The sequence below is a fragment of the Lepidochelys kempii genome, chromosome 4 (genome assembly GCF_965140285.1).
Source record: "Lepidochelys kempii isolate rLepKem1 chromosome 4, rLepKem1.hap1, whole genome shotgun sequence".
NCBI classification, from domain to species: domain Eukaryota; kingdom Metazoa; phylum Chordata; order Testudines; family Cheloniidae; genus Lepidochelys; species Lepidochelys kempii.
Window position 1 is genome coordinate 109,856,449 of NC_136383.1, and position 72,089 is coordinate 109,928,537.

The 72,089-nt window shown below is 41.6% G+C and overlaps 1 protein-coding gene across 1 annotated transcript; it reads right to left on the minus strand.

Moving 5' to 3' along the window:
- Window positions 1-24,243: 24,243 nt before the first annotated feature.
- LOC140910017 (uncharacterized) lies at window positions 24,244-54,080 on the minus strand. Its single transcript, XM_073340119.2, has 4 exons — window positions 53,484-54,080; window positions 52,685-52,894; window positions 24,677-24,789; window positions 24,244-24,597 (listed from the first exon to the last, which is right to left on the minus strand). Exons 1-4 carry the CDS (start codon window positions 54,064-54,066, stop codon window positions 24,244-24,246), a joined length of 1,260 nt encoding a protein of 419 aa, XP_073196220.2. The 5' UTR covers window positions 54,067-54,080.
- Between the last annotated feature and the right edge of the window lie 18,009 nt (window positions 54,081-72,089).

Consider the following 72,089-nt stretch of genomic DNA (forward strand, 5'->3'; position numbering starts at 1 on the left):
AGTGGTCTGAATCCATCACAAAATGACATTATAAATCTGTATGCCTTGCAAGGTAATGACATGAAAAATAAGCCCGAACAAGGTGCAGATGCACTATTTGTAAGCCTCAGAGGAAAGGTTAATGCAAGTTAAATATTGACATGTCAGCAATAAGGATCACAGCAATTATATATTGGCATGAATGCCATCTGCAGTTTAATTACTATGTGACACTGACAGGTCAACATGGTAGACTGACAACTGAAGACATTTGCCTTTTAGGGATTATCCAAACACTTTGGAGCCAATTCGAATTTCAATTACACCAGTACAATCCCACAGTTAACTCCACTGACTTCAGTGGATTTATTTCACATTTTCAGGGGCACTCTCACCACTGGCCTTTTGTCTTTCTCTGGTTTTATATTGTAATATATGTCCACTGATACCAGTGAGATGAATAACTAGATTTCATTATATGTACATTTACATTTGCTTTATTTATTTATACAAATCTCTGCTCCAATTAAAAACTGCAATGGACATATTTAGATGCTATTGGTAGCAGTTTGAAAGACAAATGAAAAGAAATTTGACTCTCAGATCCTACCACACTCAATGTGTTTTTGTTAATCTCTGTAATAAGTGTAACCTTTTAAGCTTTCAATTTTGGCCATTTTTCTGTTTCTAAATTATTCATTAAGCAATGCTGTTTTCTACAATTATACTAATTATAGGTGAAACTCACCCCTATGCAGAGGGCCAGCACAAAGCCCATGCACCACTTAGGCTCCACTCTAGTTCTCAATTTAAGGATTGCGTAGGTTTTAACTGTGGGCCTTGTGCTGGCCTTCTGCACACAGGCAAATTTCACTCACCCCCACGAACATGATACAGTTCTGTGGTGACCTAGAATCCTATTTTCGACATCTCCGACGCAAGGAATATTTCCAACAGACCTCTGAACAACATACTAACCCACAGAGACCTTCCTACCAAGACTGCAAAAAGAAGGATTCTGGGTGGACTCCTCCTGAAGGTAGAAACAACAGACTGGACTTCTACATAGAGTGCTTCGGCAGACATGCACGGGCTGAAATTATGGAAAAGGAGCATCACTTGCCCCATAACCTCAGCCATGCAGAACACAATGCCATCCACAGCCTCAGAAACAACTCTCATATCATAATCAAAAAGGCTGACCAAGGAGGTGCTGTCGTCATCATGAATAGGTCAGAATATGAACAGAATATGCACAAGTCCATGGGGCCGGACGAGTTGCATCCGAGAGTGCTGAAGAAATTGGTGGCTGTGATTGCAGAGCCATTGGCCATTATCTTTGAAAACTCGTGGCGAACGGGGGAAGTCCCGGATGACTGGAAAAAGGCTAATGTAGTGCCAATCTTTAAGAAAGGGAAGAAGGAGGATCCTGGGAACTACAGGCCAGTCAGCCTCACCTCAGTCCCTGGAAAAATCATGGAGCAGGTCCTCAAAGAATCAATCCTGAAGCACTTGCATGAGAGGAAAGTGATCAGGAACAGCCAGCATGGATTCACCAAGGGAAGGTCATGCCTGACGAATCTAATCGCCTTTTATGATGAGATTACTGGTTCTGTGGATGAAGGGAAAGCAGTGGATGTATTGTTTCTTGACTTTAGCGAAGCTTTTGACACGGTCTCCCACAGTATTCTTGTCAGCAAGTTAAGGAAGTATGGGCTGGATGAATGCACTATAAGGTGGGTAGAAAGCTGGCTAGATTGTTGGGCTCAACGGGTAGTGACCAATGGCTCCATGTCTAGTTGGCAGCCGGTGTCAAGAGGAGTGCCCCAGGGGTCGGTCCTGGGGCCGGTTTTGTTCAATATCTTCATAAATGATGGTGTAGATTGCACTCTCAGCAAATTTGCGGATGATACTAAACTGGGAGGAGTGGTAGATACGCTGGAGGGGAGGGATAGGATACAGAAGGACCTAGACAAATTGGAGGATTGGGCCAAAAGAAATCTGATGAGGTTCAATAAGGATAAGTGCAGGGTCCTGCACTTAGGACGGAAGAATCCAATGCACAGCTACAGACTAGGGGCCGAATGGCTAGGCAGCAGTTCTGCGGAAAAGGACCTAGAGGTGACAGTGGATGAGAAGCTGGATATGAGTCAGCAGTGTGCCCTTGTTGCCAAGAAGGCCAATGGCATTTTGGGATGTATAAGTAGGGGCATAGCGAGCAGATCGAGGGACGTGATCGTTCCCCTCTATTCGACATTGGTGAGGCCTTATCTGGAGTACTGTGTCCAGTTTTGGGCCCCACACTACAAGAAGGATGTGGATAAATTAGAGAGAGTCCAGCGAAGGGCAACAAAAATGATTAGGGGTCTAGAACACATGACTTATGAGGAGAGACTGAGGGAGCTGGGATTGTTTAGTCTGCAGAAGAGAAGAATGAGGGGGGATTTGATAGCTGCTTTCAACTACCTGAAAGGGGGTTCCAAAGAGGATAGCTCTAGCCTGTTCTCAATGGTAGCAGATGACAGAACGAGGAGTAATGGTCTCAAGTTGCAGTGGGGGAGGTTTAGATTGGATATTAGGAAAAACTTTTTCACTAGGAGGGTAGTGAAACACTGGAATGCGTTACCTAGGGAGGTGGTAGAATCTCCTTCCTTAGAGGTTTTTAAGGTCAGGCTTGACAAAGCCCTGTCTGGGATGATTTAACTGGGAATTGGTCCTGCTTCGAGCAGGGGGTTGGACTAGATGACCTTCTGGGGTCCCTTCCGACCCTGATATTCTATGATTCTATGATTCTATAAGAGGTTGCTAGGCAGCTCTCCAACACCACCTTCTACAAGCCATTACTCTCTGATCCCACTGAAGGTTACCAAAAGAAACTACACCATCTGCTCAAGAAACTCTCTGAAAAAGCACAAGAACAAATCCACACAGACACACCCCTGGAACCCTGACCAGGGGTATTCTATCTGCTACACAAGATCCATAAACCTGGGAATCCTGGACGCCCCATCACCTCAGGCATTGGCACCCTGACAGCAGGATTGTCTGGCTATGTAGACTCCCTCCTCAGGCCCTATGCTACCAGCACTCCCAGCTTCGAGACACCACTGACTTCTTGAGGAAACTACAGTCCATCGGCGATCTTCCTGAAAACACCATCCTAGCCATTATGGATGTAGAAGTCCTCTACACCAACATTCCACGCAAAGATAGACTTCAAGCCATCAGAAACAGGATCCCTGATAATGTCACGGCAAACCTGGTGGCTGAACTTTGTGACTTTGTCCTCACCCATAATTATTTCACATTTGGGGACAATGTATACTTTCAAATCAGCGGCATTGCTATGGGTACCCGCATGGCCCCACAGTATGCCAACATTTTTATGGCTGACTTAGAACAACGCTTCCTCAGCTCTCATCCCTTAATGCCCCTACTCTATTTGCGCTATATTGATGACATCTTCATCATCTGGACCCATGGAAAAGAAGCCCTTCAGGAATTCCACCATGATTTCAACAATTTCCATCCCACCATCAACCTCAGCCTGGACCACTCCACACAACAGATCCACTTCCTGGACACTACAGTGCTAATAAGTGATGGTCACATAAACACCACCCTATACCGGAAACCTACTGACCACTATGCCTACCTACCTGCCTTTCATCCAGACCACACCACACAATTCATTGTCTACAACCAAGCTCTACGATACAACCGCATTTGCTCCAACCCCTCAGACAGAGACAAACACCTACAAGATCTCTATCAAGCATTCTTACAACTACAGTACCTACCTGCTGAAGTGAAGAAACAGATTGATGGAGCCAGAAGAGTACCCAGAAGTTACCTACTACAGGACAGGCCCAACAAAGAAAATCAGAGAACACCACTAGCCATCACCTTCAGCCCGCAACTAAAACCTCTCCAACGCATCATCAAGGATCTACAACCTATCCTGAACGATGACCCATCACTCTCACAGATCTTGGGAGGCAGGCCAGTCCTTGTTTACAGACAGCTCCCCAACCTGAAGCAGATACTCACCAGCAACCACACACCACACAACAGAACCACTAACCCTGGAACCTATCCTTGCAACAAAGCCCGTTGCCAACTGTGTCCACATATCTATTCAGGGGACACCATCATAGGGCCTAATCACATCAGCCACACTATCAGAGGCTCATTCAGCTGCACATCTACCAATGTGATATATACCATCATGTGCCAGCAATGCCCTTCTGCCATGTACATTGGCCAAACTGGACAGTCTCTACATAAAAGAATAAATGGACACAAATCAGATGTCAAGAATTATAGCATTCAAAAACCAGTCGGAGAACACTTCAGTCTCTTTGGTCACTCGATTACAGACCTAAAAATGGCAATTCTTCAATAAAAAAAAACTTCAAAACAGACTCCAACAAGAGACCGCTGAATTGGAATTAATTTGCAAACTGGATACAATTAACTTAGGCTTGAATAAAGACTGGGAGTGGATGGGTCATTACACAAAGTAAAACTATTTCCCCATGTTTATTCCCCCCCTCCCAACTGTTCCTCAGACGTTCTTATCAACTGCTGGAAATGGCCCACCTTGATTATCACTACAAAAGGCTTTCCCCCGTTCTCCCCTCACTCTCCTGCTGGTAATAGCTCACCTTACCTGATCACTCTTGTTACAGTGTGTATGGTAACACCCATTGTTTCATGTTCTCTGTGTATATAAATCTCCCCACGGTATTTTCCACTGAATGCATCCGATGAAGTGAGCTGTAGCTCATGAAAGCTTGTGCTCAGATAAATTTGTTAATCTCTAAGGTGTCACAAGTACTCGTTTTCTTTTTGTGGATACAGACCTAACATGGCTGCTACTCTGAAAGCTATAAATATTCAGGCAGTAGGAGTTTCAAATTAGCAATTGGCCTAATTCAGCTTCCATCGAAATCAATGGAAAAGTTCCAGTTTAATTCAATGGGAGCAAATTTAGGCCAATAGTGAGTGCTTTTGAAATACCCACTCTATATCTTCTCCTTTTCCTCTTTCAGTTTCTAACAAGAACTATGGACCTAATCCAAAGCCCTTTGGAATCAATGGAAAGACTCCAGTTGACTTTGATGGGATTCCATTGGGGAGCGGGGGAGGAGCAATAATGTTGTATGATGGGTAGCAGCTAATCCTTCTGGTTAATTCTAATGGACCTGGGGTTTTTTTGATTTAGTGAAATAAGATGAAGTTCACCTCACGATTTACTTTTAACTTTCTACTTAAAAATGACCTTCAAGACTATAGCTAAGAGATTAAACTATTTCAGTTGTCAGATACAGTTAAGATTCCTTACCACCAATTCTTCAGTTGGGTTTTATAGGCCAGTAGGATCATCAATTGTTAAGACACAGTTGACACACTCTGGGACTCAGAAAAGGTAATGTTTTATTTAATTTACACATAAATAGACATTTTCTTTTTTTAAAAAAAAATTGAAATCCATTTCAGTCTCAAGGTATACAGTTTGCCTGTAAAATATTTTAACCTGAAGCTTTGAGTTGTTGAGTAAGAATCACATACATCATACTCTATTTTTATCCCATTCCAACAAATTGAAACAGATCTTATACTTTCTCAAGACTTTTAAAATAAGAATCTTGCAACAATTCATACAATCCTATAAATGACTTACAAGACTGTTTTCACAATAATATTTTAAAATAAATGTAATATTTCATCCCAAAATATAAATAAGCCTGAACAAAATCCCTAGATACAAACACCTCTAAACTTTGGAGAAATTTGTAACTGGGTCTAAACTGTGCTGCTGATGACTATCCCTACCCAAAATGAATCATGATCAATTAATCAGCAGAAGAAAGTAAATGTACACGAAGTTACACAGTCTTTCCACTGGCATTCAGTTCCAAAACCAGAGCACAATCATGACAATACAATCTGATCTGAGCAACAGGCAACAAGATATTGTACTGCTTCTGAAGCATCTGAATAGGGAGACTGAATTACAACCTCCCTCCCAAGAGTGCTGCTCTGGGAAGGCAGAAAACTGCACAGGAATCTTACACAGTAGTGTTTTAACTAGTGCTGTATACAAAGGTAATATAATAACCCATCTCTTTCTTGATGCTCCTGTTCATGTATTCATGGATCTCATTAGCCCATTTTGTCACAGAATCACAACAGGAGTTCAGAGTCTTTTGGTTATCCACCAGACAACCAGAGTCCTTCTCAGTCTTTGCATTCCATGATACGATTACATATCTGGTAAGTATAGTCTACATCTTTTATTGTTTAAAGTATGACCTTGCATTTGGACGCAATAAAATATCCAAATAAATTTGGACGCAATAAAATACCCTGTAATTCAGATTGTTCTATATCAGTGGCCCGTTCTTGCATATATTGTTGTTACACATACACAGACAGTTGAACAGTGAAGACTGTAAAGTAAAAGGGTCTTGTGAGGTGCAAGAACAAGGTCTCCAGAAATTGGGCTAGTTTCCTATTCATTTTGATGGGAGCTCCTGCATGCGTTGTCGGTCTTGTATTGTGTGGTATTCTGAGTGTCACACAAGTTTCAGCTGTAGTAAAAAGTCCTATGTTTGCAAGAATGTTGATGGGATGAACTCTAAGAGTCCTCTAATCAGATAACAATGAATTAATCAGTCTTAGTATTAGGTGATATTTCTACTGAACCCAACACAACAAAAATATCATTTGATTTAAAATAAAGGGATTTGTAAACTTATTGGAATTAAATGGGATGGGTTGCATTTTAATTCTAATGTTTTCTCAATCCGAGTGCACAAATCCAATTTGTGTAGAGAAAAAAATGTAAACAAATTATGGCGCATATTTCAAGGACAAGAACTTTTGAAAGGCTTGACCAATCTCAATTATGTTGTTAATTCCTGAGTGTCTACATATGAAAAAATAACAACAGCATCCACAGAGTTTGGCAACTGTGACAGTGATTCTGCACCTGGCATTGCACATGCCCTGAATAACAAAGAAGCAGAAAAGTAGAACTCTTCTCTTTTTCTGAAGCATTGTACTCTGGTGTACCAGTGATGATATATGCCACCCCCAACCTTCTCAGGAAAAAAGGATGAAAGGATAATACATCAGTAATTAAAGTATCTTTCACAAGACAATAGTGCAAATAGGTTTTGCATCCAAAAAAGGTTTGGGCAAAGATCACTAACCTCAAATGGCTGTGCACAATTTAAATAGCCCTCTCTCAATCTTCTTTAGTTTAACCAGGGGTTAAACCCTGTTTGACCTGTGCAATATTGTTTAAAGAGTGGGTAGATATTTGCCACTTTACAGTTATAGGATTAATAACATTTTCCAAACCCACTTAATTGCATTGACACACAGACAAAGTGTGACTTTCTGCAGCCTTTACATTTTTAATGCCAAGAGCATTCAACATATTTCTTTAGGTCAGTATGAAATTCTACCTTTCCCAAACTTCCAAAATTGATAGATTGCACTTATACATCTATAGAAACAACTATATTCTATAAATGTAAATCCTCAGCTGAGCTAACAGGCTGGTGTGCATATTGTCTCTTTGGAGAGAGTGGACTTGCTAATTTCAGTGAGTGTCCAGTGACGAGGGCTGGATACTGCAGAGGATACTCTTCCAGAGTGTTCAGGAACTGGGCTGCACCAAACGTTACCTGCAAGGCAAAGTAAGGGGTGGCAGAGTTCTAAGGAGTTTATTTGACTGCCTAACAAACTGGGGTGGTAAGGAGTTGTCACTCAGTTTAGCACCAGCAAATTTCTCTTTTGCTAAGGCAGAGGGGTAACAAGGTGACCTACAGTTTTGGATGCCCCAAGATAGTGTCACAGTGGCATAGTTGGCAGGACACTCACAGATTGCTAATTAGCTAAGGTTTGCACTTCCAGCAATGGTAAAATAGATTTTTAAGTGATTCACAAGCGAGAAGGTAGGAAACAGCCAATGAAAGTTTACAGTTTTGTTATTTTCTGTTCGTTTATTTCGGATAAAGGAAATAGGAAAAAAAAGAAGCCTATAAAGTTGAGTAATCAACAAAAAAGGCAGGCTGAGCAAAGAAACAGATGTTGAGCTCACCAAGAAGCAGTTAGAAGAGCTGTGTGCACAGTGAGGTCTGTCATCAGCTGATCAGAAGAATTCAGAGCTAGTGGCCATGAGGCAGTGTGCAACACCTGCTCCAAACTGGGGATCAGAAATTGTCCTACATGTCATGCAGGAAACCAAGCAGATGATTCCCCAGATGATCCCGCAGAGGCAGTGGCAAAGGTAAGAGGTCCAGAGCTGTGGAAACTGGAGTGGAAAAGGCTGGCGGGGAGGAGAAAGGATCGGAGCTGGAAGCCATGTGTCAGACCAAGAGGCAGAGCTTGAGCAACAGAAGCTTGTTGACCAGGACAAAAGCAGGCAGCTCAAAACAGAGGAAGAGGATCAAGTCATTCCCACAGGACCCAGGTGGAAGGACATAAGGGTGTGCTTGATCAGGGGCCAGATGGTGAACAGATGTGGGTCTGATGAACCCCAGGGCTCAGCCTGTAGCCTGAGTCATTGACTCATTATGGACACTAACGGTTGTTCTGACCTTCTGACCGTGGAATGGGAAATTTTTGCTTGATGTGCAAGTTGTTTCAGCAATGATGTAACAAGGTTGAGTCCAAGGGCTCAGGTACAAGCCCACCATAACCAGACTGAGTGGTCGAAGGTGAAAACGCTCCCCAGGGAAACTGAGTCAGTGCTGTGTGTGTCTGTGGCACAGCTAGAAAGTGCTGTCACCCAGGATCTGCAAGGAGCTGGTACAGCTAGGTAAATAGCTGTGGGCCAGTACTTCACTGAGAGCAGGGAAGACTCAGAGGGATAAGAGATCTGGTTTCACATCTTCAGGGGTGACAGAATCCTGTGCTTGTCTGAGTAAGGGAAATTAGGTGATATGTGTCATAAGGTGATATGTGTCAGCAGTCCCCTGGAATGAGGGGAACTCTGGGTGGTAAACGGTTGGGTTTCACACCTTTGGGGATGATAGATCATAGGGAAATGGTTTGAGTGTCTGATAATTAAGAATTCAGATAGGATGGATTTGGGGAGAAGCCCAGAGGGGTGTGAAGCAACTTCTGGGGGAAGTTTGGATATTATTGGCTCCATATCAGCAGTGAACTATGCCCCTAGAGACCCAGAAGCTGTTGCTCTAATACAGAGGCTGATGGACTGGGAAAAGACCTATTCACTATTTTTATCTGAGTAGGTTTTCCAGTGCACATTTGAGGTGGGAGAGTTAGTGCTGTGTTACAGTAAAAAGGCACAAAATGCAAAACTCATGGAAGGGACCTTATGAGGTTGTGGAAAGAGGAAATGAGGCTATGTACAGCATACTGAGACCCCACAGCATGGTTGCCCCACAGACTGTGCATATAAATAGACTCAAAGCCTATCACAATAGCGAAGTCATTGTGAATATGATTTGTGCTGAGGGAGAGTCTGAAACAACACCTCATTGATCTGATGGCTGAATGCCAGGATGGCTCATCACTTGAGAACACTGAGATATGTAAAAAGTTAACACAGACTGACAGGGCAGAAACTTTAACTGTGCTGCAAAGTCATGAGCAGGTATTCTCTAGCATGTCAGGGATGATTCATTAGATGCTCCATAGGATCGACACTGAGGGATGCCAGCTGGCCCCAGCAGGCCACACCAAACCACTGGCAAAGTGCAGAAGCAAATTTGTAAAGAAATACAGAGTATGTTGGATATGGATATAATTAAAGAGTCTGACAGCTCCTGGACCTCACTTGTTAAGCTGGTTCCTAAAAAAGATAAGACTGTAAGGTTTCATGTTGACTACAGAAAACTTAATGCTGTCACAGTTCCTTATGCACATCCTATACCCAGACCTGATGACATGTTATATACTTCAGGCAAAGTGAAATACCTGACCAGGAAAGACCTAGTTAAAAGTTATTGCGAGATTCTTTGGACAGCCATGCACAGAAGAAATCTGCTTTTATTCCTGATATGCCTCCTGTCTTCCTTCTGGTATGACCAGACAATAGAATAAGAGCTTTATGCTTTTTTACAGTTGTGAGTGAGCAGAAGAAAAGTCTATATAGTACAACTGTATAAAATTAAATAGGGAGACTTTTTAGGACTATTGCTATCCACTGAATTAATAAAAACTTGAAACTGTTTTATTTTAGGAGATATCAGTTTTCCCTTGGATGTTCCTAGTAAACCTGACAATTCAAACAATTTATGGTTCTTCTGAACTGTACCAGCATGTACAGAGATGATACTTCACAAAGGCATGCATCACTACATATCTTTTAAATCTTCTGGAGCACATCTTCAAGGAATCAATTTTATAAACTACGACCTCGATCTTGCAGACACTTATGCATGTGTTTAGCTTTACACACTGTGAGAAGTCCCACTGAAGGCAACAGAACTACTCACAGGGTGTAAAGTTAAGCATGTGCGTGTTGCAGGATTGGGACATATGCAGTTATATGGGTTTGCATAGTGAAGGTAGAATTACTATTGGATTCCTTGCTGATGTTAAGCTCCTACAAACAAGTGTTGAAGAATAAAGCTTTCTACAATCTCTGGTTGGCTAGGAGACTCCATCCCATCCTGGCAGATCTGGCCTCAGAAATACATTGCTTTATCACCCTAGGCTGGGCAACATAAATGAAATATTCTAGGAGCATTAAGTCTTTAGCTCTTAAGAAATTTCAACTCAGTACAGAACACTGCAGCATATCTCCTAAGCAGCACTGGGCTACCATGAGCACATCAAATCTGTCCTCTGCTCTCTTCACTGGTGTCACACAGAATATCAAATCAAATTCTGGTTCTCTGTTTTTATCTCCAAGGAATTCAGTGGTCTGGGCTCAGGTAGCTAAAATATCACCTGAAACTCTGGGATGAGCATTGTGATTGACAATTTTACTCCTCAAGTACAAAGGAGTGGTCAGCCATGAGGGTAAAGCTTGTCTATAAAGCAGACAGAGCTTTCTCAAGTTTGCTCTAAGGCAGTGGAATAAATCCGACAGGATATAAGCACCATCTCAAATCTCACCACTTTCTGTTCCAAGTGCCAGGTGCACTTTTTTGCACCTTCAATAATAAACATATAGAACATAGGAGACATTGAATATAGAAATAAAAATAATTTATAAAATACTTCACATAATTTTTGCTTTGGAGAGAAAAAAGTGTTCTTCACGTTGATTAATGCACTTTTGGGAGGTGCTCAGATATTATGGTCATGAGTTTAGTCTAAGAACCCTGAATAGGTTAGGATATACTGGGATAAGTGCCTAAGTCACTTTTTGGAATAGGACCTACGCTCCTAAATCACTCATGAAAATGTTACTCCCTTGAATATATCTCTATCTTTCAAAAATACTTTCAAAATAGTTTCCTAAATATGGATTTTGGAGCCTGACTGTAGACGCACATATGGAAATCTTGGCTTTAATTTATCTACATTAATTTCTTAGGCTAAGATTTTAAAAAGTAGGAATCAAACATATTGATCTTGAGACGAACGTGAATATTTGGATACTCAGAACTTTAGAAAATTGGGCAGGTGCCTAAATATAGAGTTAGGCGCCTAACTTTAGGTTCCTATTTTTCAGGAGAGATCAGTAAACGTAAATAGATCTATATTCAATTCGATCCTACCAGCACCAGCAGGGCCTCCAACGTTTTATTTATTTATTTCAATTTTCTTTTTAGTGCACATCCTAGTTCTGGATGTTTGACCCTAATTAACAAAATGTCGGACCTAAAACATACTTAATGGATTACCTAGCTACTGCATAAATAAATAAATAAAGCTGGCCTGACCATTAAAAATAACCTATCAACTACCCTAACTCACCACAAAACCACCAGTCTTCGAGTGACTTCAGTGAGTCATGGACTGGGTCTCATAGCGTCATCCATTAACCTGCCATTTCCCCAAATGTCTGGGCAGGGGGAGGGAGCGGAATGGAATTTGCATACCTGAAGGTTAGCAAATGCTGTCTCTGGAGGATCAACAGGAAAGTTCCAATCCTGAGGACCCTTTAAGGAACATATCTTGCCAGTAGCCTCCTATGTTCAATACTATGGAGTATCTAGGTCAGTGTTTCTCAAATGCAGCCACCAGGGCCACATGCGGCCATCAGAGGCTTTTCTTGTGGACACAGCCTCCTGGGCAGTGATTAGGGGTGGGGGTTGGAGCAAAACAGCGGTTCTTCCCCTTGGGCTCCAAGGAAGGGTTGGGCCCTGACCCCCTTCAGAGCCACAAGCGCCAGAGGAGCAGATAGCTGGTGTGAGTTCCCCACCTTCCCGGGGGTGGTGTGGCTCAGGCTTCCAGCTTTAGGCCTGGGGTGGCAGGTGGTAGGCTCCAGCCATGGGCTCTGACCATGGAGCTTTGGGCTGTGGGTTTTGGCTGTGCAGTGGCAGGCTCCGTTTTCCTGACCTCTGGGCTCATCAGCCCCCTTATCACCCCTGGCCCCCACTACTGCCCTCAACTCCTCATCCATCCACACGATCACCCTTAGCGCCCACTGTCTCCCTACCCACCGCCCCATCCAGGGATTAATTTGTCCCCTGGCTTGCCAGGGCTGAGTAAGTCTGCTGTGAAAAGTGGTATGTATATGTTTGTAAATATTACTCTTCACTGCCTCAGAGCTAGAGAACAAGTCTGCTGCTGTGAAAAGTGATATTAACAAATATACAAATATCACTTTTCACAGGAGCAGATTTACTAGCTAGCAAGTCTTAAAAAAACCAAAGACAACAACAAAAAAGACAAGAACATACAAAACACCTTATTGTGTATCTATTCTGTTTAGGACCAGTAAAGAATAGAGACAACTGTATATTATTATTACTGAGTGTGCAAATTAAAACCCTACATAAATAAATTACTATGATTTGGATATGTATATGTGCATATTTATTTGTTTTTCCTAAATTAATTATTTTAGGGGAAATTGTCATAGTGGTCACCAGCAAGATTTTGTGGCCACACTCTGAGGCCACCAAAAAATTTATGGTGAGAACCCCTGGCTAAGTCAAAGGCCAGATCCTCAGATGGTGGATATCAACATAGTTCTGCGGAAGTCTATGGATTAATAACAAATAATACCAGCTCAGGATCTGGCCCCAAATGCCAGTGTTTCAACTCCATCAGCGAGCCACAGTAAGAGAAGGTGCCTTAGTAATCCAGACCATTTAGACCTTTATAGAAGAGCTGATTAGAAAAAAGGACAAATTTTTCCTCAAAATTTCTCCTTTTTTTTTCCCAATTGAAAAATTTCAGGTTATTTTGAACATCTCTATTTATTTTATAGGTGTGATGCGGTTCCCTCTGTCACCTGCTAGAGAAGGGGGAAAAAAACAATTAAAGACAAGTTCCACACTTATGGGGTGATTGACTGATTGCCTCCTGGTCAGAGCGGGAGAAGAGAGATGATGATCCATTAAATACTTGGACCTTATAGCTGGGCTGAGGTAGCTCAGTCAGGGAAAGACTGCAGAAAAGGCAGGATTTTCCTGCATGGAGAGAGGCAAGGGAAGCAAAGGAGTCTCCTGTGGAGGAAGTCCTCAGAGAGGACTGAAAGGGGGCAGAAGGATTTTTTTTTGTTTATGGGTGATTGGAATCTTCAGACTTTTGATACGCCAGAAGAGAACAAGATTATAGAAGGGGCCTGGCTGGACGGCTAGGTTGTAGAACACAAAGATAAAGGACAAGCTGGTGCAGTAAAATGGGAACAGCCAAAAGGGGTGGTAGAGGCACAGATCAGTGCAACACCATCTCCTGACTCAAGGAGACACTATGATCATGAGGAGGAACAGTCACAGTAGGCTAAAATTAATGTACAAAAGCCCAGTTAGTGACTTTCTTTTTTATACTGAGGAATCTCCACTTTGAGTTCCTCTTCTTAATCTTAATTACGGCAATATGGCACAGTGAAAGAGCCATTCTCTCAGGTAAATAGGTCCTAAATTATTTAGGACTTTAACACCACATCTTGAATTCTACCTGTTGGCAGCCAATGCAGTTCTGGCATATTGGTGTGATAACATGGTCCTGACATGAAATTCTATGTAGTTTCTGGACCACTGCATTTTTCAACATGAAAAAAAGGAAGTCTACAGAGTACTGCCCTAATTAAAAATTGTGAACTAAAAGGAATGCAGGCACCCCACAGTATGTGAAAACATATAAACATCCAGTAACAACCACATATACCATTTCATCTGGCAAATGCAATTTTCCTTGTTGTTAACATACATTTTCATATGGAAAACTGTATATATAAAATATGTCTGGAGGATATCCATTTCTTTTCCTTTTGAAAACATTACTGTATATTGAATATTGAATTCTAACCTTGCCATCTCATTTAAGTTTGAAACGTCAGTGAAATTCTTTTAAAAAATTAACTAATTCCATATTATTTTTTAAAAACCCAAGGGATTACATATATCTATGGGTATTTATAACATAGATTTGTAAAAAACCTTTTGGGTAGGTGTACTGTGCATGGAATCTTCTGTATCCTCCAATGAAGACATTTTTCTTTTAATGAGAATGCAGCGATCCTTGCATTTCTCTGATGGGCTTTGAATTATTTGAGAAAAACATAGTTTACCCACAACAGCTGCAACTTGCACCTGTGCAGTATTTCAAAAAATCATTGAGAATTTTGTATTCTTTTTTCATTGCTACATTCTGGAGGGAAATACATGCGCAGAAATTGATCATTAATGACTAAGAAGATGTGCAATATTTAGTAACAGCAATCTTTTGTGGGATGTAAGTAAACTTAAAGGAATCAAGTTTAAGGAATACAAAATAAAATACTTCCATAGAATCTTCTAAACTGGAATGGTTGTGGGTAGGAACTAAGTAAGTTCTGTGATGTCTGTTGCTCCTAATTTCTTTCAAGGCAAATTTCTTGATTATCAAGATTGATTCCCAGCCTGTATGGGGTTTTCAAAGTATTTCTAGCAGTTTAAACACAATTTTACAATTATTTTTATGTGCAGAAATAAATAAGCAAACGTTTTCCCATTATAAATAATAAATAAGCACGTTTGCCAGCATGAAACAGTAAAGTGAGTCAATTGTTAGTGCTTTCTGGTTTCCCAGCTTCTTCACCTTTTTGTGTCCTAATACATGGAGAGTTCCATCCCAGCTGAGATAATAGGTGAATTAACTTCCTGTGGAATCAATGCTATTAGCATTCTATGAACCTGGGGGACAATGCGGGAAGAACAATTGCTTTGTCTTAATGGAAACTCAGGGCCTGTTCCTGACAAATGCTGAGCTCCCTTGCCCCCATTCAAGTCTTTAGGAGTTTCAGGCGCTCAGTGCATCACAGCAGGTGTTTTGCACCTCAGAGTATCTGCCCTTCAACACACATTGTTGGTGACACTGTCAGGTGCCACGATTCAGGCCTTGGAAACCCGATTCTTTATTTGAATTCTGTCTCCCATTTGGCAACAGAAATATAGGCCAGCTAACAAATTTCTAACTGGATCCTTGTAAATACATACTGTGCATTTGCTACAGACAGTAAAATAAAGATAAATTAAATATAGGTACTTCTGTCAGCTTTTTATAAAACGGCTCTATGGCAAGTTGCCCAGAAAATAAATATAAGTGCATCCCAGTAAAAAAAGAAAATGTCCCCATTAAATGCAGATAGAGTAATAAGATTATTTTAGATTATTCAAATAGCTAGAAAGAAATCACTTAAAATGAAACACAAAAGAATTAATGCTATTGAAGACTGTCACTAGGTTTGACTAGTTAATGAGGGCTAAACTATGAGAGTAGAGTATTATATTCCAGACAGATTGCCCTCATGACTTCATAGATAAAACTTGCTCAGAAAGCTGTGGTAATTATTACATTAGGTTAATGGGACACTGACGTACAAAATAAGGCAACAAAATCCTGTTGACCTACAAGTGAAATTGCACATGGGGAAGGGACACAGGATTAGTTTTCTAAACCACAAATTCACATGTGTTCCAACACAGCAGGATTATTTAAAAAAAAAGAAAAAGAAAAGGTTTTAAAAAATATGAGGTAAGGTGATTGCAAATATCACTAATGCTTTATAAATGAACAGCATTTAATTAAATACTGCCGCACGAATGCTGATTCCAGTGGCTGGAAGAAGCCAGCATCCTTCCTGCGATTTGCTACCCTACAACATTTGCCAGCAGAGCCAGCAACCGAACATGGTTCCTAGAGAGACACTTGGCCTTTACTTGTACTTCCTGAAACCACTACCTTCTCCCAGCTTTCTGGAAGCTGGGGCAATGTTCCTGAGCACAGCCAGGAACACAGCACCAAACACCTTCACAACTTTCTAATATGCTGTTGGTGATATCACTAAGTCCTGCTCTATGCAAGAACACCTAGAACATTCTTCTTCCTTAGTTGATTCCCATTGCTTCCAACCCCCTCTGTATAACGGACTTGCTCTGTAATTTACCCTCCTCCGTTTTGGTTCGCTCCATAACTGAGTCACTCCACAACCAATGCTTTGGTCCCTCTGTTCTGTCACTGAGGTTTCTTACCTTCTCTCTGACTCTTCCATCTGCCCCAGAAACACCATTTCCTCCTCCTCTTCATACCTTACTTGATCCTGGTGATACCCTTTCTCCCCAGGTTCCTCCTTGTCAGGTTCCTTCCCCTCACAATATAAGTATGTTTTTGTCTCCCAATAAGTTACATCAATTATTATTATTATTATTTATATCATCATTGTATATAATAATAACCCCATCATACACCAGGACCCCATTGTGCTAAGTGTTGTACAAACACAAAGCAAGAAGATTTGGGCCAATTTCTGCAGTCCTTAATCATTGACTTCTAGGACTGATGTGCAGAACTTGAATCTATGATATTTAACAATGCACATGAAGCTTGTCTATATGCAGAAAATGTGTCTGCATTATACTTTCATCTAATGACTGTTTTGTGAATTTTTTTTTATTATGTATGTCTTTTCATCCCTTTCACATCTTGATGTATTTTCAATACTTAGTGACAGACAATAGTAGGTAGCATCATTTTTCTAATTAGTTTGCATTTACCAAACCCACTCACATCCCCCCAAATGTATCCTACTTCATTTTCCATTTTAATGATTTTGTACTGTCCTGATATCTTCTGGTCACACAAAGAGAAGAATTTACCCTTGGAAAAAAGGGATTCTTTGTAAGAATATGAATGTAGATTAGAGAGAGAGAGAGAGAGAGAGGATGAGCTAGCATAGGAGAAAAATCTTCGGTAAATATAGATCAAATAACTTTTTTGAGCTACAGATAATCATTAATGGAATAAATTGCACTGAACTACACTGAGCAAAGATTTATGAATGGAACTGTATGTGTGGCAAAACTAATTTCACCTGCCTTTGTAGGATAGCTTAGATTTTCAAGCTGTGTCTGGGCAAAATGCCATTCTGAGAAGCTTTTAAATCATGTCAACAGAATGCAAATCAAGCAAAAATGTGAAATACTGGCATATTAGGTCCAGCAAATATTATATTTTTGTGCAATATTCCTTTTAATCATGGCACTGTAAAATTTTTCACCTATGTAAAGTATTTCAGAACTGTTGTGCAAGTGCATATGAACAATTATTGTATACTGTAGGCTGATCAACTTCCCCTTGGCAGAATGGTTATTTAATCAGCCTGCACTGACATTTTTTGAAAGACACTCATGCCATAGTGTCCTGAGAGTATGCCCTCTCTAGGTTTTGCTCTTGTTTGATCATTGTTCAAATGTGCATCCCCCTTCCCCCTGACCCGCAAGCTCCCCATTACTCCTTAAGCTATGTTCTGTGGTTTTTTCACTGATGGTATTTAAGCTGACATAGCAGCCCAACTGACAAGCAAACAAAGGCTCAGAAGCCCCTCTTCTTACAGCCACCTTCATCTTTGACAGTTTGACCTTGTCCTGCTAATTTTAACTGTCATGTCAATTGGCTTTGAGAGCCAAAGCAGGGATGAAATCAGTAATACAGAAATATTGTTCACATTTTGTGTTTGTGACTCTGTCAACAAGGAGAAACTGTGGAAACTACCCAGTCAAGTTGGAGGATATGGAGGTCATTTTGCCAATAGATGTATTTACATGGAAAGAATACAATTAGGCTTCAGTCAGTGAAATAAGTTTATCAGACTGCAAAGAATGGATCAAGACCTTCTGTAGCAGAAAAATGATAACTTAACTACAGTACTGACAGCGATAGAAGCTTCTATGGACCTCTGATGGCTGAAACAATACACTTTAACTTATCTTTGATAAACAGTGGAGCAACTATTACAAGGAACTAATATCTCCTTTATATATTTTCCTTATAATTTCATGATCTTTTTTAAATGTGGTACTATAGGTACCTCTCTGTGGTCAGTTGTTTCTAGCCTTACTCAAATTTTCAGCAGTAGTCATGGTTCTCAAAGATATATTTTTCTTTACCAAAAAAGGTTGGATTTTATTTATTTTTTTAAACCTTCCAATTTTTTCCTTCATTATAACTTTCTCTTGCAGAAAACTGAGATGTTATGTCAGTTTCCTTTTTTAACATTCGTATTTCTCATCAGAGTTATATGAATAATTCCCCCCCACCCCAGAAAAGGGTTCTCAACCCTTCTCTCTCAGAGGCCCCCCTTGACATGCTATACAAACTCCAGGGCCCAGTGGGGGTGGGGCAGGGGACTCGGGGCTCCGGGCCAGCACGGAGGGTCCTTGGGCATAAGCGTAGTTTGACTTTTATTTAGGGGGCAGGAGGGAAAGGGGCCAGTGGGGCTCAGGCCAGCTCTGCACAACACAGTCCATGGAGGAAGTGCCACTTCCACTCCCTGACTCACTTCAGCAGGCCACCCAGGGGAGATGCAACCAAAAAATATAACTCAAAGGGGTGCTCAGTTCAAAAGGTTTGAAAACCACACTGGGTGCATGGAGGGGGTAACTAAGGGCTGTCTGTGGAGGTGGGGAGTAGCTCAGGGTGCAGCGAGTGGGGTAGCTAGGGGCCGTGTGGGGGCAGGGGGATAGCTCAGGGTGCAGGGAAAGGGATAACTAGGGGCTGTGCATGGGCAAGGCAGTAGCTCAGGGTGCAGGGAGGGGGTAGCTAGGGGCTGTGTGGTATGAGGGTTCCCCCTGCAGTGGCTGCATGCCTGGGTAACTCTTGCCGACTACATGAGCAGTCAAAGCGGGCTGGGAGCAGAGGAGCAGCTGCAACCCTGGGCACCAGCAGCAGATGGGGGGATGCTATAGCTGCCTGCTCCATGGCACCACCAGCCAGAGGAGCAGCTGCCCTGTACTGCATGGCTCTGGCTTCCCACCTACACCTTGACCAGAGTACAGGGCCTGAGGGGAACTGGGGGAGATGAGGAGGGGGAGGGAGGGGCTGGATTGCCCCCGGGACTGCCCCACTCTGGGTGAGGCACTGCAGTTTGGGGAAGCAACTTCCTGGTGCCTGCCCCCACTCTGCCCATGGGCTCCTGCCCCCGGGAAGAACTGGGGCTCCTGGCTTCTGCCCCACACTGCTGCTGGATTCAGATGGGGAGGGAGGTGCTGGGGCTCCACCACCACTCCTAGCTTCAGCACGTGGGGGGGAGAGGGGTGGCATCTGGGTTCCCACCTTCAGCCATGCACAGCTCCCAGCTTCAGATCGGGGGTGGGGGGCACTGGAGCTCCTGGCTTCTGCCCCACACCGCTGCTGGCTTCAGACCCAGGGTGGAGAGGGGACGCACCTGGTCTCCCATGCTGCTCCTGGCTTCAGCTTGGGGGGATGGAAGGGGGCATTGGGGCTCCTGGATTCAGCCCCCTGCTGCTACCAGCTTCAGCTACACACCACACCGCTGACAGTTTTGAGGGGGGTGCCAGGGCTCGGAGCATGGGTTTCAGCCAGGGGGCCCTGAGGCCCCTGAAAGGTCTCACAGACCCATAGGGGGCCACGGACCCTGGTTGAGAACCATTACCCTAGAAAATGTATATATTTGCCTCAGCGAGGATGAGAATCATAGCACTCAAATTACAGATGGAAGTATCTTCTTAGTCCATTCTCCTATCACTGCAGAACTATTCCCTACGTTATACTTCCTAGTGCTTTGTGATATCAACAGTAACCTTTAACAGATAGTAGTGCATGGCTTTGGATGCTCATTTGGGGGGATGTCATGGCCTGCTCATTGAGGTTAATAGCACCCTGGTGGCGAGGGTTGGAGCTGAGGTAAGCAGGGAAAAAAGGTATAAAAAGTCATTTGCTAGGTGAACTCAAGAGCCACTAACAGGAGGCAGCTAACAGGAGAGTTTTGAAGGGACTCAGAGGATTTCCTTCCAGGTCCAGCTCTATGAGCGATTTCAAGATGGAACAGTACTGGAACAGTGGTAGTGACCTGCAATGGATGTGCCATGTTTTCTTTCCTGCCTGTAAATGAAGTGCAAGTTGGTGGCTGTGCCAGATGAGAAGGGGGCAAGTAGATACATCATTGAAAAATCAGAGAAGCTGAGGAGTTCCTAGACAGCCGGGTTCAGGAAACATCAGGGAACTCCGGGTTCACGGAAGAAAGGACCTGGCCAAGAAGGAGTTGGAGAGAGAGGAAGTCATACAGGAGACCTAGCAGAAGATTCTGGCAGTAACCACTGGTGAGGTACATTGTGTTGGGTTTGGTGGAACACTGATCTACCTTCTGTGGGAAAGGAAGCAGTATAATTTGGATGACCTCCAGCTCAGTAAAAGGGGGACCAATCTCTTTGGAGACAGACTGGCTACAGTAGTCAGGAGCACAATAAACTAACAACAAAAGGGGAGAATAAAAAGAGGGAAGATAGGAGCACTCAATCAGCACAAAATCAAGATGTTGAGAAAATGAATCAAGGAACCAAAGCACATGAAGAAAAGAAATCCTTTAATTTCCTATACATCAGTGCTAGGAGCCTGGATAACAAGAGAAATTGGAATTTCTCATTTATGAGCATAAATTTAATCTAGTTAGCATTACTGGAAACTGGTGGGATGTGCCATGATTGGAACGTGAAAATCAATGGTTATAACCTCTTTAGAAAGGACTAGGTGGGCAAAAAGAAGCAGAAGTGGCACTCTATGTCAAAAATGGCATTACTTTTTTCCAAGTCACTGATAACTCAGAAGAAAATGATCTTGAATGCTTATGGAACAATGTTCTAACAGATAGACAAGCTTGGCAACGTTGAATTTTTACTTGTTTTCTCTACATTTGACAATTCATATGGATTTTTATATGTGAATTTGTTTTATTTGTATTTATTTTTATTTATTTGTACAGTTGCTGGGGATAAGTTGGTGTTAGGGTTAGGGCAGTGTTGATAGCAGGACTGCGGAGGTTCCCTGCGTGGCTGTGGGGCACAAGGTGCAGGGGAAGCTGTGGACAGCCCCCAACAGGGACAGCTCTCACACTCCTCACTGATGAAGTGAGTGAGTGGGTCAATGACAGCAGGGCTGATGACACTGGATCCCTGCAAGCAGAAGGTGTGGTTAAGGTTGAAGCCCTGGCAGGGCAAAGAAGAGACCTAGAGCCAGGGCCAAAGGAAGAGGAGCTTCCAGGCATGAGGGAACATAGCCATTTAGCAACCGGGTGGCTTGTCCTCCTTCTTTTACTTGCCGTCCTGGCCAGGGATCTCTGCTCTGCCCCTCCAGAACCGCAGCCTCCCCCAAGCTGTGTGCCTGCAGGGGCAGTGGTCTGCAGAGGATTCTCTGTGCGGTCGCAGGGCCAGTGACATCTGATCCCTGCAGGCAAAGGAAGGGAGGCTGCACTCCTGCTGTTATCGATCTATTTTTTTGTAATTGATTTCAGCATGTCAGCTGAAATTGATGTTTAGTGACATATATTGATTAAAATTGAATGCTGCCAAGCCTACAGATGAAGCACAAGATGGGACATTAGTTGGTGTCTGCTACAGACCACCAAATCACACTGGGGAACCAGCTCCTTGTGCACCCATCTATAATTGCATATGAAAAAACTCTGTTTGATCATGTGAAACTCGCAACAAACTATGCCCTTCAGTTTGAGTGACATATACTGATGGTCTCATGCTGCATAAACTAAAACATCCAGCATGGGGGAATTCTATATTAGACTTCATCCTGACAGATAAAGAGGAACTGATCACAGAACTAAAATAATGCAAAAATAATAATGTCCAGACCAGTGAAATATATATTGTGACAGGGTCAGGCCAGATGGCTACAGGAGAGTAATAGAAGGCAGATATATTAGCCCCAGGTTAAGTAGGTCCCTTTTCCCTGGGTAAGGTAATAGGGAAGGTTTCAGAACAATCAGGAACCTTCTGGAGACAATTAAGACAGACAGGCTGATTAGAACACCTGCAGCCAATCAAGAAGCTGCTAGAATCAATTAAGGCACGCTAATCAGGGCACCTGGGTTTAAAGAGGAGCTCACTTCAGTTTGTGGTGCACGTGTAAGGAGCTGGGAGCAAGAGATGCTAGGAGCTGAGAGTGAGAACGCATACTGTTGGAGGACTGAGGAGTACAAGCATTATCAGACACCAGGAGGAAGGTCCTATGGTGAGGATAAAGAAGGTGTTGGGAGGAGGCTATGAGGAACTAGCCCAGGGCGTTGTAGCTGTCACACAGCTGTTCCAGGAGGCACTCTAGATAGCTGCATTCCACAGGGCCCTGGGCTGGAACCTGGAGTAGAGGGCGGGCCCGGGTTCCCCCCCAAACCTCCCAACTCCTGGTCAGACACAGGAGGAGTTGACCTGGACTGTGAGTTTACGAAAACAGCCAAACTGAGGGCTGCCGTGAAGCTCCAAGGCGAGCAAATCCGCCAATAAGGCAAGAACCACCAAGGTAGAGGAGGAACTTTGTCACTATATATATGATTGGTGCTTAAACAGTGTCCAATTTCACAAAGCTGAAAACAATTATGAGCCAAATCAGCTGGGAGGAAGAATTTAATCAGAAAAATATGAATGATAATTAGGAATTATTTAAGAACATTTTACTAGATCCCCAAAATCAGAATCCCACAATCGAGGAAGAATGCAATATTGGTTAAAAAAACATCTGGTTTAGAGGGGAAGTGAAGACAGCTATACAAAATTAAAAAAATAATATGTAGCAAATGGAAGAAAGAGGAAGTTGATAGCAATGAATATATATATCAGAAGCTAGGAATTGTAGAAAAGCAATAAGGGAAGCAAAGGGGCACAAGGAGAAGTCTATGGCCAGTACAGTTAAGGACGATAAAAAAGTTTTAAAAAGTACATTAGGAACAAAAAGAATACTAACAATGGTATTGGTCCATTACTAGATGGAAATGATAGAATTACCTATAATAATGCAAAAAAAGACATTCTTTTTAAGTAACTAACTTTTCACCTCTGGAGCAGAGAGGTCGACTCATTCACTTGCATTGGAGAGAGCACAGGGGTCTCAGTCTCTGTAATGTTGTCATCATGTACCTAAGGAGTGGGAATATATTAAGTGCTACAAAGTGGTTTGATGTGAGAATCATTTCATGTGACTTTATGGAATCCTCTCTGAGCAATGACCATCATGCCTTTGACCACTGTGATTTTGTAAGCCTCAGGATAAAAGGATGTAGAGAGTTTGTTGTGAGGCTGAAAGTTTCTGACAAGAACTACAAAAAGAAAAGGAGTACTTGTGGCACCTTAGAGACTTACAAATTTATTTGAGCATAAGCTTTCATGAGCTACAGCTCACTTCATCAGATGCATGCAGTGGAAAATACAGTAGGGAGATTTTATATACACAGATAACATGAAACAATGCTGTAGCTCATGAAAGCTTATGCTCAAATAAATTTGTTAGTCTCTAAGGTGCCACAAGTACTCCTTTTCTTTTTGCGGATACAGACTAACACGGCTGCTACTCTGACACCTGACAAGAACTACATCTCCCACATTGAAAGATGTGGTCTTGGCCCATCTGCACTAGTTAGCATATTCTTTTCATAATGAGCTTCACTTCATTGTCATATTGGCATAGAGGTTCATCATCTGCTCTTATCTCAATTTGTGGCAATTTTGTTCTTAGCTGGCTGCCAACCACAACAGTTGTTGGCACCATGCCAGGTGAATAGTGGGGAGTGGTTTGAAAACTACAGAGGAAACTAAATATCTCCTGTTTTATGTCCAGACCATCAGCTGAAGCAAATTGTGCTGCCTTCTTCAGTATTCAGATAAAACTCTCAACTTCTCCATTATCATATGGCCAGTGCAGAGTAAGTTTACGAAGTTTGAAACCAAGATACTCTGCAAATTGAGAGCCTTGAAAGGGAGGACCATTGTCAGTATTCATAACAGCAGTTATGCCGCAGACTGACAAAATCAGATCTAGTTTGGGTATAACAGCATTGGCAGAAGTAGGGCTGATCATTTCAACTTCTGGATAATGAAAATAGTCAGGTATTACAACCAGTAAATGTTTTCCATTAGGGACATCCCCAAAATACACACTAACTTCCATGCATGAGGATGTTGGCAGAGGAGATTCATGTAGTGGAGGAGTGTGATTTTGCAGATCTGCTGCCTGGCAAAATGCAAATTTCAATTAGTCCATCAATTCCAGGGAACAAGACTTTTTCTCTGAGCAGGGAATTTGTTTTTACCAGTCCCTCATGACCTTTGTGAGCCAAATCAATCATGTGAACCCAGAACAAACATGGAATAACAAGTCTTGAATTTCGGAGCAGGGGGTCATCGTCCATGATGGGTAGTTCACCTATAACATGGGTAAACAATCATAGAACAACTTGTGTTTCAGGAGTCAGATGTTGTAGGCTACACAGAAGTTCTTTCCATTTACCACTGCAAATGGTTTTGATGGCCTTTTGGAGAAATGTGTCGGACTTTTCATCTGTTTGTATTTGTTGTAATGAGAGAGCTATAGAAATGATTTGTGAGAGGACTAAGTTTACATGTGCTTCTGCTTTCATGGTAGTGTTGTGACAGTTAGCTGTTTCTGGAATAGGGTGTCTGGAGAAGCAGTCAGAAGGGTTATCCTTTCCAGGCCAATACATAATTTGTAGTCAAAATCATGTAATTTGAGCATCCACTGCTCAATGAGAGCTAGTGGGCAAAAGAGGGATTGTTGAACATGGGTTCAAGAGGTTTGTGATCAGTCAGAATTGGGAAATGACATCCATAAATGTATAAATGAAAATGGGAACATCCCCATGCTACAGTAAGAGGTTCTGTCTGAAAGTATCATTGTTCAGTAGGTGAAAGAAACTTGCTGGGACAGGCAATGAAGTATCTTTGATCACACTGGTCAACCTGTGTGAGGATTGCTTCTGATCCAACAGGGCTGGCAGCTACTCAGAATGGATCATGGAATGAATTCTTCATAAACACTACAATTAACATGGCACATATTAAATGGATTCAAAGCTGGCTAACTGAGAGATTTCAAAATGTAATTGTAAATGGGGAGTCATCATTCAACAGATGTGTTTCTAGTGGGGTCTTGCAGAGTCCGGTTTTTAGCCCTATGCTACATAACATTTTTATTAAGGGCATTGAAGAAAATATAAAATCACCACTGATAAAGTTTGCAGATGACCCAAAACTTGGGGAAGTGATAAATAATGAAGAGGACAGGTCACTGATACAAAGCAATCTGAATTCCTTGGTAAACCGGGCATAAGCAAATCAGTATTTTAATATGGCTAAATGTAAACGTATGCATCTAGGAATAAAGAACATAGGACATACTTGCAGGATGGGGAACTCTGTCCTGGGAAGCAGTGACTTGAAAAAAGATTTCTGTATCGTGGTGAATAATTGGCTAAACACAAGCCCCCAGTGTGACTCTGGAGTCAAAATGGTTAATCCAATCCTTGGATGCATACACAGGAGAATCTCAAGTAGGAGCACAGATGTTATTTTGCCTCTGTATTTGGCACTGGTGTGACTGCTGGAATGTTGTGTCCAGGTCTGGTGTTTAGAGTTCAAGAAGGTTGTTGATAAATTGGAAAAGATTCAGAAAAGAGTCATGAGAAAGATCAAAGGGTTAGAATCATAGAACTGGAAGGGACCTCGAGAGGTCATCTAGTCCAGTCCCCTGCATTCATTGCAGGACTAAGTATTAGACCATTCCTGACAGGTGTTTGTCTAACCTGCTCTTAAAAATCTCCAGTGATGGAGATTCCGCAACCTCCCTAAGCAATTTATTCCAGTACTTAACCACCCTGACAGTTAGGAAGTTTTTTCTAATGTCCAACCTAAACTGCCCTAGCTGCAATTTAAGCCCCTTGCTTCTTGTCCTATCCTCAGAGGTTAAGAAAAACAATTTTTCTTCCTCCTCCTTGTAATAACCTTTTACATGCTTGAAAACTTATGTCCCGTCTCAGTCTTCTCTTTTCCAGACTAAACAAACCCAATTTTTTCAATCTTCCCTCATAGGTCAGGTTTTCTAGACCTTTAATAATTTTTGTTGCTCTCCTTTGGACTCTCTCCAATTTGTCCACATCCTTCCTGAAATGTGGTGCCCAGAACTTGACACAATACTCCAGTTGAGGCCTAATCAGCACAGAGTAGAGCAGAGGAATTACTTCTTGTGTCTTGCTTACAACACTCCTGCTAATACATCCCAGAAAGATGTTTACTTTTTTGCAACAGCATTACACTGTTGATTCATATTTCGTTTGTGGTCCACTATGACCCCCTCATCCCTTTCTGCAGTACTCCTTCCTAGGCAGTCATTTCCCATTTTGTATGTGTGCAACTGATTGTTCCTTCCTAAATGGAGTACTTTACATTTGTCCTTATTGAATTTCATCCTATTTACTTCACACCATTTCTCCAGTTTGTCCAGATCATTTTGAATTTTAATCCTATCCTCCAAAGCACTTGCAACCCCTCCCAGCTTGCTATCGTCCGCAAACTTTATAAGTGTACTCTCTATGCCGTTATCTAAATTGTTGGTGAAGATATTGAACAGAACCAGACCCAGAACTGATCCCTGCAGGACCCCACTCATCATGCCCTTCCAGTATGACTGTGAACCACTGATAACTACTCTCTGGGAACTGTTTTCCAACCTTACACCTACCTTATAGTAGCTCCATCTAGGTTGCATTTCCCTAGTGTGTTTATGAGAAGGTCATGCAAGACAGTATCAAAAGCTTTACTAAAGTCAAGATATACCACGTCTACCACTTTCCCACATCCATGAGGTTTGTTACGTTGTCAAAGAAAGCTATCAGGTTGGTTTGATGCAATTTGTTTTTGACAAATCCATGCTGACTGTTACCTATCACCTTATCTTCTAGATGTTTGCAACTTGATTGTTTAATTATTTGCTCGATTATCTTTCCAGGTACAGAAGTTAAGCTGACTGGTCTGTAATTCCCTGGGTTGTCCTTATTTCCCTATTTATAGATTGGCACTATATTTTCCCTTTTCCAGTCTTCTGGAATCTCTCCCATCTTCCATGACTTTTCAAAGATAATCACTGATGGCTCAGATGTCTCCTCAGTCAGCTCCTTGATTATTCTAGGATGCATTTCATCAGGCCTTGGTGACATGAAGACATCTAATTTGTCCAAGTAATTGTAACTTGTTCTTTCCCTATTTTAGCCTCTTCAGATCCAACCTCATTTTATCTGGCATTTGCTATATTAGATGTCCAATCACCACCAACCTTCTTGGTGAAAACCAAAACCAAGAAGTCATTAAGCACCTCTACCATTTCCACATTTGCTGTTAATATTTTTCCCCCTCATTGAGTAATGGGCCTACCGTCCTTGGTCTTCCTCTTGCTTTGAATGTATTTGTAGAATGTTTTCTTGTTACCCTTTATGTCTCTAGCTAGTTTGATCTCGTTTTGTGCCTTGGCCTTTCTAATTTTGTCCCTACATACTTGTGTTATTTGTTTATATTCATTCTTTGTAATTTGACCTAGTTTCCACTTTTTTTAGGGCTTTTTTATTTTGAGATCATTGAAGATCTCCTGGTTAAGCCAGGCTGGTCTCTTCCCACACTTCCTTTCTTTCCTATGCAGTGGGACAGCTTGCTCTTATGCCCTTAATAATGTCTCTTTGAAAAACTGTCAACTGTCTTCTACTGCTTTTTCCCCTTAAACTTGCTTTTCATTGGATCTTACTTACCAACTCCCTGAGTTTGCTAAAGTCTGCCTTCTTGAAATCCATTGTCTTAATTTTGCTGTTCTTTCTCCTACCATTCCTTAAAATCATGAACTCTATCATTTCATGATCACTTTCACCCAGGCTGCCTTCCACTTTCAAATTCTCAACCAGTTCCTCCCTATTTGTCAAAATCAAATCTAGAACAGCCCCTTCCTTCGTAGCTATCTCCACCTTCTGAAATAAAAAATTGTCTCCAATACATTCCAAGAACTTATTGGATAATCTGTGCCTTGCTGTGTTATTTTCCCAACAGATAAGTGGGTTGTTGAAGTCCCCCATCACAACTAAGTCCCTGTGCTATGGATGATTTTATTAGTTGTTTAAAAAAAAGCCTCGTTCACCACTTCTTCCTGGTTAGGTGGTCTGTAGTAGACCCCTACCATAACCTCACCCGTGGTTTTTTACCCCTTTTATCCTTACCCAGAGATTTTCAACAAGTCTGTCTCCTATTTTCAACTCAACCTCAGTCCAAGTTGTCAAGGTTCCTCCCCCACTCTGAACTCTAGGGTACAGATGTGGGGACCTGCATGAAAACCTCCTAAGCTTACTTTCACCAGCTTAGGTTAAAACTTCCTCAAGGTACAAATTAATTTTCCTTTGTCCCTGGATCTCCACTGCCACCACCAAACTCTAACTGGGTTTACTGGGAAACGTAGTTTGGACACGTCTTTCTCCCCCAAAATCCTCCCAACCCTTGCACCCCACTTCCTGGGAAAGGTTTGGTAAAAATTCTCACCAATTTGCATTGGTGACCACAGACCCAAACCCTTGGATCTGAGAACAATGAAAAAGCATTCAGTTTTCTTACAAGAAGACTTTTAATAGAAGTAAAGAAATCACCTCTGTAAAATCAGGATGGTAGGTACCTTACAGGGTAATTAGATTCAAAACATAGAGAATCCCTCTAGGCAAAACCTTAAGTTACAAAAAAGACACACAGACAGGAATAGTCATTCTATTCAGCACAGTTCCTTTCTCAACCATTTAAAGAAATCATAATCTAACACATACCTAGCTAGATTACTTACTAAAAATTCTAAGACTCCATTCCTGGTCTATCCCCGGCAAAAGCAGCATACGGACAGACACAGACCCTTTGTTTCTCTCACTCCTCCCAGCTTTTGAAAGTATCTTGTCTCCTCATTGGTCATTTTGGTCAGGTGCCAGCGAGGTTACCTTTAGCTTCTTAACCCTTTACAGGTGAGAGGATTTTTCTTCTGGCCAGGAGGGATTTTAAAGGGGTTTACCCTTCCCTTTATTTTTATGACACAAGTGTATAAATTTTTAATATATAAGGCAACACCTCCTCTCTATTTCCTTGCCTTTCCTTTCTGAGCAAGGTATACCAATATTCTAGTCATGCGTATTATCCCACCAGGTCTCTGTGATGCCAACTATGTCATAGTTGTTTTTATTTACTAGCATTTTGAGTTCTTCCTGCTTATTCCACATACTTCTCGCATTAGTATACAGACATGTAGATATTGATTTGATTTTCCTCTGCCCCAGTTCTGTCTTGTCTCTAATTTAATCCTGCTATGACAGCCCTTGCTCCCCCAAAATTCCAAACCTTCTCCCAGGTCTCCATGTTCTTGACTTACCTGTGGGCTTTGGGCACCTGCCCCCTTCAAACCTAGTTTAAAGCCCTCCTCACTAGGTATCCAGTCTGTATCTAAATATATACTTTTTTTGCCTCTGTCTTCACGAACAAGGTCAGCTCCCAGACTACTGCGCTGGGCAGCACAGCACTGGGAGGAGGTGACCAGCCCTCTGTGGAGAAAGAAGTGGTTCGGGACTATTTAGAAAAGCTGGACGAGCACAAGTCCATGGGGCCGGATGCGCTGCATCCGAGAGTGCTAAAGGTATTGGCAGATGTGATTGCAGAGCCATTGGCCATTATCTTTGAAAACTCATGGTGATCGGGGGAGGTTCCAGACGACTGGAAAAAGGCTAATGTACTGCCCATCTTTAAAAAAAGGGAAGAAGGAGAATCCAGGGAACTACAGGCCAGTCAGCCTTACCTCAGTCCCTGGAAAAATCATGGAGCAGTTCCTCAAGGAATCAATTCTGAAGCACTTAGAGGAGAGGAAAGTGATCAGGAACAGTCAGCATGGATTCACCAAGGGCAAGTCATGCCTGACTAATCTAATTGCCTTCTATGATGAGATAACTGGCTCTGTGGATGAGGGGCAAGCAGTGGACGTATTGTTCCTGGACTTTAGCAAAGATTTTGACACAGTCTCCCACAGTATTCTTGCCAGTAAGTTAAAGAAGTATGGGCTGGATGAATGCACTATAAGGTGGGTAGAAAGCTGGCTAGATTGTCGGGCTCAACGGTTAGTGATGAATGGCTCCATATCTAGTTGGCAGCCAGTATCAAGTGGAGTGCCCCAAGGGTTGGTCCTTGGGCCGGTTTTGTTCAATATTTTCATTAATGATCTGGAGGATGGTGTGGATTGCACCCTCAGCAAGTTTGCAGGTCACACTAAACTGGGAGGAGAGGTAGATATGCTGGAGGGTAGAGATAGGATACAGAGGGACCTAGACAAATTGGAGGATTGGGCCAAAAAAAGTCTGATGAGGTTCAGTAAGGACAAGTGCAGAGTCCTGCACTTAGGACGGAAGAATCCCATGCACCGCTACAAACTAGGGACTAAATGGCTAGGCAGCAGTTCTGCGGAAAAGGACCTAGGGGTTACAGTGGACAAGAAGCTGGATATGAGTCAACAGTGTGCCGTTGTTGCCAAGAAGGCCAATGGCATTTTGGGATGTATAAGTAGGGGTATTGCCAGTAGATGGAGGGATGTGATCGTTCCCCTCTATTCGACATCGGTAAGGCCTCATCTGGAGTACTGTGTCCAGTTTTGGGCCCCACACTACAAGAAGGATGTGGAAAAATTGGAAAGCTTCCAGAGGAGGGCAACAAAAATGATTAGGGGACTGGAACACATGACTTATGAGGAGACGATGAGGGAACTGGGATTGTTTAGTCTGCGGAAGAGAAGAATGAGGGAGGATTTGATAGCTGCTTTCAAACTACCTGAAAGGGGGTTCCAAAGAGGATGGATCTAGACTGTTCTCAGTGGTAGCAGATGACAGAACAAGGAGGAATGGTCTCAAGTAGCAGTAGGGGAGGTTTAGGTTGTATATTAGGAAAAACCTTTTCACTAGGAGGGTGGTGAAACACTGGAATGCGTTGCCTAGGGAGGTGGTGGAATCTCCTTCCTTAGAAGTTTTTAAGGTCAGGCTTGACAAAGCCCTGGCTGGGGTGATTTAGTTGGGGATTGGTCCTGATTTGAGCAGGGGATTGGACTAGATGACCTCCTGAGGTCCCTTCCAACCCTGATATTCTATGATTCTATGCTCTTCCCCTTCCTTAATAGGTGGACTCAAGGAGATCAATCTTATATACGTGCTTATATACGAATGCACAAAGCCTTGGAAACAAGCAGGGAGAACTGGAGGTCCTGATGATGTCAAGGAATTATGATGTGATTGGAATAACAGAGACTTGGTGGGATAACTCACATGACTGGAGTACTGTCATGGATGGTTATAAACTGTTCAGGAAGGACAGGCAGGGCAGAAAAGGTGGGGGAGTAGCACTGTATGTAAGGGAGTAGTATGACTGCTCAGAGCTCCTGTACGAAACTGCAGAAAAACCTGAGTGTCTCTGGATTAAGTTTAGAAATGTGAGCAACAAGAGTGATGTAGTGGTGGGAGTCTGCTATAGACCACCGGACCAGGGGGATGAGGTGGATGAGGCTTTCTTCCAGCAGCTCGTGGAAGCTACTAGATTGCACGCCCTGGTTCTCATGGGTGACTTTACTTTTCCTGATATCTCCTGGGAGAGCAATACAGTGGTGCATAGACAATCCAGGAAGTTTTTGGAAATCATACGGGACAATTTCCTGGTGCAAGTGCTAGAGGAGCCAACTGGGGGGGAGCTTTTCTTGACCTGCTGCTCCCGAACCGGGAAGAATTAGTAGGGGAAGCAAAAGTGGATGGGAATCTGGGAGGCAGTGACCATGAGTTGGTTGAGTTCAGGATCCTGACGCAGGGAAGAAAGGTAAGCAGCAGGATACGGACCCTGGACTTCAGGAAAGCAGACTTCAACTCCCTCAGGGAATGGATGGGTAGGATCCCCTGGGGGACTAACATGAAGGGGAAAGGAGTCCAAGAGAGCTGGCTGTATTTCAAGGAATCCCTGTTGAGGTTACAGGGACAAACCATCCCGATGTGTCGAAAGAATAGTAAATATGGCAGGCGACCAGCTTGGCTTAACGGTGAAATCCTAGCGGATCTTAAACATAAAAAAGAAGCTTACAAGAAGTGGAAGGTTGGACATATGACCAGGGAAGAGTATAAAAATATTCCTCAGGCATGTAGGAGTGAAATCAGGAGGGCCAAATCGCACCTGGAGCTGCAGCTAGCGAGAGATGTTAAGAGTAACAAGAAAGGTTTCTTCAGGTATGTTGGCAACAAGAAGAAAGCCAAGGAAAGTGTGGGCCCCTTACTGAATGAGGGAGGCAACCTAGTGACAGAGAATGTGGAAAAAGCTAATGTACTCAATGCTTTTTTTGCCTCGTTCTTCACTAACAAGGTCAGCTCCCAGACTGCTGTGCTGGGCATCACAACATGGGGAATAGATGGCCAGCCCTCTGTGGAGAAAGAGGTGGTTAGGGACTATTTAGAAAAGCTGGACGTGCACAAGTCCATGGGGCCGGATGAGTTGCATCCGAGAGTGCTAAAGGAACTGGCGGCTGTGATTGCAGAGCCATTGGCCATTATCTTTGAAAACTCGTGGAGAACAGGGGAAGTCCCGGATGACTGGAAAAAGGCTAATGTAGTGCCAATCTTTAAAAAAGGGAAGAAGGAAGATCCTGGGAACTACAGGCCAGTCAGCCTCACTTCAGTCCCCGGAGCAGGTCCTCAAAGAATCAATCCTGAAGCACTTACATGAGAGGAAAGTGATCAGGAACGGTCAGCATGGATTCACCAAGGGAAGGTCATGCCTGACTAATCTAATCACCTTCTATGATGAGATTACTGGTTCTGTGGATGAAGGGAAAGCAGTGGATGTATTGTTTCTTGACTTTAGCAAAGCTTTTGACACTGTCTCCCACAGTATTCTTGTCAGCAAGTTAAAGAAGTACAGGCTGGATGAATGCACTATAAGGTGGGTAGAAAGTTGTCTAGATTGTCGGGATCAACGGGTAGTGATCAATGGCTCCATGTCTAGCTGGCAGCCGGTGTCAAGTGGAGTGCCCCAGGGGTCGGTCCTGGGGCCGGTTTTGTTCAATATCTTCATAAATGATCTGGAGAATGGTGTGGATTGCACTCTCAGCAAATTTGCGGATGATACTAAACTGGGAGGAGTGGTAGATACGCTGGAGGGCAGGGATAGGATACAGAGGGACCTGGACAAATTGGAGGATTGGGCCAAAAGAAATCTGATGAGGTTCAATAAGGATAAGTGCAGGGTCCTGCACTTAGGACGGAAGAACCCAATGCACAGCTACAGACTAGGGATCGAATGGCTAGGCAGCAGTTCTGCGGAAAAGGACCTAGGGGTGACAGTGGACAAGAAGCTGGATATGAGTCAGCAGTGTGCCCTTGTTGCCAAGTAGGCCAATGGCATTTTGGGATGTATAAGTAGCATACGAGCATAGCGAGCAGATCGAGGGATGTGATCGTCCCCCTCTATTCGACATTGGTGAGGCCTCATCTGGAGTACTGTGTCCAGTTTTGGGCCCCATACTACAAGAAGGATGTGGATAAATTGGAAAGAGTCCAGCAAAGGGCAACAAAAATGATTAGGGGTCTGGAACACATGAGTTATGAGGAGAGGCTGAGGGAACTGGGATTGTTTAGTCTGTAGAAGAGAAGAATGAGGGGAGATTTGATAGCTGCTTTCAACTACCTGAGAGGTGGTTCCAGAGAGGATGGTTCTAGACTATTCCCAGTGGTAGAAGAGGACAGTACAAGGAGTAATGGTCTCAAGTTGCAGTGGGGGAGGTTTAGGTTGGATATTAGGAAAAAAACTTTTTCACTAGGAGGGTGGTGAAACACTGGAATGCGTTGCCTAGGGAGGTGGTGGAATCTCCTTCCTTAGAAGTTTTTAAGGTCAGGCTTGAGAAAGCCCTGGCTGTGATGATTTAATTGAGGATTGGTCCTGCTTTTGAGCAGGGGGTTGGACTAGATGACCTCCTGAGGTTCCTTCCAACCCTGATATTCTATGATTCTATGAATCTTCTTAGCTAAAAGAAAAGTTAAGGGGAGGAATTGATTACAGTCTAAAAGTACCTATATGGGGAACAAATACTTAATAATGGGCTCTTCAATCTAGCAGAGAAAGGTATAACATGATCCAATGCCAGACATTGAAACTAGACCAATACAGAATGGAAATAAGGCACAAATTTTTAACAGTGAGAGTAATTAACCATTGGAACAATTTACATTGGAACAATTTACTGGGTTTGTGGTAGATTCTCCATCACCAACAATTTTTCAATCAAGATTGGATGTTTTTTCTAAATGATGTGGTCTGGGCATTATTTTTGGGAAGTTCTGTGCCCTGTGTTATATAGGAAGTCAGACTAGATGATCACAATGGTCTCTTCTGGCCTTGGAATCTATGAATTTATCTACTAGCTCCTAATGGCGCACCGCTGCATCTCATCACCAAAAGAAACAGGAAAATCATTACACCCATAATGGTAATTGGGCAGGACAGAAGAGAAAATGAAAATGAAAACAGAGTAATTTTTTTCCATACTTTCCCCCCCCTCCATTTCTGCTAACAGACCTGAAAGATTTTTTGTTTACAAGAGTGGCAGTTATACACAAGTTCTCTCTGATCCGTGTCATTTTGGAACTTCTGAGCACAACAAAACAGGAACTTTCATATCTTTCATTACACTTAGACATTTTAGGAGAGAAGGACAAAAGGATGATCCCTGTAACATGTTTTTCCGTCATCTGTTGTCCAATTCCTGATAGGCTGAATGGTGACCAAAATACAAAAAAAAAAAAAAAAGATGTTCCTGTGTGTTAAAATCCTCTTGTGTTTGTGTTTACCTGTAGCCATTTATTTCTCAATAACATTTGTGAAAAAAATAATCTTCAAACCACTCTTAGCTCATGTGTCCACAGACCCTTCGCCTTACTCTGAACCGCTCTTTTCACTTCTGAAGACACAAAAAAACAGTGACAAGAGATAGCATTCACAGTGTATATACAAGGTACTCAACATCTATCCGCATGAAAGTAACAACAGTCAACTCTTAGAATATGAGGTTCTTAGCCTTTTTGGTGCAGGGACAGTGTTTGTGTTATGTGTTTGTACAGTACCTGATCAGGGTTCTGAAGGGCTACTGCAAAATAATAAATAATTCAACGAAATGATAGACTCTTTGTTATCATTCAGAAGTGCCTTTCAAAGGTACCATTGGTGGATGGATTTAGTCACATATATCAGATATCTACAGAGAAGGCCATTGTATAGTAATGGATATTGAAAAAGTGGCAAAGTTACCAAAGAAGGTAGAAAAATATGATAAATGATCCATTACAAAAGAGGTGATTACAAAAGAGCTTGCCTGAGATGAATAAAATTCTAAGAATAAAGTGCTTCAGGCTGATTTTCCTCTCACAGTGGTGTAAATTAAGAGCCAGTTACTCTTCTGTAACTCCACTGACTTCAAAACTATTTCAGTGGATTTACAGAGGTTTAATGCTTGTATTAATGAAAAGAATCAGACACTCATGTATCTGTCTATACAGATGGGTATTGTAACAGATTCAAAAACAAGTGCAATCTCTTTCTACTGACACCTGGACCCTCGGATCAAAAAGAAGTAATCCTACCACTTTAACCGAAGGAGATTTTAATTTAGCTGGCAGTATTAACAACTCTGATATTTTCTTTCAGCCTTCCTGCCACTAACAGACCCCTAAGACATAAAGAAAAAAATAAGTTTAGTGATCTAGATTTTTCTCTTTATTAACTTTTAAGACTCTTTCCATAAAAATACCATGTTCTCACAAGGAGATATGCATTGTAAACATTAATCAATGTATCCCTGTGAGGTGGCTCCGTGACTTCATTTTACAGATAAAAAAAAATGAAGACAGAGAGGCTAAATGGTTTGCTCAAGGCCAGAAAGTGTCAGTGTTAGAGAAAGGAGTAGAACACAGGAGCTTCTGATGCCCTGTCCTATGTTCAGTTTATAAGGCCACATTTTTCTTTTCAAATGGCATTTTTAGAGGGCAAAAGGATAAAATGGGAGATGAGGTTAGCTGCCCTTTTGTGAAAAGTTGTCCAAGTCTTGGAAGCATCATAACTTTCCTTCCAGACTCATCACAAAATGAATGGAGCTCATGCTTACATAAACAGCTATGTTTAATTACAGTTTTCTAGAGTACCAAAACAAATACATAACCTCCATACTCTTAAAAATACAGGATGGATTCTATTAAAAACTTTAACACCCCAGGTAACTCCAATACTACAGTAGTTTCTTATACATATAAGGAGATGGCAGGGTACCTTGGTATTCAGGTGTTTTTTGTTTGTTTTTGTTTTTTATGATAACCACATGTGCATGTGCATTTCCATTTATAATAGAATATATACTATTTATGCAATATTGCACTAAAATCTCATTTGTTTTTAAATTGTTCATTTGCATAGATACCAGATTCCGCTTAATATACCTGCCTTTTCACTAGCACAATTACAGAACATATGATGAATTATCTGCTGACAAGATTTGTTACAGCATTTTTTCTATGTACAATGTAGCTATCATTCATTTTGCACCACCAGATTTCATCAGCTAAGTAATAAATAAAGGACACTGGAATGTTGCCTTAAGAAGAAAACTAAAAATAAATCTGTACTACAGAGATGATAATAAATGTGTTGTTGCCCATTCTTTTTCTAATTAGAAATAATGATCCAATTCTTCAGCTGTGTAATTAGGCAGACTTTCACTGAAATCAATGTCACCAGTTTGATTTACACCAATTGAGGATCTGGCCTGAACAGGTCCAAAATGGAACATTTGGATACAACTCCACTCAAATGTTGACAGTGTTTAGAAATGGATCCCAACTTCCCTGCTGAAGCCTATCTATGTAAAATGAATCTGATCCAAGACTCTTCAAACATTTGGGAATTTGGGGATCATAGCTGAACAATATGGTCCAGACCTGTCTCTAAATTTTAATGCTAGCGTTGCCAGACTGGGGCTATATATGTGCAAAACTAGACCAAAACCAATTAGTTTTCAAGAAACGTGATATAAATTGGGTATTTTTATATCTATCAACACATGCTTTAGGGCTCAATCCTGCAAAGAAATTTTATGCACATACACAATTCCACTGACCTGAAGTTATGGGATTGCATAAGTGTTTGCAGGTTTGGGATTCTTCAGGGGAAATACAGAATTAAATGACACGAGTATGATTGATTGTAGTGGGTAATGTGGACCTGATTCGTATTCACACTATCCCAGTTGCCTTGGACTAACTTACTCCCACATTAAGGCCACTTTACACTATATTAAGCTCAGGGTCGTATAAAGTGGATATAATGTAAATAAGAATCAGGCTGTGCATGCTTTGGCTGTGCGTGAAGCACAGTTCCAATGATCTGTTTATTTCAATGGATAATGTAATGACAGAGGGTAAATAACATCAAAAGATCTGATTTGGCCCCCAGAAAAAAGCAATTTTGATTTAAGAATGAACTTTTGTCTCGATCCATCGCCGGTTCCATTGTTTCCATTGTAGAAGACTCACAGCAGTCTCCACATCACCTGTACTATAATATTTCAGACTTATTTTAAAAGTTCTTGCTTTTGTTGATCTACAGTAAATCAGATCCTTGCTGTTACTTTAATGTAGTTATAATGGTTAATTCCCTTTGAGGGATTTTAGTTGGGAGAAGTCTTTATAATAGAATTTAGGCAATTTAGAACCACACATTAAATACATGATAGACCCTAATGATCTATCATATCATGTCAATCCACAGTATGGACCCATTAAAGTGTTAAGACATAAAAGCATTAGGATCAAGTTATTTCTTTTGTGCAGTAGTTGAATTGCAAATGTTAAAAAATCATCCTTTAAAGGAAAAATATTAACAAAACAGTCTGCAAGTTTCCATTTTAGAGAACATGCTTTTTGTGCTGTAGGGAATGGAAAAAGAAGGGAAAATAATGTCTTTTTTTTCCATTTATTTAACCTAAAATAGCATTTCCAATGATAAAAAATTGCATTAAAAATCCAAGTCCCACTTTTTTTCTGTGTTTCAAATAAAATAAATTTAAATAAAGCCAGGTTATACGTTCCCTGAAAATGGAAAATAGTTTTGTTGGCTCTGCATATTTATATAATAGGAGGCAGTATGTCCAGAGAGTAGAACAAGGAACCTAGATTATGCCAGAAACCTATTTGTGGTCCATTTTTGTGACAGGGTTGCTATGTGACCTTGGACAAGAAACTTAGACTCTGATCCTGCAAACACTTATGCATGTGCTTGTCTTCACTCATGTGAATAGTCTAAGTGATTTAAATAGAACTACTCAAGTAAAATCAAGCATGTGCATGTGTGTATTTGCAGGATCAGTGCCTTAACCTCTCTATGACTGTCTCCTCATCTGTTAAATAAGGATTGTTATATTTACCTATCTCTTGTAAAGTTCATTAAAATTCTCAGATGAAAGATGCTAAAAATCCTGAGAATTATTACATGGAGTTTTATAAAACACTTAGTTGCCTAACTGGAGTGCCATTGACCTCTTTGAGCTGTGCCGATGTACGAGTTGAGAATTTGACCCATTGTGTATTCATACCTGCATTCAATAAAATATAAAACAGAATTAGGATGAAAAACCAAGTTTTTAACTGCTCTGCTTTGCAGTGCGTATAGCTACACAACTAACCAGTATAATTCTCTATCATTCCAAAACACAAAATCCAAAAAAACCTTGCTAGTTGTTAATTCAGGACCACATACAGTCTTTGTTCTATCTACAGAAACTCTATTGACACCAACAGTACAGTTTGTACCCCCAAGAAGACAGGTGAAAAGAGAGTGTGAACGATACAGAATTCTTAGGATTCCTGTAGAGAAGTCCCATTATTATTTGAGTTTTATGAATGAAATGAGGTCTATAGATGTTCAGGATATAGGCTTTTGGGTATGTGTTTATTTTTGCTAACCAGAGTTGACCAACATAGGTAAACAGTAGGAATCTACGGGGGATGATTTTTTGGGGACTGAAAAAGCTTTTGACCTCTTGATTAAAAAAATTACTCACCATTCATTTATATTTGAAAGGTTGTCTCCACAATGAAAAGGGATAGGAAGTAGTTTTTTAATATGAGAGCTGGGGTTAGCCATGATATTTAAAAGTTCCCAGGGCACACAACTTTAACCCACACAGTGGGATGGGTTAATCACTCAAATTCACTTTTCAGTCAGGAGTAGGTGATATAGTGGAGTTTTCCTTTTTCTCCACCCAGACCAAGGAAAGCTCTGACATCCAGCACAAGCAACAAGAACCTCCGCCTTTTACACAAAGATGATTTTAACAGTTCAGTAAGTATTACTGACACACACTCAGGCTAACAGTGGGGTTTGAAGATGGGAGCTTCAGATTTTAAAACACATATCTCTACCACTTGCATTAAAGCACTAGATACACTTGTCTGCAGCCGTAGCAGACTCAAATCTTTTATGTAGACCTACCATTAGAGAAGGACAGATCCTGACCATCACTCATCTCATCTAGGTTACAGCTTTCCTCCATTTAGAGAAGTCTGCACGAAGCATATGAGGACGAAACCAGTGCAAGACCCCCGTTGAATGCCATTTTTGTGACAAAGCCCATTTGGGCTGACAGTGGGGTTTGAATCCGAGATTATGAGAGGCAAAAGCATGAGCCTCTACTGCTTGAATTAAAGGACAAGCCACTAACAGGGATCAAAGATCCATTCTCTCCTATTGTGGATTACATAAGCATTTCACACAAAGACTTATTAATTATTGGGCTACTTATGGACAATCCTGTCTCAGCTATAAAACATCAGGTTCATTTTCTTATTACCTTTTGCCATAACTAGATTTTCAGACGATAAGATAAATTTACTTAAGTGTGCTTCCCATAAAAGCTATCTGTTATCAGTGGTATTCCTATGAAATAGGCGGGGAAACAGCCTCTTTTATGCAGTTACTGGCTTCGAGTATAGGACTTAGAGTATTTCTATAGACTGAGGTAAGACACTCAAAAATTGGTACACCAAAAAATGAACTCTTCCCATTATGGTTTTAGCAGGGTAAAATGCTTGGGTGTTTTTCAAATGGTCTCTTAGTAGTTTGGATGTGGTTATCACCATTTAAAAGGGATTAATGTCTCTTGCTGGTTTCAGCACAGACCACCCTGAGAAAAGATTATTGTAGTGCAAAATAGTTTAAAGTATTTACGAAGAGTCCACCTCAGTAACAATAGATACCAGTGTTTATGCATTGGGAAAGAATGCCATGTACCCCAGAAATCTACATGTGAATACTTAAGAGCCTAGTAATGAGAACCAAATTGTCTTAAAATGGAAACTTTCATGGTGAGACTTCTAGTGAAACAAATGCCTTGATAATGTGACCAGGATAAGCCCCTTTGATTGGCATATTATGAGCTTTTTACCCATTCTTTTTTCTTTTCTGATTAAGTGATCAGTGATGGCATTTCAAGACACACACACACTGCAATCGTCACTGAATATTGATTGTAAACCCTAATTTTATGCTCCTCAGATACTAATATTAGTTCTTGAGCCTTGAGATCCTTGGATAAAAAGGTGCCATAGAAATCATAGAAACACAGGTCTGACAGGGACCTCAAGAAATCACATAGTTCCTCCTCCTGCATTGAGGCAGGACCAAGTAAAGCTAGACCATCCCTGATAGATGTTTGTGTAACCTGTTCCTAAAAACCTCATATGAACGGGATTTCACAACCTCCCTAATTAACTTGTTCCAGCTGTATCTTTACAGTTAGAAAGTTTTTTTTTTCTAATATATAACCTGAATCTGCCTTGCTGCAAACTAAGCCAATTACTTCCTGGCCTTCCCTTGGTGGATATGGACCACATTGGTCACCACCATCTTTATAATGTCCTTCTACATATTTTAAGATTGTTATGTCCTCCCTCAGTCTTCTCTTCTCTAGAATAAACATGCCAAATTCTTTCAGTCTCAGTTAAAAGGTCAGGTTTTTTAAACATTTTATCATTTTTCTTGCTCTCCTCTGGACTCTCTCCAATTTGTCTACATCTTTCTTCAAGTGTGGCACCCAAAATGAACACAGCAGTTAGCTAAGTTACCTCACCAGTGCCAGGTAGAGTGGAACAATTGTCTCCTATGTCTTACATACAATTGCTGTTAATACATCCCAGAATAACACTTGCCTTATTTGCAAGAACTGGCTAATACTCAATTTCTGATCCACTGTAACTGCCAAATCCTTTCTTACAGCATTTGTGTATTTGACTTGTTCTTCCTAAGTGTATTATTTTGCACTTGCCTTCATTGAATTTCATCTTATTGATTTCAGACCAATTCTCCATTTTATCAAGATCACTGAGTTCTAATCATTGGGCCAGAGTACTTGCAACCCCTGCCAGCTTGGTGTTGTCAGCAAATGCTATAAGCAGACTCTCTACTCCATCATCCAAGTTGTTAATAAAAATATGAAATAGTATCAGATCCAGTACAGACTCCTATGGGACCTCACGTGATATGTCACCCCAATCTGACAGCAAACCACTGCTCATAATAATGCCTTTTTCTTACTGTGATGGACTATGCCCCTATAGTCAGACCTTACACACTAATGTAGTAATTTTTGTACAAAGTATGCCTTGTAAGGTATCATTTGAAAACTCATCGTTTGCTGGTCAGTATTGTCCTGGTAAAATATGTGTGGCAACATTGCATGTGAGGTTATAAGATTCCCAATTATGGTGTTATTAATACATGTTCTATGTACATGAGTTGAGAATTTGACCCATTGTGTATTCATACCTGCATTCAATAAAATATAAAACAAAATTAAGATGAAATTTTGTTTAGGACATACCCTGCCCAAATAGTTATGTCCTAAACAAAGGAATGTGTGCTCTGCTTAATTTGCATTTAAGCAGTAAACAGAGTCATCAAGCAGGAAGGGAAAACAAAGGAACTTCAAACAGATGAAACAACCAGCAGTAAGTATCCTTCCACATAGACTCTTTGGCTCCTGTGTCTCAGTTGAAAATGTTTTTCAAGAGGGGGACTGAAACGATAAAAAGGAAGGACCTCCTGCCCACCTCCATGCAGGCCTCTCTTGCTCCCTGCCCATTGCATTCACTGCACATGAAGAGACAAAGGAAGCAGTCGTTTGACTCTGAGGGAGGGGTCCTAACCTAAGGAGTTTGGTCAGTAAGACTGCTGAAAGCATATGTTAAGAACCTCTGCTTTGATTCTAATATAGTTTATTAAGTTAAAAGAAAAGGAGTCCTTGTGGCACCTTAGAGACTAACCAATTTATTTGAGCATAAGCTTTCATGAGCTACAGTTCACTTAATTGGATGCATACTGTAGCTAACTAAAGCTTATGCTCAAATAAATTGGTTAGTCTCTAAGGTGCCACAGGTACTCCTTTTCTTTTTGCGAATACAGACTGACATGGCTGTTACTCTGAAACCTTTATTAAGTTAGGCATCAGTAAGCATTTTATCTTTATTTTTCTTGTAACCATTTCTGACTTTTATGCCTCATTGCTTGTACTCACTTAAAATCTAACTCTTTGTAGTTAATAAATTTGTTTTATTGTTTTTATCTAATCCAGTGTGTTCAAATTGAAGCATCTGGGTAACTCCATTTGAGGTAACAAGTTGCATGCATATTCTTCACTTACAGGAATACTGTATTTATTATATTTGTACTGTCTAGGAGAGGGTTGGACAGCATGGGACACACATTTCTGTGGTGACAGGTTTCAGAGTGGTAGCCATGTTAGTCTGTATCAGCAGAAAGAATGAGGAGTATTTGTGGCACCTTAGAGACTAACAAATTTATTTGAGCATAAGCTTTCGTGGGCTAAAACCCAATTCATCGGATGCATGCAGTGGGAAATACAGTAGGAAGATATATATATACAGAGAACATGAAAAAGTGGGGATTGCCATACCAGCTCTAACAAGACCAATCAATTAAGATGGGCTATTATCAGCAGGAGAAAAAAAAACTTTTGTAGTGATAATTAGGATGGCCCATTTCAAACAGTTGACAAGAAAGTGTGAGTAACAGTAGGGGGAAAATTAGCATGGGGAAATAGTTTGTAGTTAGTGTAATGACTCATTCACTCCCAGTCTTTATTCAAGCCTAATTTAATGGTGTCCAGTTTGCAGATTAATTCCAGTTCTGCTGTTTCTAGTTGGAGTCTGTTTTTGAAGTTTTTTTGTTGAATAATTACGACTTTTAGGTCTGTAACTGAGTGTCCAGGGAGATTGAAGTGTACTTGTGGCACCTTAGAGACTAACAAATTTATTTGAGCATAAGCTTTCATGGGCTAACCTCCCTGGACACTCAATTACAGATTTTAAGGCTGGTAAGAGCCAAGCTTTGGCTTGCTGGCTGCAGCACACACAGAGACGTAGCTGGGAGTGACTTACATGCTGGAGCTATTTGTGAGCAGTCCAGGCTGGAGAATACAGCAGCAAAGCATTGTAAAGGGCATCCCAGGTTACAGGACAGGGGTGACAGAGTTACTCATTAGTCTGGACTGTACACTGGTGTGTCACACTTATATAGTGCTTTTCGCCAATAGAACTCAAAGTGCTTCATAATCTTTTGTAGATATTTATGCTCATGTCATAAATATAAAGGGAAGGGTAAACCCCTTTGAAATCCCTCCTGGCCAGGGGAAAGCTCCTCTCACCTGTAAAGGGTTAAGAAGCTAAAGGTAACCTCGCTGGCACCTGACCAAAATGACCAATGAGGAGACAAGATACTTTCAAAAGCTGGGAGGAGGGAGAGAAACAAAGGGTCTGTGTCTGTCTGTAGTCGTCTTGGCCAGGGACAGAACAGGAATGGAGTCTTAGAACTTTTAGTAAGTAATCTAGCTAGGTATGTGTTAGATTATGATTTCTTTAAATGGCTGAGAAAAGAATTGTGCTGAATAGAATAACTATTTCTGTCTGTGTATCTTTTTTGTAACTTAAGGTTTTGCCTAGAGGGGTTCTCTATGTTTTTGAATCTAATTACCCTGTAAGATATCTACCATCCTGATTTTACAGGGGGGATTTCTTTATTTCTATTTACTTCTATTTTTTATTAAAAGTCTTCTTGTAAAACACTGAATGCTTTTTCATTGTTCTCAGATCCAAGGGTTTGGGTCTGTGGTCACCTATGCAAATGGGTGAGGCTTTTTATCCAACATTTCCCAGGAAAGGGGGGGTGCAAGTGTTGGGAGGATTGTTCATTGTTCTTAAGATCCAAGGGTCTGGGTCTGTAGTCACCTAGGCAAATTGGTGAGGCTTTTTACCAAACCTTGTCCAGGAAGTGGGGTGCAAGGTTTTGGGAAGTATTTTGGGGGGAAGGACGCGTCCAAACAGCTCTTCCCCAGTAACCAGTATTAGTTTGGTGGTGGTAGCGGCCAGTCCGAGGATAACGGATGTAATATTTTGTACCTTGGGGAAGTTTTGACCTAAGCTGGTAAAGATAAGCTTAGGAGGTTTTTCATGCAGGTCCCCACATCTGTACCCTAGAGTTCAGAGTGGGGGAGGAACCTTGACAGCTCACAACCCCTGTGAGGTAGGGGACCATTATTGTTCTTGTTTTGCAGATGGGGAACTAAAGCACAGAGAGGCTAAGTTCCCAAAGTCAAAGAGGAAATCCATGAAAGAGCAGAAGACTGAACTCAAGTCTCCCACATTCTAGATCAGTGCCCTAGCTGTTGGCCCATCCTTCCTGCTTTAGCTTGCTATGAGTACCATTTTCAACTAGTTATGCACCCAATTTATAATAATTTCATCTATTGACTACATTAGACAAATCTTGATCATTATTAATTTTGTGAGGCATTTATTCATTAACACGATACGTATAAGCCATTGATGATAAACAGGTAGCACTTATCAAACAACATGTTAGCTTATATAAAGTTTGACCATGATATGCCATGTTGGCTTCCTGTGTAGAATAATGTAATCAAATATAATGTGTGACTTAGAATTAACTATGAATCAGAGCAGCCCATGCATCAAGACCGGGGGCGGGGGAGGAAAACTCAGAAAGGTCCCTGTCACAGTCATTCTAATCCAGGGGTTTACTGCCCACGTAATATGCACGCATGTTTGGATCACAGATTTGTAGACCCTGATGGATCTACCAGATGACAGGGCTCCTCACAGAGATCTTGTGGCTCTGCACTAACTCTTGGCCCTCCTGCAACTTTCCCTCTCCTCCATCAGCACAGTCTCCAATTCCCCAGCTGGTTACTGTCCTGGAGCCTCTTAAAGTGGTTCCAGAGTGTGGAGGCATTCCATACGCCTGTATTACCTTTTGAGCAGATTTTCCCTTTGACTGACAATGGGATGTGGTTTGGGCTTTCTTCTATGTACTGCCATGCCCCCTCCCAAAGCGCAGTTCAAGAATAGGAAGTTAGGAAAACAGAGACAGTGATCCTTTGCCACCCTGGCAAGGAGAGATCTGCACAGAGAGATCATTGGATCCCTCTCCTTCCCCATTATATATGTTCTGTACCTCAAAATGATCACGTAAGTGAGTAACACTGAAATCTATCACTATGTTCTATAGCCTGGGAATGGAGTCAACTTGGTAATCAGTTTGTGAAAATGAACTGGAAAGAGATTCCAAACTGCTGAAAGATGCATCACTTCAGTCCGTCAGGGATTTTCTAGTTGTAAGCGTTTTATAAGCAGCAAAAAACAGATAACAATGCTGGCCATACTTTATAATACGTAGAAACACAGTAACTTACCAATGCCAAAGACTGAAGGGCAACTTTACACTGAAGTGAAACCACATAAGCAACTGATTTTGCAGCTGCAAACCAGAAGTACAGAACTCTTCCAATTATTCACAGCCATCTTTCCAGGGAGCCACATTGTTTTCATCAGCATGTTCTATAAATTGTCCATTAAGATACAGATACCAATTCAAATGTCGCTCAATGTCCAAATGCTGGAAGCTGACACTTTAGGGCAAGAAACAGTACACACTATCACTAGGCTGAATGAAGATTTTTAGTGTTTTTTTTTTATGAAGATTTGTAGTGTTTACAGATCACAGAATGGATACCAAAACGCAAAGGATAAAAATTGTGCCCCAAGGAAGATAGAGTGTAGGTGTTCAGTTCTTTTTTTTTTTTTTCTGGGGTGGTCAAATTAGTGTCATACACAATCACAGTTAAAAGTTTTAAAAGAAGGTAAAGCAGATTTGAGCTTCTAGTTTTTGTTTTGTTTTTTACCTTCCACTGAACTTTATACTTTCTAGCTTCAGGCAATAGAGTGCAACCCAGACTACACAACCTGGTTCCATCTAATTAGAAAGTAGCCAAAGGCTCTTCATCATAATAAAACAGAGGAAAGTTCACTGATAAAACAAGATGGCACATTCAGGTGGAGAACAAGTGCAATGCCTTCAAGGGATTATGCTAATGATTACAATTTGTAACAAGGAACTGGAGAACCCAGAGAGGTTTGGAGTGTGGTGGGCGGTTACAATGACTTTATAACTTTTCCAAAACATTCCACAGAAGAAACAAACCAATCTGCATTTTTTTAAATGCAAAATTTTATCTACCTAAAAATTATTAAAAAAAAAAAAACACAAAAGAACAGCCCCTATTGTGCGAGGTACAAGCCTCTACATCTTATAGCATGAAAAGTAAGATACACAACCCTCTTTGGCACTATAGAAAATAATAGGTTGAGCTCCTTAACTATGCTTTTCGACCTTGAGTTTCGTGATGTAAAGCTCTTTTTAGCTAATCTCAGAGCCTAGTCTCATTCTCTGTATCTCCAGAAACCCAGCCTGTGTGTTTCCTGTCTCTTGAAAGCTCTTGTCTCAACCCCTCTGCCGGCACAACTCTTTGCAGCTTAGCCCTCTTTCTCTCAAATGCAAGGCCCCTCTTTTTCTTTTATTTATTCTCTACATCTCACCATTGCTGTCCACAAGGCTTTACCGACAACTAAACCCAATAAATCCTTGCCTGAGGAGTGTGCTGTCTACAGCAGACAGTTATATAGGATCTGATACAATGCCCATTGAACTCAGTGGTAGTGTTTACATTGACTTATTTGGACTTTGGATCAGGCTCAAAGAGCGGGACATGGGGCAATGAAAAATCACCTTACATACAGACTTTAAAAGTTTCTCACTCTTTTCTGTTACTATGTTCTAATATATGTTTAATATAAATAATGAATCATTTTATAATGCATGCCTGTCTGTTCAGACTCTGATCTTGCATAACATTACTCATATGACTTCTACAGCTTCAAGAGCTGTCACTGCTTAATAAATATATAATATCCTGGGCACCATATCAATTAACAGGCTTCTTAGCGCCACAATAAAATCTCTTTTGTTTACAGTTCACAACCAACCACAGTGCACCATCTAATCTATATGCCAAGGGAATCCCTCACAAGCCAGTTAAAACATGGCCAAGCAGTCAGAACAGGGGACCAAGATCTAGCCCATGTTGCTTAGATTTAGATATGTAATGGAATACATTTCTGAGACTGTGAAAAAAACATCCTTGGATATCGCATCTTAACAATACACAATGGCTCTGCTGATAGCATAATGAAGGCTCTGATGTGCTATTACATAGCAGAGCCAAAAAAGAAAATTTGTGACATTTTAAATACAAAAGAAAGTAATTAGAGTTGTAGCAGTGAGAAAGCACCTAAGCAGAAGAAACCATAATCTAATTGAGATTCATAATTAGAACTAAATTGAGATTAAAAAGGGAAAAATAAGAATGTTGAATTTCAGAAAACCACAGTTTAAAAAGGCTGATAGAAGGGTTAGGTGAAAATAAATGGAATAAATCAGGAGAGGGAAGAGAGAGAGAAAGAAGATGGGTTAGATGCGTTAATGTATTCTCAGGGGTTGTGCATTCCATCAAGCAATAAAGACAGTAAAATAAGGACAATGTAGATGAATGTGGAAGTCTAAAATGTAAGCACAAGCGAAGAAGAGAGGGCTGCACTGCAATTACAAACTATCAATTGTGAATACTAAAGAATTAAAAAGCGTGTACAATAATAAGAAAGGCAAAAGCTGAGAGTGAAAGGAAAATTACACAGACCGCCGATGGCTCGGAATGAAAATCAGAAATTGTATAATAATGTAAAACGATATGCAGAATAATAAGGAGCAGAAGGCCAGAGAAGAGTGGCAGCAGCACTTGTGCAAGAGAGTAATAGAGTTATTTATTGGCAGAAGTGGTAGAAATTTATTTAAAATGTAAATGAATACTTTCCTCAAGGAAACTTCACAAGAAAGAAAGAAAAACAGCAAAGAAATAAATTTCTCACCAGCACTGATGATCAAGAAATGACGTTATGTTGGGCTTACCATTGATACAGGTGACATTAGACAGGGCCCCTAGACACTCAGACTTAGTCCCTTTTCTATGTAGATTTGAAAAATACCCTTCCAACTACTGGATGACATAAGGGTTATCAGTAGTTCCCTTCTGTACAATTCTTTATCATCTTCTTTATGATTATAGTATGAGCCGAGTTTTCTTTTCATTTGCTTTTGAGCAGCAGCACAGACCTCCCTAGAGTTCTATCACATAGGACAATACAGGAATCCCTCGCTGAATCAGGCTGCTCACCTCTTTGTTTTCTTGTTGCTGCCTTCAGTGATAAGCATTTATGTTAAATTAATGTTTCCATATCCTATATTATTAATGTATTAAAATGTTCATTTGGATTAATACAAAACTGGTGAGATGACAGCCAGGCTAACCTCTAACTCCACGGCTGTTTGAGCACGGGGAGTTCTCTGTCGGACTACACTCTGTTTGTCTCTGAAATCAACTTATTCACCAGTTAAAAGAGTTGATCTGGGGGAAAAATGAAGAAAATACTTAGATGTGGCCATATAGTTATGCTTATTTGTTTGTTATGCTGGTAGCGCCTACAGGTTGCTGTGTGGATGGGGCTGCAATGTGCTGTAGGCATACATAACAGAAAAAGAAAAGGAGTACCTGTGGCACCTTAGGGTATGTCTACACTACGAAATTAGGTCGAATTTATAGAAGTCGGTTTTTTAGAAATCGGTTTTATATATTCGAGTGTGTGTGTCCCCACAGAAAATGCTCTAAGTGCATTAAGTGCATTAACTCGGCGGAGCGCTTCCACACTACCGAGGCAAGCATCGACTTCCGGAGCGTTGCACTGTGGGTAGCTATCCCACAGTTCCCGCAGTCTCCGCTGCCCATTGGAATTCTGGGTTGAGATCCCAATGCCTGATGGGGCTAAAACATTGTCGCGGGTGGTTCTGGGTACGTCAGGCCCCCGTTCCCTCCCTCCCTCCCTCCGTGAAAGCAAGGGCAGACAATCATTTTGCGCCTTTTTTCATGAGTTACTTGTGCAGACGCCATACCACGGCAAGCATGGAGCCAGCTCAGGTAACCGTCACCCTATGTCTCCTGGGTGCTGGCAGACGCGGTACGGCTTTGCTGCACAGTAGCAGCAACCCATTGCCTTCTGGCAGCAGACGGTGCAATACAATTGGTAGTCGTCCTCGTCGTGTCCGAGGTGCTCCTGGCCACGTCGGCTGGGAGCGCCTGGGCAGACATGGGCGCAGGGACTAAATTTGGAGTGACTTGACCAGGTCATTCTCTTTAGTCCTGCAGTCCTATTGAACCGTCTTATGGTGAGCGGGCAGGCGATACGGACTGCTAGCAGTCGTACTGTACCATCTTCTGCCAGGCAGGCAAGAGATGAGGATTGCTAGCAGTCGTATTGTACCATCTTATGCCAGGCAGGCAAGAGATGAAGATGGCTAGCAGTCGTACTGTACCATCTTCTGCCGAGCAGCCATGAGATGTGGATGGCATGCAGTCCTTCTGCACCGTCTGCTGCCAGCCAAAGATGTAAAAGATAGATGGAGTGGGTCAGAACAAGAAATAGACCAGATTTGTTTTGTACTCATTTGCCTCCTCCCCTGTCTAGATCACACTGCAGTCACTCACAGAGAAGGTGCAGAGAGGTAAATCTAGCCATGTATCAATCAGAGGCCAGGCTAACCTCCTTGTTCCAATAACAACGATAACTTAGGTGCACCATTTCTTATTGGAACCCTCCGTGCAGTCCTGCCTGAAATACTCCTTGATGTACAGGCACACCCTTTGTTGATTTTAGCTCCCTGAAGCCAACCCTGTAAGCCGTGTCGTCAGTCGCCCCTCCCTCCGTCAGAGCAACGGCAGACAATCGTTCCGCACCTTTTTTCTGTGCGGACGCCATACCAAGGCAAGCATGGAGGCCGCTCAGCTCACTTTGGCAATTAGGAGCACATTAACCACCACACGCATTATCCAGCAGTATATGCAGCACCAGAACATGGCAACGCGATACCGGGCGAGGAGGCGACGTCAGCGCGGTCCCGTGAGTGATCAGGACATGGACACAGATTTCTCTGAAAGCATGGGCCCTGACAATGCATGCATCATGGTGCTAATGGGGCAGGTTCATGCTGTGGAACGCCGATTCTGGGCTTGGGAAACAAGCACAGACTGGTGGGACCGCATAGTGTTGCAGGTCTGGGACAATTCCCAGTGGCTGTGAAACTTTCGCATGCGTAGGGGCACTTTCATGGAACTTTGTGACTTGCTTTCCCCTGCCCTGAAGCACATGAATACCAAGATGAGAGCAGCCCTCACAGTTGAGAAGCGAGTGGTGATAGCCCTGTGGAAGCTTGCAACGCCAGACAGCTACCGGTCAGTTGGGAATCAATTTGGAGTGGGCAAATCTACTGTGGGGGCTGCTGTGATGCAAGTAGCTCACGCAATCAAAGATCTGCTGATATCAAGGGTAGTGACCCTGGGAAATGTGCAGGTCATAGTGGATGGCTTTGCTGCAATGGGATTCCCTAACTGTGGTGGGGCTATAGACAGAACCCATATCCCTATCTTGGCACCGGAGCACCAAGCCGCCGAGTACATAAACCGCAAGGGGTACTTTTCGATAGTGCTGCAAGCTCTGGTGGATCACAAGGGACGTTTCACCAACATCAACGTGGGATGGCCGGGAAAGGTGCATGATGCTCGCATCTTCAGGAACTCTGGTCTGTTTCAAAAGCTGCAGGAAGGGACTTTATTCCCAGACCAGAAAATAACTGTTGGGGATGTTGAAATGCCTATATGTATCCTTGGGGACCCAGCCTACCCCTTAATGCCATGGCTCATGAAGCCGTACACAGGCAGCCTGGACAGTAGTCAGGAGCTGTTCAACTACAGGCTGAGCAAGTGCAGAATGGTGGTAGAATGTGCATTTGGACGTTTAAAGGCGCGCTGGCGCAGTTTACTGACTCGCTTAGACCTCAGCGAAACCAATATTCCCACTGTTATTACTGCTTGCTGTGTGCTCCACAATATCTGTGAGAGTAAGGGGGAGACGTTTATGGTGGGGTGGGAGGTTGAGGCAAATCGCCTAGCTGCTGGTTACGCGCAGCCAGACACCAGGGCGGTCAGAAGAGCACAGGAGGGCGCGGTACGCATCAGAGAAGCTTTGAAAACCAGTTTCATGACTGGCCAGGCTACGGTGTGAAAGTTCTGTTTGTTTCTCCTTGATGAAACCCCCCGCCCCTTGGTTCACTCTACTTCCCTGTAAGCTAACCACCCTCCCCTCCTCCCTTTAATCATTGCTTGCAGAGGCAATAAAGTCATTGCTGCTTCACAGTCATGCATTCGTTATTCATTCATCACACAAATAGAGAGATGACTACCAAGGTATCCCAGGAGGGGTGGTGGAGGAGGGAAGGAAAATGCCACACAGCACTTTAAGCACAGCACTTTAAAAGTTTACAACTTTAAAATTTATTGAATGACAGCCTTCTTTTTTTTGGGCAATCCTCTGTGGTGGAGTGGCTGGTTGGCCGGAGGCCCCCCCACCGCATTCTTGGGCGTCTGGGTGTGGAGGCTATGGAACTTGGGGAGGAGGGCGGTTGGTTACAGAGGGGCAGCAGTGGCAGTCTGTGCTCCAGCTGCCTTTGCTGCAGCTCAACCATACACTGGAGCATACTGGTTTGGTCCTGCAGCAGCCTCAGCATTGAATCCTGCCTCCTCTCATCACGCTGCTGCCACATTTGAGCTTCAGCCCTGTCTTCAGCCCGCCACTTACTCTCTTCAGCCCGCCACTTACTCTCTTCAGCCCTCCACCTCTCCTCCCGGTCATTTTGTGCTTTCCTGCACTTTGACATTATTTGCCTCCATGCATTCGTCTGTGCTCTGTCAGTGTGGGAGGACAGCATTAGCTCGGAGAACATTTCATCGCGAGTGCGTTTTTTTTTCTTTCTAAGCTTCACTAGCCTCTGGGAAGGAGAAGATCCTGTGATCATTGAAACACATGCAGCTGGTGGAGAAAAAAAAAGGGACAGCGGTATTTAAAAAGACACATTTTATAAAACAGTCGCTACACTCTTTCAGGGTAAACCTTGCTGTTAACATTACATACATAGCACATGTGCTTTCGTTACAAGGTCGCATTTTGCCTCCTCCCACCGCGTGACTACCCCCTCAACCTTCCCCCCTCCCTGTGGCTAACAGCGGAGAACATTTCTGTTTAGCCACAGGCAAACAGCCCAGCAGGAATGGGCTCCTCTGAGTGTCCCCTGAAGAAAAGCACTCTATTTCAACCAGGTGACCATGAATTATATCTCACTCTCCTGAGGATAACACAGAGAGATAAAGAACGGATTTTGGTTGAATGCCAGCAAAACATACACTGCAATGCTTTGTTTTACAGTGATTCCCGAGTACGTGTTACTGGCCTGGAGTGGTAAAGTGTCCTACCATGAAGGACGCAATAAGGCTGCCCTCCCCAGAAACCTTTTGCAAAGGCTTTAGGACTACATCTAGGAGAACCGCAAATGCCAGGGCAAAGTAATCCTTTCACATGCTTGCTTTTAAACCATATATAGCATTTTAAAAGGTACACTCACCAGAGGTCCCTTCTCCGCCTGCTGGGTCCAGGAGGCAGGCTTGGGTGGGTTCGGGGGGTACTGGCTCCAGGTCTAGGGTGAGAAACAGTTCCTGGCTGTCGGGAAAACCGGTTTCTCCGCTTGCTTGCTGTGAGCTATCTACAACCTCCTCCTCCTCATCATCTTCTTCGTCCCCAAAACCTACTTCCGTATTGCCTCCATCTCCATTGAAGGAGTCAAACAACACGGCTGGGGTAGTGGTGGCTGAACCCCCTAAAATGGCATGCAGCTCATCATAGAAGCGGCATGTTTGGGGCTCTGACCCAGAGCGGCTGTTCGCCTCTCTGGTTTTCTGGTAGGCTTGCCTCAGCTCCTTCAGTTTCACGCGGCACTGCTTCGGGTCCCTGTTGTGGCCTCTGTCCTTCATGCCCTGGGAGATTTTGACAAAGGTTTTGGCATTTCGAAAACTGGAACGGAGTTCTGATAGCACGGATTCCTCTCCCCAAACAGCGATCAGATCCCGTACCTCCCGTTCGGTCCATGCTGGAGCTCTTTTGCGATTCTGGGACTCCATCATGGTCACCTGTGCTGATGAGCTCTGCATGGTCACCTGCAGCTTGCCATGCTGGCCAAACAGGAAATGAGATTCAAAAGTTCGCGTTCTTTTCCTGTCTACCTGGCCAGTGCATCTGAGTTGAGAGTGCTGTCCAGAGCGGTCAGAATGGAGCACTCTGGGATAGCTCCTGGAGGCCAATACCATCGAATTGTGTCCACAGTACCCCAAATTTGAGCCGGCAACGTCGATTTAAGCGCTAATCCACTTGTCAGGGGTGGAGTAAGTAAATCGATTTTAAGAGCCCTTTAAGTCGAAATAAAGGGCTTCATTGTGTGGACGGGTGCAGGTTTAAATCGATTTAACGCTGCTAAATTCGACCTAAAGTCCTAGTGTAGACCAGGGCTTAGAGACTAACCAATTTATCTGAGCATGAGCTTTCGTGAGCTACAGCTCACTTCATCGGATGCATACTGTGGAAAATACAGTGGGGAGATTTATATACACAGAGAACATGAAACAATGGGTGTTACCATACACACTGTAACGAGAGTGATCAGTTACATGCATCCGATGAAGTGAGCTGTAGCTCATGAAAGCTTATGCTCAAATAAATTGGTTAGTCTCTAAGGTGCCACAAGTACTCCTTTTCTTTTTGTGGATACAGACTAACACGGCTGCTGCTCTGAAACCTGACATAATGGAAAGACAGCACCTGCCCCCAAAGAGTTAACAATTGAAGTACATGACAACGGACAACAGGCGGAGACAACAACAAGTAGACAAAAGTTATGCAAGGGAATAGTAAGATAATAGTGATTAGTGAAATAAGCCGTGGCCACCACATACCAGCTCCCAGGCTATTTGCAAACCTTTATGATTAGGGGAGCCATGATGACACCCGGAAGTGCTGTTATTTAGCAGCTCTTCCTCTGAAATTAGGAAATGTGTCTGTCCTCTGATCTTCTCATTTTACATATGCCTTCACATTTGACTATAGAAAACTGTGGTTGCAGTTCTCAGGATACTCTGCCCCTAAAATGGAGAAATATATGAAATGCACCCTCTCCTAAAAGCAAACCAACTGAACTTACTCTTGCAATGTGATTATGATGTGGTAAGCGATGGTGCTACCAGTAAGGAGTTCTTCTGCAAGAGTTGTTGACTCTCCCTCGCTCAGTATATAATTAGCCTTGGAAGGGTTAGGTTTTTAATCAGTAAATGTTGGTAAATGTCAATTTCACCATACACACACAGATGAAAAATTTGTCCATCAATAACAGAAATATACAGATACACAAACTAAGAAAAATGCTGCTTCAGAACTTATTAGAGTCAAAATCCAGTGATTTAGACTTCTGAATTAGACAAATTCAATTACAAATTGCCTAATGAATAAATAGTGAAAACCGGTATGATTTGTTGATTTAATGGATATTTACATTGTGTATTTTGATATGTGATGTTGATCATTTCTGTTAATGGTTTATAAAGCTTTAAATTTTTGAATCTCAATGTCTACTGCAATTAGATAATTGTCTGACCCCCCCCCCACATAATTTTCCACAGCTGTGAAAATTTACATTAATAAAAATCTTAAAAATGCTTTAAATAAACAGTACTAGTGATACCAAAATTATAAAAAATAAAATTCTAATTCTGTCAAGCCTTTATATACTGTTGCCCAGTGGTGGGGGGCTTTGTGACTGTAGTTTGGGGGATTAGCAGAATGATGCAAACACTGAAAAAAATAATTGCAAATACTAATACAAATAACCCCGTGAATGTGAATCAATACCATTTGCAAATACTGCCCACAAAAAATTGTAATAATGTAATAAAAATATTTTAATCCTTACCTAAGGTTAATCATCTTTAATAAAATAAAAACCAGTAGAGCTACTTTGTAAGGTTAGAAAAGGTTAACCCTCAGTTTCATATATTCCACAATCACTTAATGGCCACAAACCAGAGAATTGTTTACTTGACAGTATATGTGAAAGTAAAGCATATTGTTTTTCATAATATGTTGCACACCTCCTACACAACCATCCAGATTCTTTTTTTCATGTACTCTGGTTTAGATAAGGAGTAAGTCTACTGAATGCAATGGAATTAAATTACTGTAAATCCAGTATAAATAAGATAAAAAATAGGCTCCTTCACTCCCTTAGGAGAAACCATGAAGCTAGATTTATGATATATAATATGCAAGCTCTGTGTTTTTGTGGTTCAAAGGAACTTTAGAATGTTTCATTGGAAAAGTTGTTTATTAAATAGCTGATAAGAAATGCAATCATCCCCTCCTCCCCGCCCCCATCTTCATTCTACAATAATTATTATTTCCGTAAATGGGGTCTTAAGATGCAATAGTTCAAATTCAGGGTAACTCTAGAAGTCTGGCAATATATCCTAAAAGGGAAGTCAGTTGACGAGCAGTAGTGTCTTACAGAAATTTGCTAGAAAACTGTTTGCTAGAAATCTCTTTGGAAAGAGATGCTAGAATCTGCTCAATGTCAAATGAAACCACAATGTGTATCAGAGAAGGCTCTTTCCCATTTACAGCCCTTTTTCAGTTGCTTTATAAATCACACATCCTGTTGAAAAGTTTGGTACACAGTTTGCCAACATCTGTTTTCTTCATTGATAAACAGCCAGCACTACATATTTTAAATATCCCAAAGACCTAACTTCTTCTCAGAGTCTGTGAATTTGCAAGTCAACATACAACTGAAACCTTGTACAAAATATTTGTCTTTAGTGATCCTGGCGTCAAGATAAATCTTATGTCAGTGTGAATCTGAACCAGGATTCATACATTAAAACATTGATCAGGACCTAAAGACGACTCAGTCAGCTCCTCTAGGATCAGACAGTGGAAACTGCATTGGATTCGGATAACAATTCTCTTGTTTGCTTTGAAAATGAAGATGGTGATGCTCAGTAATAGCACTGAAGATGGAAGTCATCTGTTTATCCACAAAATAATCAGGGTAGCAGCTAACCTGTGGGGACTTCATTTAAGTTCCAAGTCCTTTGCCTGATGACTGGGAGTGCTAATAATAGTGTCAACTGTTTCAAGGTATAGACCAATTCTTGTTCACTTTACTCACTTAAGCAATCCAGTGGAAATACAGATTTTTCCCACTACAGTAGTTTGTGCTGGTCATGATCAGCAGCTCAGGATTTTATTGCCACCAAGACAACTACTAGACTATCCTAGTTAATTGTAAAGTCAACTAATATAGCCAGACACTCTCTTGATCACGATAAATCCAGTGCAATTGGGTTAGGATTGGAGATTTGTCATGTAACAGTTCTGGTCACACTCTCCCTGCTGGGCACTCAGACTGCTGTGAGGGGATCTAAATGCTGAATCCCACATGCCTTTAGCTTCCTGGGGCTGGGCAGAGTTTAGGCACTGTCCCTGGCTTTGCACCTCTAGTCACTCATTCCAGGTGCAGACCTTGTGTCTGACACCACTCTTGGTAGTGGGGACCCAGCAATGCACTTCCTAGTCCCTGCCACTAGTGCTGGCTCTTCCAAGACTCACCAGCAGTTCTGCAACAATCTGCAGAATCCCACCAAAAGGGCAATCCTTCTGGTTTACACAGTTACTCGCTTCAAATTATAGCAAAAGCAAATAGGTACAGGCTTAGCAAAAGTTTTCTAACTCAATTTGGTAAACCACAAGAGGGTACAAACACCCTGAATGCAACACCCTTCATTCTAGCTCACCCGTCCCTTGGGAATCCTGGAGAGCGTGAGTCTACTTGTGCTCTGGCATGTTCCTGCAACAGCTCCCCTCAGCTTGAGCTAGTGAAAATGGCTGAAGACCCAGAGCAGATCACCACAACATAAAGTACTGACACAAAGAGGACTATCACGGAGTAGGAACAGCTAATCCAAAAGACAGTTAATAAATTGATAGCCACTTGGTTCATCTACTGTACCACCAGATAATATCTTCTTTTCTAAATACAGATAAACAGCACAGGAAGAAAACTTCTGCCGTTCATCACATGTGGAAATAACCAAGAGGATAAGAGCGACTCCTTCATCTCCAACAGCATAGCACTATTTAGTCAGCATCCAATATATTAGCTACAATGGGCCAAATTCATTCTGGTATAAAGTCGATGGAAAGTCAGAAGGTGGAGATGTTCTAAGAACTGTACAGAGTCATGTAGTTTAGCAAGTAGGATTTGGAGGATGCCCAAGAATCTGAGTCTGTGGCTACATTTTGTTCTTAAAAGTATTCACACTAAGGTTAACCTCTTACCTCTCCTGTGTCTTAAGAAAGTGGAAGCCAATGTAACAATTTTCCATTAAAGCAGAATTGTTCCCAGACTTAAGTCATGACGACAGACAAATCTCTTGACAGTCTATCCACATAAATTTGTAGATTTATAGATATAAAGGCCAGAATCAACCCTTATGACCATCTAGTCTAATCTAATCTCATGCATAAAGATGAGCCATAGAATGTCACTCAGTGATTCCTACAGCAAGCCCATAACATCTGGTTGAACTACAGCATATCTTTTAGACAGACATCCAAACCTGATTCAAGAGATGAAAATTCATCACTTCCCTGGGTAAGCTGTGCCAATTTTTGAAATAACCCTTCTCCCCCTTTGGAAAAAAAAGTCTGAATATCTCTAGCTTCAAGTTCCAGCTCTTGGGTCTGATTATGCCTTTGCCTGTTAGTTTTTCCTTATGTAAGTACTTATAGACCATGATCAGATCACCTTTTCATCTTTTTTGGGCATGGCTGGTAGCACCATCAATTGTTAAGATGCCCAGCACATCCTAGTATAAGACCTTGTTTTCAGTTGCTTATAACTTTGCCTCACTTTAAAGATTTGGAGCTTAAATTCCCCAGGCTGCCTCAAAATGAAATATTTTGGAAAATTTCAGCTAAAATTGTTCAGCTGAGAGAATGCAAATGAAACTAGAGGAAGATACATAGTTTTGCAATGTTTTAAAAAATCTGGCAACCTTTTCTTTGAGGAGCTGTAGTGCTTTACAGCAGGGACTTAAAATTTAGTGTGTGAATTTGTGTCAGGGAAGTGTCTTTCGCTGTCTCTGTGAAAATCTGCCCAAATTTGGACAAATTATTATAAGCCTTCGAAAAGTCTCAATTTGCACATACTCAGTAGATTTTAGTAGCTAAAATTTCCAGAGGATTCCATCTCTCTGAGCATGCTCAAGCATCTCACAGCTCGTAGTACTGACCATCCCATGGAGCAGCTGAGCATGGCCCATCCCCTCATAGTGCCTATGTGTGACTGGACTGCACATAAACTATTCCCCCAGAGCAACTGAGCACAGTCCCTCCACCCCATATAGTTCCCTGGAATGGCTGCTCCTGGCTGCTCCAGGCCACTGTGGGGCCAGGTACTGGAACTGAAACTAGGCTGCCTTTTTCTCTTGTGCTCTCAACTACCCCACTGCAAGCACCTCGGCAGCATGGAGGAGGAAGTCACCTGATTCATATGCAAAGGGGACAAGATCCAGACCAGGGGGAGGAAGAGGAGAGGAAAGAGAGAGAGACTGTAACTGGAAATGGAAGGACACTGGGACTGGTTGGGCAAGGAGATTGGGAGGTGGGAGAGACTAGGACTGAGAACCAGTGAGGGAAATGGGGGGAGTTGGGAGACAGTAGGCTGGGGTTGGAGGGTACACTGAGATCAGCTGAGGATCTGTGGGGAGAGTGGGAGGGGCTGGGAGGAGCTGGGTATGTGGGAAAATGAGATTGAATGAGGAACCCAGGAAAGGGACTGGGATTAAACACCAGAGTGGGACTGGGAGCCATTGGGAAGAGACACAAATTGGACAAGGGGCTGGGAGAGGGGAACTGAGATTAGTGGACCAGGAGACTGGGGACAAAAAGTGGGGCTGGAGGGAATTGGAACTGATTGGGCAAAGAGACTGGGATTGGGTGTGGGGGGGGACTAGGAAAGGGGGCTGGACTTAGACAGGGAGCCCCAACAAACAGACTAGCACTGGCTGGGCCAAGAGACCTGGAATGAGATTAAACACCTGAGCAGTGGAGACTTTGACTGGTTAGGCAAGGATAATTGGAAAAAATAGTCACATGCTATTTAATTAAAGACTGTCATAATGCATACTCACAATGGGGTTGAGTTAGGGTTGCAGAGGGAACCATAATTCTGGCATTGGCTAATTTATGAAGGCTTGACTTTGCAATGTGAATAATGTTTCTTTAACATACTTTTGGGGTGTAATAAAATAAATAGATTGATCTTTAGTCTTTCCAAGGAAGGTTTTATAGACCTTGAATCCTTCTTGTAGTTATTTTCTGAATTCTTCCAACTTTTCAACATCCCTTTTGAAGTTTGGACACTAGAACTGGACACAGTATTCCAAAAATGCTCTCACTAATTCTGTATATAGATATAATACTATCTTCCTACTCTATTACCCTTTTCTATGTCAGAAAGGAGAAAATACCTAGAAACCAAGTCTAACTTCTTTAATCTGTGGTTCATCATTTAAACATATATGTGCTGTGATACCTGGTTCCTTTTTAACCTTCCCTTTTCACTCAGTGATGATGGCTGGTGCTAGAAATATAAAACCAATCAACAAAACAAAATTCACCAGAATTAAACATCTCTGTTAAAAAGAGGCACTTAATTGATAGAATCCCTCAAAGAAAGAAGCCTTTTGTTAATCACGTACATTGATTTTTTACTTAAAATAAAAAAAAGCATTAGAAGAATTCTAAGAATGCAAGAGCTTCAGGGCATCAAAAATAAAGAATAAAATATTGTTCAAGCTAGACAATAGAAACTGATCATTCCTGGCTATGAGCAGTGTTCCTTGGAGGGAGCTCACAATGCAATTAGGGAGCTTCAGTATTTTGGATACCAATAAAGGGTTTATTACTAGAATTGGTCTGATAACTACTGAGCTGGGTGTGTGTAGGCATAGGTTCATTAACATCTGGATCAGAGATTCCCCATCATGCAGTGCTTCCCTGCTTTTCTGGTCCCAGAGTTTCATGTGGTTCTTACCTTGGAATCTCCGTTCTCCATTCTGTATGCTAATGGAGATGTGTCCCTGTCTCATCTCCAATGCAAATAAGGCTAGGAGAGTTTCCTTAATCTGTCACCCTTGTCCGGAGAGGTTGAGATGCGTCTTCCACTGCCTTTTCATTTCTTTTTGTAAGTCTTTCTTCTGATCAGCTTTGGTTCAACCAGGGGCTGGGGAAGATGGGGAAGGTCTTTCATGAATCAGAGGGGCTAGGTACTGCACCCTGGTTCCCCAAGAACTCAGAGCTGACAGGTAACACCTCTTTAGCCTCCTCCCACTTCTCTTCCTAGGATGCTGTCTTTGACTGGCTCCCATCCTATGCTGCAACTATCTTCAGAGGGTGTCCTGATGAGTTTCCACCCTCACACTAAACTTCATCTCTCCTCTTTCCCTAGGCTTCCCTCAAAGTGACATCTTTCCAGACTCCCCTAGTTCCCACAAATTCCTCCAGTGGTCTACTTCTCCCAAAATTCTCCACCCAAATCCCAGGTTCTCCTCTACCAGAACTCCAGTCACTCTCCTCTTCCTTCCCCAAATTTGCTGCATTCTCTCCCTCACCCCAAAACTTCTTCTTGGCTCTTCTCCATGTTGTCTCTTTCTCCTCCTCCTCCAAATCCTGCAATCTTCTCTCCTATTCCCCAAATTTCCCACATAGCTGTCTCTCCTTTGTGTCCACACATGTGTCTTCCTTATAGTTGAGCCTTCCCATAATTGTGCTCCACTTCTGCCAGGATAAGGAAAGAAAAAGCTGCTGCCCCAGGCGGGGTTGCTCCTCCATATCCCATACAGACCCTTCTTCCTCTAAAGACCCTCAAAGCCTGCAGAGAACATGCCAAAACAAAGGGTATGTCTACAATGCACACTCCTGATGGTGTTATGTTATAAATAGCAGTGTAGAGAGTGAGGCACTATTTAGGTGAGGGAGAGTAAACAGGCCAGATTCTTAGGGTATATACCCTACATGCCTCTCTGCTGCTGGAGCCTTTGCCAACCACAGTGAAAGACTCTGGCAACAGGGAAAGGCTCCGGCAGGGGGAAGGTAGTGGGGGAAAGCTCTGGTAGCTCTGTTCCAGTGGTGTGCAGTATAGACATAGCCAAAGAAGGAGCTGAGCCTGCGGCAGACAGGAGCCATACCTACAGGTTGCAATTGCAGCTTCCTCCTGTCTAATAAGCCTGCCAGCTACTTAACACTTGATGGGTGACTAGCTGGGGAGAGACAACTTAGCCCTGCTGCACAAAACCACCTCAAACTCTCCTCACTGCTCCCAGCTGTCCCTTCCCTTCACAACCAGACAAAAGTTGAGGGGAGCACTGTTAGTTCATCCCAAGATGACAGTTGGTCAGAAGGTGTCTCCTCTCTTACTTACCCTGTAATCCTGGCCAAGGTTGTTTGGTGCAGAAGTCTTTATTACATATAGATTATCCTGATCCTTTTATAAACCTCTTTATTTTCTCTAAGTGACTTTTTTATTTATTGAGGCAAGGAATATGGAGGACCTGGGGAGTTAGCAATACCAGAACATAGAGTAGTTAATGAAAATATATTTTATCCATTTTCAGCAGGAAATAAGCTATTTTTAAAGGCAGAGCAATGGAAGAGCATGGTTTTCCTGTGCACTGTACCAGATACATTTTGTTACAATATTGGGTCCTTAGATTTAAAATTTCACAAATCCTGTATGATTTGACACTGTTCCAACTTCTCATCCCTCCCCCCCCCCATATTTATAAAAAATACAAATAGAAAATTAATTTAATTAGCTTGATCGTTTACTGCTGTGGGTGAAACATAGCTAGCCAAACCACAACTCTCCCAAATCATTCCACACAGGGGTGGTGAAGGGATTATAGCTTCTCTTCAGTAAAGTTACATTGCAATACCAGTATTGGTTTCAAAGATTGCATGGGGTCTGATCCAAAGTCTATTAAGGTTAAAGGGAGTCTTTCCATTGACTTCAATGGGCTTTAGACCAGGCCCCTAGTGAACAAAGATATGCCAGAATAAATTAAATATTTATGATCTTCCATATTTGACAGTGCAGCAAGGCAGTGAATGAAATAAATAATTAAAATACTAGAAACAGCAAAGCCTGTAGGAAAAGATACATTGTTGTACTTTTGACGAGAGCTGACTAAAATATTTCATTTAAAACCTCTCTTGACAAAGAAATGTCTTTTTCCAAAATGAAAAAAAAAATTAGTTTTGGTATCTCTCTCTCTCACCCCGCCCTTCTCTTCACCCCATCACAACCACCGCCCTCCTTTCCAGTGGCAAAATTTTAAAAAAAAGTGGGAGACGTGGAGAAAAGGGAAAAAACCGAGTAAGGTGAAAGAAACCTAAACTGTAAAAACAAATCAAAAAATAATTTTTTCAACTTTATTTTTTATCAGAAAATCAGAAAAATGACCAATGAGGGAAGATTGATAAAACTGGGTTTGTTTAGTCTGGAAAAGAGAAGACTGAGAGGGGACATGATAACAGTTTTCAAGTACATAAAAGGTTGTCACAAGGAAGAGGGAGAAGAATTGTTCTTCTTAACCTCTAAAGATGGGACAAGAAGCAATGGGCTTAAATTGCAGCAAGGGAGGTTTATGTTGGACATCAGGAAAAATTTCCTGTAAGGGTAGTTAAGCACTGGAATAAATGGCTTAGGGAGTTGTGGAATCTCCATCATTGGAGATTTTTAAGAGCAGGTTAGACAAACAGCTGTCAGGGATGATCTAGATAATACTTATTCCTCCTATGAGTGCAAGGGACTGGACTAGATGACCTCTCAAAGTCCCTTCCAGTCCTATGATTCTATGTACTGCCCTAATAAATCCTCTACATCTTTGATGTTTACACCCTTCAAATATGTCTAAATGATCATATTGCCCTTTTAAATTGCTTAGTTAGCAAAAATAACACACAGTGAGGTGCATTTGAAGGATTGACTCCCACCATGAAAAGGTCTGTAGTGTAATAAGTCATTAATAATGTAGCTAAGGACACTTTTTCAATGATTTTTAACCCGATGGTGTTTTTTAAATCAAGGGCTGGACAAATACAAACAAAGCAATGTCAAATTCAGGTTTTCTAATATTTCAATATTTACCTCTAACTGGGGTGAATTAGCAGGATCAGTGGGATTGAGTCTGCTTTGCACCATTCCTGTAACATGGCCTCTGGTATGAACAATCATGTGCTTATATCTGAAGAGGGCTCTCCATTAGGTCAAAAGTTGTCAGTCATATTTATAACTTTTGTGGGCATTAGAAGGACCCCAAAACTAGTACTCTATAATAGTTTACTCTACAAATGAGTGCAAATATAACCTCATACAGTTCCATGCTTCTTGTTGCACAAAAATTTCCAAATCAAATCTGCTTAGTTTACAACTACAATATGTTTTTTCTAACTCTCAGAAGCACAAGCATTGTGCAGAAGGTCAGACTAGATGACCATAACGGTCCCTTCTGACCTTAGTATCTATGAATCTAAGCTCAATATGGATTATACAAATCAAGTTGTGTTTTCACTGACTCAATCTGCCTTCAGTTATACCTTTGCAATCACTTTGTCTTTGGACTCTGCAGAATATGGCTATGCAATTGGAATTGATATATTATGCAGATACCACTATGAAAACCCACAGAGAGCAGACCTCTTGAGTCAGAATTTTTACACAGAGAAAGGACATTCATTCTCCAAGTGTATGGAAGCGTACGGGGTTCAACAGTACCTTGCCAAGGAACTTGTGGTGGTGTTGGTTGGTTTCCAGAAGGTCTTGTATGTCAAACACATTAACTGAACTTACAGAAAAAAATATACAGACTAGTACATCTTTCATTACATTGCACCAATATTTTACTTCCTCAGCTCACTAATAAACAGGGAATCAGACTAAGAAATACTCAGCACTGACCTATGGCTCACTTTAAAGCACTGAGCTGTTAATCAGCCCATCACGGTACCAAAAGAATAAATACCAGGAACGTGCAAGAATCCTTACAAGTTCCATGCTCAGCCTAACACTATAAATATATTTATTTAGGTATTGATCCTGCAAGGTGCTGAGCTCTCCTGTCAGGTGCGGAGTTCCTGGAACTCCAAGTGTCTCTAATGGGAGTTGAAGGTGCTTAGCATTTTGCAGGGGTGAGACCCTAGTCAAATCCTGTTCAAGAGAATACAGCTTATGATATAATGAGTGCATTGGATTGATTGTTTCTGATTCTTTTATGGATTTAAAGATAAATGCTTTAAACTTGGAACTGCCACCATCTGGTTACCCTTGAGAAAACTACTAGTTACTGTGTTTATTTAATATTGATCACAACATGTATTCATGCAGGGAAAATGTTGATGTTGTTCTTTAATCCTAAACTAATAATGTATTATTAAAGAGGAATATAAAATAAGCACTTGTTTTATAGGGAAGTTTTCACATTTCGAACTCCCATGTAAAGATTTATAAACCTAGATGGTGTGGTTATCCATTATGGAGGAATTGTGCAGAGACTATGGGTTTTGTTTCACTTAGGATTTCACTTTGGACTTGAAACATACATGTTAATGATCAATGCTCTCTCCATTAAGTCACCCAGTCCTTTTGTCAGTGTCATAAACTTATACAATGGGTCTCATTTATTAAACAAATTATGATTTGCTGCCATACATACTGTTGGGTACAGTGCAAAAATGTTTGATTGCTGGATTGCAATTTAATAACCAAGTTATAAAAGCTATTATAGAACATGACCTACCGGGCCAGAGCCACATAAATATTTAATCAGGAGTTAAGAGCAACTGCAGGGAAGCCTCAACAGAATATGAGGCATTTGTCTCTTAAAGAGACAGTACCAGAATATAGAGGCTTTAAAATACATTCAAATTTCAGTTCTTCTAGGGAACATTATATTCTGTGTTTAAGGTTTTTTCAGGCATACATACACCAAATTTCTGTAAATAATAACCAGTAGGATCTGAGCTTGATCATCTCTCTTTTTTTTTTTTTAAATTTATGGTGGGGCAAATGCAACTGTGTCAATTGTCAACCTAAATTTCTGTTATAGGTCTGTATAGAAAATGTGACATGATCCAAAGATACTGTACTGTCTCATGTTATTTAGACCCTGCTGCTTAGCAATACAAATACCAAGGCTCCTTTGGGACGTGGAGCTATAAAACAGCAACTATTTTTACATTGGGCATAGATTACAGAAAAAGAATATTCTAATGTTACTTGCACTAAATGAGAATTGAAAATTTATAAGAAAAGGAAAAAGGAAATGAAACCTCAATAAAACATGTAGAATGGACTTGCACAATCTTTGAAGTTGAAACAACCTCTGGGGTTTTTTTGGTCACATTTGTTTTCTGTTCTCTACAGAAGTCTTACCCCAACTTGAGACACTCTAGGCAGTAAGAAATAGCTTTGGTCTTTCAACACCCCTTCTTTTTATTATGAAATTTGAGTTAGAGTCATTAGGTAGTATAAACAAGTTCTAAATCTCATTAATCTCTCAACCCCTTCTGCTCCCAGCGGTGCAAGCTCAAATATAGAAATAGCACTTTGCACTTAGCCACCATTCACCCAGAAAGAAGAATGCTATCTAATGTTAAGAACAACATAAATTGGAACAATAACAAGCATAACATTGCCTTTGCCCCACAGATTCTCAAAATTAGCATCAATAGAGCTGTGCTCCTATTCATTTTCTTTCTGATTTTGTGCGAAAAAAAATGCTCTTCTTTATTACTGAATACAGTATGGTAAGTTTCCAATGTCCAGAGATCAAGTTTTCGTGACCTCAGGATATTTCACAGTAATGTTGGTTTGGCTAAATATTGCAAATAGAGAAGGGCCAAAATAAAACTCAGTTCCAAGTCCCTTCACATTTCAGGGGAAGAGCTGCTGGAGGACAAGACCAGATACAAATCCATCATTAAGATTGCATTCAAATTGGGACCTCTATTTCCATGCCAGTTTGATTATGGCTGCAATCTTGTGAAAAGTATCAATCTAACAAGAGTTCAGCCCACATTGGCAAAAATCACACAACAACCTGTAATTTCAGGAGATTCCCACTCTATAGGAGGCATCAGGAACAAAATATAGAGGAAAAAGCATGAGCTGAAGTGAAAGTAAAATTAATTCTTTTTATCTGTTTCCTGGACACCAGGACATAAACTTTTAAAATGCCTATCTATATCTCAGTATTTACTGGAGTAAGAAAAAGAATCTTTTTAAAAATATACACTACATAACATGAAACATATACAGACCACAGCATACTAGGGATGAAATAGTTTTATACATGGGGTCTTTGTTTAGTTTGTGTTTATTTTTAAATAAAGCTACATTACAATAGCTCTACTTAAAAATCAAAGAGGTTCTCAGGTAAGAATTACAATTTGTGCTGTAACAAGAATTACAACTTGTGCTTTAATTTGACACCCATCTATTGAGTGTAGCAACACCTACATTAATCCTCACAGCAGCTACCTCTCAAAGTAATGACTCACTTACAGAGTTATTGTAATAAACACCCTATCATGAAGGATTTGATAGAGATGTGCATAAAGATTAAGCAATAGCTTATTATTTTGTAGTCTCAGTGTGACTTAAATTAACAAATATGAAAAAAAAATCAAACCCCAAAGTTTTAACTTTATCCTCAAAAATGGACTTTGAATCTGGGGATGATTTTTACCCATATATCTATCACAGAATTTTCAGACTCTTTCTTGCCATATATGTCAATCACTGCACTATCAGTGTTTAAATAAGGTCTTGCTCCCTTGTAGCCCATCTCCTCATTCTATTTGACCTAGTGATATGTAAACAGAGAAAGGGTGAAAGGTTTGTTTTGCTTAGAAAAAACACCCAGGAGGAGTCAGGAATATTATGAGATCTAATTTGAACCTCTTTAGTCTGCAAAGTTAGGGTGGAAATCTGGCTAAAACAAGCTGTCTCAAGGGATTTCTGAGCCCAATTTGTTCCAAGAACAGCCAGGAATTACTGAGCCATGCAGGCATTTTGAAGAGCTAGCCTAGCTTTAAAGTTACATTTCTGGAGACCTGGGTAAGTTCAGAGGAATGGTGTTAGAACATAGCCTTTTGTTTTGAGATCACTCATTGGTTGGTAATACTGGTCACAGGGAACCTTTGGTGGCTGCTGAGAGGCCTAAAGTGAAATGAATGTGTATTCTGTGTCTACTTTCTGGTGGGCAGATGTCAGCATTGCCAAAACTACCAGCAAGTACTAACTGCAGTCTCTGTAGAAAGGCTAAGCATCTGAACAAGTCTGAAGACTGAATTACATCACCACACCTGAGTTTTATTCCCCTTTTTGACAAGCTATTTGAAGAACTGACACATCCACCATTGTACCTATCTTAGGACTAGATAGAGCCCTCAGGCGTCAGTTCAGTTCCTTTCATATGCACTGAGTTATATTTATAATGTAAAGCACAGGTAGTGGTTGGGGCTGTTTATAATCAGTCTGAACTGGTCCATCCCTTACTACTTGGATCCTCCTCTGAGTCAGTCAGCGTGCTACATTGTGACATCACAGTCACAAACAAACAGGCTATAGTATCACTTGCTCACGATTAAAATTTCATTATAGTAACAAGCAAAAGAAAAAAAGATGAGCCAGGAGGAGATTGGGCTCATTCAAACTGTTATATCTTCAGTAATATCAAAGGAAAGTACTAGTTAAGTCTATTTGCTTTCTTCTACATCTTCTCTTCTTTTCAACTTTGGACTGGTGTGTGTCTGCCTTAATTCACCCCATCGTATCACAATTTGAAGGGCCTGAAACCTGCAAGCTGACCTTTTGTCAGGAAATGTACACATTTTGGAACAGCCTGAGCAAGCCATGCTTCCAGAGTAACCGAGCTTATCTCACTGAAGCTAGAAATTGCATATACAAATCCTAGGCTTACTGTATTCATTAAGCATAAATGTTCTAACTAGCCAAATGGTAAGTATAAGCAACCCTATCACTTTAGCTCAATTGATTGTCAGAGAAACACATTTTCAGGAAACCATTCCAATTCTGCTTCCTAAAAAATAATGAAAAGAAAAAAGCAGCAGTATGTATGTATATATAAGAGCCATAATCCTCTTCCAGGTGCATTTGACTTAAGGCCCAAGAGTGCTGCATACCATCCATGCCCAATTTAAGAAGCATCAGCTGTACCTTATTATCAGCCAAGCAGCACAATTAAAGGGAGGGATTTTCCCTCCTAGCCCTAGCCTTGAATATTTAACCCTTTACCAGTGTTCCCCAAGAAATATGTCACATGGATCACTGTCTGCTGTATATTTAGCTTCTGTCAGGGGAGCTATTAGTGGGTTAATGTGTAGGATATTTTGTAGGGCAAATCTTGTGAAAGATCTTTAGTTCTGAAGTAAGTTCTGACCTTTTCCTGTGTAAGTAAAACCATCTCATTCTTTAACATGGGCTTCTATACATATAGTATGTGAATATTCTGCTGCACAAAATTAAAATGTCAGCAAAAGGATCATAAAAAAATAAGGCTTCCAGGCGTTTCTATCATGCTCTTCTGTTCCCACCTGATTTGTCTTATTGTTGAAACTTATGGCTTTCAATAACACTTCCCACAAGAAACAGCAGCAGAATTTAACTCTCACTTCTTATTGAACAATCTAAATCAGGGGCTGATTAATGTCTGTTAATTATCTGTCCATTTTAAAATAAAAAGTGAAAATTAAAAGCTGACAGGGTCCTGGGTAAGTGTTATTGAAAGTCACAGCTAGGAGTTTGCAGCTGGGGGAAAAAACATTTTTCTTTCTATTCCTTTTCTGCCGTTTGAATCAGGGCATTGCTATTCTTCAGTGTCTCTTCCCCCCCCCCTCCCCCCAAGCTCTCTACGCAGCACTGAAGAGCTCTATTGCAGAGAGGTTCACCCATGTGACTTCATTAAAAAAAACAGTACGTAGTATAGTGGACTGTGCTAGACAAGTGTGTTAAGCAAACAGGGTTCTAATCCCACTTCTGCTACTTATTTGCTGTGTCACTTCACTACTTCATGCCTCAGTTTCCCTCTCTGTAGAATGAGGATAACAATTCTGTTGTAAAGTGCTTTGAGATCTATGGAGGAAAAAGCACTACATATTATTATATTATTATATTATTATCTCTTCATGTTATCTTTATCTTACATTCTCTTGTACAGTGTCTTTTATTTGAATATCTCAAAGCACTTCACAATCCTTAATTAATTCTCTAAATACCCACGTGAAGTAAGTAAATATTATGGCACCAGTTTCACAAATAGGTCAAAGGAGTCACAGTGTGACTGAGTGATGTATCTATGCTAATACAGTCCTGGTCTACACTGGGGAGGGATTGATCTAAGATACGTAACTTCAGCTACGAGAATAGCGTAGCTGAAGTCGACGTATCTTAGACTGACTTAGAATCACTTACTTCGCGTCCTTGTGGCGCGGGATTGACGGCCACCGCTCCCCTGTCAGCTCCGCTTCTGATTCTCGCCCTGGTGGAGTTCCTGAGTCGACAGCAGAGCGATCGGGGATCAATTTATCGCGTCTACACTAGACATGATAAATCAATCCCCGATAGATTGATCACTGCCCACCGATCCGGCGGGTAGTATAGACGTGGCCACAGTGAGCCAATGTCTGTGTCTGGAGTAGGGGGACATGACATTTGTTCGCTAATCTCCTAACTACCAGGCTACATAGTCAGCCTCTCTTCAGCTCTCTCTCTGACCCAATGACAACCTAAATTGGTATCCAAAGTGGAACACCTTCAACAGGAGAGACTGAGGAACTCTCACATTGGACTAACTCATAGCTCGGTGGTTAGGACATCTCATGGGCGGCCCTTGTTCAAATCCTTTCTCCCCATCAGGGAGAACTGAAAGTGGGTCTTACACCTTCCAGGTGGATTCTCTAACCACTGGTCTAAAAGTTATAAAGTGGACACCACCTCCAGTGGCCACATTTTGAATGGGACCACCATTCCCTCCTCCTCTGGCAGCCTCTGAGTGTACCTACTGAATTGGGCCCCACAGATGAGACAGGTGCTCTTCTCCCATTCTTCCCCAACTCATGGATCACTCTGGGGCTTAGGCAGGAGATAAGCGTCCAGATGCCCAGAGGCAGGCAGCAGTGCGCATACCCAGAGCCAGAAACTTAGGCACATAGGGAACTTTTACAGTGAAAATTTATGCATTCAGTGAGTTTATATGTCTACAGCGTTAGGCGGCAGCTGAATAAAGGTTTTGTGGATCACAGTGGTGCCTGAATCTGGGATTTAGGGACCTAATTCCGGGGTTTAGCTATCAAAGTACCTTTGCGGATCTTGGCCCAGGAGTCTTGACTCTTCATCTCTTGCTTTACCTAGTAGAACAGCCAAATACCCAACCCATAGACTGGCTCCTGCCCTTCATGTATTTGTGTGATTTGCCTGGCATATTCAGCTTCTGCAGAATCTCAGCTATCCTTTGAAAAGGATGTTTCTATTCCTCTTGGCTGTGAAAGAAATCTTCCAAACGTAAACCAAGTGTAATCAATGCAATGGTGTCTGTCTGAGTCTGCAGACAGACTGAAACAATGACTCTGAAAGGTGTGAATTTTTCCACTATTATTAATGTTATTGTGTTACTAAACCTAACACCTAATGATGACACATGAGCATAAGAACTATTTAATCACTGGTTATTTTTAGTGGATGGAATTGGGAAAGGGTTCTGGAATTGCTGCAGGAAGAAAAATGCAGAATTAAGGAAGGAGGAGAGATACAAGGACAGGGAAAGGGTGGGAAACAGAAAAAGGTGAAAGGGGAAAGAAGAGAAGCAAATCACAGCAATAGTGATATTCCTAAAGGTGAGCACACTTTCCCACTGAGCAATTCTGAATGTTTCAGTAAAGCATTAAGCAAATAAGCATTAGAGCTACTAACTAAATGTTTAGCAACTATATAAAGGTTATATTCTGACCTCAATCTTTGTGCAAATTTCTTACTGGAATCAGTGAG

Excerpts from the sequence above, each read along its gene's own strand:
- LOC140910017 (XM_073340119.2), bottom strand. The coding sequence starts at position 54,066 with ATGCAGAGCTCATCAGCACAGGTGACCATGATGGAGTCCCAGAATCGC. Across the intron at positions 52,895-53,483 it reads AGGCGGAGAAGGGACCTCTG|CTGCATGTGTTTCAATGATC; the intron begins GTGAGTGTACCT and ends TTTCTCCACCAG. Across the intron at positions 24,598-24,676 it reads ACAAAGGTCATGAGGGACTG|GCAGCAGATCTGCAAAATCA; the intron begins GTAAAAACAAAT and ends GCATTTTGCCAG.